Genomic DNA, 58986 nt, shown 5'->3' on the forward strand with positions numbered 1-58986 from the left:
AAGCCAGGCCTGGTTGCACATTGTTGGCCACCAGCAGCCTGTGTTTCAAAGAACATTTTGGGGGTTACTCTGCATGTCTGAGACGTTTCATATTTAGGGAAGGTACTAATGTTTTTTACATCCACATTTGAGGCTGTTTCGCAATATCTTCCATAGCAGTGAAATGACTGTGCCACTGCTATAAACATTTATTCAAAGCAATCATTATTAGTTCAAATATTTCAAATGTAGTGACACAAAAATTATTCATCAGTATGATTCTTTAAGTTGAATTAGAACAAGACAAAGAAGTGCAAATCCAGGAATTTTTTTTTTTGTTGTTGTTATTTAAGCACTACTTTAGGATCTTTTCCTGCCCACAATGAATTTCCACTGTTCCTTCAGCTGATTGAAAATTTTATGGTTTTTCAATCAGAATTAGTTCAAGCTACTAGAAAACATCCTTTGTTCCTACATTGATAGGAACGCAGTATTCTCCTTTCTTCCTGTTTGGCCTCCTCTGCCCTGGATGCAATGGGAGTAAACACAGTGGAAAGATTTGTGTTCCAACAAAGAAGAACAATTGCAGCAGTGTTTAAATTCACAAGGTTTGAGGATTGTAACTGGAGTTTATTTGAGAGTGGGGGGAGGAAATGTTTATCCCACTTCATTTTAGAGGCTCTCCCTTTGCCTTATCCCTGCTTATCACAGAGGGACAAACGTCTGTCCCTGTAACGGAAATAATTCCCATTCTATTCCAAAAAAACAGCCCAGAAGCCATGGGATCCCAGGAACAGGCTTCTCCCTCTAGTGGCAGCAGAAAGGGAGATGCAGAACTCTTGGACCAGGTAGTTTCTTTTTCTTTTTTTCTCCTTCGGGAAATGAGGTAAAAGAGCTGCTGTTTATTTACAGCTTCAAAGAAATATTAATATGGTACAAAATATCTGCAGCTGCCTCCTGGTTCTCCTTAGTCACTGAAATACTTTAAAACCAATGCACTGAATGGTGTTTCTCTAATTTTTAAGACCTTAAGGCTCAAAGTACAACAGAGAGAACTTGAGAACCACCAATTCTGGTTAGTTTGGTGTCCTGCTGATTCTGGTGGCAGAATCGTGGAGCAGACACTGTACTTGGGAATAAGTGTTGGGATTAATTCAGCGTTCCTCCCTGCAATGCCTGGCACTGGACAGCCTGCAGAGAGGGAGGGATGGGGATATTCAGAGAACTGCCTTGGGGAGTGTCTGAATCATATCTGGGGCTACTGTGTTTATTTGACACATAAAATGTAAACCCACATGCTCTCAAGGACTAAACTGCCCTTGTGCCCCTGTAAGGAAAAAAAAATGTCTATAAGCAGGAGATGCTGAACACAACCTAAAAGTCAAATAATAAGCCCAGTTGAACACACAGAAGCCGTGGCTGCCCCTGGATCCCAAGAAGAAGAAGCCAAGGCCAGATTAGATGGAGCTTGGAGCAACCTGGGACAGTGGAAGGTGTCCCTGCTCCTGGCAGGGTGTGGGATGGGATGAGCTTTAAGGTCCCTTCCCACCCAAACCATCCTGGGATTCTATAAAACCTCTATCTTCTGTCCTATTTCTGCTTTCCATCTCCTGATGGTGCTTTAGCTACCCAAGAAGAGCATAAACCCACTGATATTTGTTTTAGATGAGCAGAAAGGTTGACCTGTGGAGGGAGCCTGGGTGAAATATTTGTCCTGGTTGGCTTCTGGCTCTGTCACTGGTGTTTTAGTCCCCATGACTCACTCCCTGCTTCTGCTGAGCATTTCAGTGTACACTCTCACTTTAATAGATCACATGAAGGAAAGGTGGAAACAGCATCTTAAATTCAGGGAGAATGTGTCCTTCAGGCTCTGGTGCTGAAAATAGTGTTGAGCCAAAGGATGTTCTGTTATCAACAGAAAACACAAGACATCCTCATCCCCAGTGTGATTGGGGTGCAGCTCAGCCCTCCTTTGATGTGGGGCTGCAGAAGAGGTGTCCTTGGCTGTTTGGGGGTAGAACTTGTGTAAACTGCTTCATGTCCTTGGGAAGCTCCACCTGCCTCTGGGGTGGAGAGCTCTGCCTTGGGAAGGCCTGAGGAGGAAAACGTGGCCAGAATCTGCTGTGGCATTATTGCACCCCTGGGACACAGGAAAGGTCTGCCTGACCTGGGAGGTCACAGGAGTTAGTCCAGGAACTGGAAGGTTTTCCATGAGGGAGGAACTTGGTGACTTGAGAGTGAAGTGCAAACTCTGCTCCTTCCAGCTGGGGTTGATAATTGTCAGGGCAGCCAAATCCCAGCTTATTTCTTCAAAAGTTGGTGATATTTCTTGTGTCCTTTCTGAGCCCTGTTTCTCTGGGACCTGGTCCATGTTAGGACTCTCTGGGGAGAGGACATGGCACAGGAATTCTGGCAGGGATCTGAGGGATGCTGGTGGCTGCCTGGGCTCACCTGGGTTGGGAGACTTTGTCCAAGGGTTGTGTTTTCCTGCCCCCAGTCCTCAGCACCAGCTCAGCTTGTTCTGGTGTTTGCCCAGGAGCCCTCCTCAGGATACCTAGGGGGTTCCTAAGGACAGAAAACTCTTCGGGATTTATTTCTTTCATGCTGCCTTCTGTGAGATGGTCTATTTAGTTATTTTCCAAATCAAAGAGCAATATTTTAGGTTTTTAGCACTGTCACTTCTTTGGGTAGCACCTTGTCCTGACTCTGGCAGACACCCGAGTCTTGTTTTCAGCCTCTTATTTCCTCCCTGGACCTGAAAACTGTTCTAATTTTATTTTACCTCCCTGCAAAGTTTCTTTTCATTCACTGCCTTTGCTTTTCTTATCGCTTTTTATGCTCTCAACTTCATTATGCAATTGTTCCAACCCTGCTCTGTATTTGATGTTTTATAACTCGTGTCTGCCTTTTCTTCCACTGTTGATTACTTTTACATTTTGATGTTCCTTCACACTGGCTTTAGAGGAGAAAAAAAATAGCAAAAACAACTTGAACATTCCCTGTGCAATTACTGGGAGGTGGCACACACAACCCCCGGGCGTACATTAATTTATCTTTGAACACTTTCTATTTCCTCCGTGTCCTTTCTCTCTCCAGCTTTATCATGCTGAATTTCACCCTGCACTTACTCTCCCAACTTTGCTCTGCTAAAATCTAATCTACTTGTTTTCTAACTTCTGGTTGACCATTAATCCTGGTGAAATCCTTAAGGGCTGAGCCCAGGGTCTCCCCCACACTTGCATCCACTCATAATTGCTGGTGCAGGAGTCTTGCTCAGGAATTATTCCTTACAAAAAGCCACCTTCTTCCCAGACATGCTTCAGATGATGGAAAAGAATACGTGGTGGGACCCCATGCACAGTAAAGAAATTATTTTTCCCCAGATCCCCAGGTGTTGCTCACATCCTGTCCCCCTCTTCAGATTTGTCTTTCCCCTTGGCTTGGACCCAGCTGAACATTTCAGCATCTGCCCGAATTTTGAACAACTGGGACGTGGGTCTCAAGTGCTGCAGTTTTGGTACTTCCATAAATTTCCTTAAAAAACAACCAAATTGGATTGCTAAGCAAAAAGTCTTTGTGTTAAACAGCAGAATTCTTGAAATACTCTGGATGAGCCCTGGACTTTTCTAGACCTGTAAATCTATTTTCAGAAAACTCCTGAAGGTTATTCCCATTAAAAACAGTTCTTGATACCCACATAAATTCCCAAGGCACATAAAATTCTACCAGGGTGGAAACTTTGAGTGTGTTTGTCTTGCTCTTCCATATCTTTATCTAGTTCTTATATTATATGTAATTAACACATTTAATGCTGACTTTAATTGACCTCATCAATGTCATGGCTTATTAAGCTTTTTATCGTGTAATGTTCTTTTTTCCCCCCTCTCTGTAATGATCGCATACATTTGTTTATCATAAATTGAATGCATGTATTTTGGAAAATAAAATTGAAATGCCAAGTGCTTTTCAGAAATTCTTTCAAGCACAGTAAAAGAGATACCTGGGTGTAGTTAAATTTTTATAAAGTGCAACATGAAAACATGTATTTACCTTCATTGTTTTTTCTGTCTTCCACCTACTGCCTTTTTTCCCAGAAAGGCAGCTGACAAAAAATAAGAAGGAATATTTCTTGTGCTAAATGAAAACAACCGAAATCTCTTTTTATTTATTTGGTATTTAATCTCAAGTGGAAACTTGCAATCAGAACCTGGGTTTCCCGTTCAAACTGGAAAAATATTCTTCACAAATAAGTGCTTGGAAGGGGAGAAAGCTCTAATTGTAACTGTTGGGTCTCACAATAAATATTTCTGTAGTGAATTTGAATTGATTAATCTGTCACTTTTTTCAGTAAAGTGCAAAATCAGATCAGCTCCCATCTTGCTTATTTACATGGTCAGCTTTAATTTGTCATTAGTTCTATTGAGTAGCAAAGCTTTTAGTGCAGAAGATACCTCTTCCACGTAATGGATAATCATTTAGTGGAATATAATTTAAAAGGATTTATCTGGTCTCTCTGCCATGGCTGTAACCTAACCCCAGTATGATAAACTTCCTCCAGGAGAAGGATTAGCACTTTCTGGTGGCTTTTGCTCGGGAATTTGTTCAGTCATTAGTTCAACACCCAGCTTGGCCAAAGTGCCTTGAGAGCTGCACTTGGGGACTTGACACACTAAAAGTATTTCTGGGTTTGGCTGCACTTTGTATTAGAACACTTTGTGTCAGGTTATCCAGTAGGTTTTCAATCCAGATCCCTGTCTTGCATTATTTGGAAGATAAGAGCAAGAAATTGGAGGCAGAGGTCAAGAGAGTTGGAAAGGTTTTGTGTGAGACGAGGGGCCAGGAGCTCTACCTGGAAAAAACAGGGAATCATAAATGAAAACAAGTTTTTGAGCAAGTTATGGGAAGAGACTGGACAGATCATTACAAGAATTTTGACTTGCAGTCAAGGGCCACGAGGGGAAGAGCTGTTATTTTTCTCAGAATCTGCTTTTCTGGACACCAAATCTGTATCCTCCCAGCCAGAGGGATGGGAATATCAGCCCTCCCAGAGAAGCACCCTTAATTAGGGATGCAAGTTGCTGTAGCGTTTTACACTCCTAGAATCTCAAATGCTGAAGAATCCTGACTTCAGTCCATTGTTTTTCTTCCCTGCTGCTGAGCTCTGGCACTCCTGGAAGGTGACAACAGTGGCATTGCAAAGTGATGAGCTCCAAAGCCAGGGCAGTTCCTCTTCGTGCCTCTCCAGCACAGGGCAGTACTGTGACAGGTGGAGTTTGCATTGAGGAGTGAAGGTTTTTCCCAGGAAAATCTGCAGCAGGAACAGAGAAGAACTGTATAGGTCCAAGCATTTCATTTTTTTTCAGGGAGTGGGTGAGAATATTTTCAGTGGTGTTTGGACTGATGTTCTGGGACAGTGACAGCTGAAAGCTGGACCTGGAGTCACCAAACTAAGGTTTTAGGGCAAAAACCTTGAATTAATACATGATTAATAACTGAACAAATTCAGCACTCCTCATCAGCATGGACTGACCTTGTTTTTAGTGCTAAATGTGAAAAAAAAAAAAAAAAAGGGCTTCCCAGGGCTTTAATTTGATTTTGCTTCTCTTATCCTGGGTCTGCCTGGGTTCCAGAGCTGTCACCACTGTGGAACAGGATCATCCCTGCTCCTGCTGGAGCTCTGTCAGTAGGGCATGGCCAGGGTTGATGACAGATGTGACAAGAGCCTTTTGGTTGGGCCTCTTTTGAACCTGCTTCTTTCCTCTAACTCTTCTTTTCCTCTTGCTGCTAAAAGAGAAGTTTTAAACTCCCAAATAACAAAGACCGAACACCCTCTTCAAAACTCCCCGTTGCAATTTTAATGATCATTTTTGTTTGTGTAATAATCCAAGGCAACATTTTGAAGCTTCATTTTTGGAAAGGATTAACAGGGACTGTTTTAATCTTTCCTGTAGTATATAAACTGCTGGAAAGCAATCCAGCAATCCAGAGGCAGTTACATTTTCACTGATGCCTGGAATTGAAATACTCGTTGATTTTTACTTTTTTTTTTTTGGCAACATTTCTACTTGAGGAAAGAACTTGAGCGCAATCAATTAAAGAAAGGATCTGATTTGCTTTGTAATTGTTTTTCTGTCTCTATGAATGATGTAAGGGCATTTTGGAAGAATTTACTTCACTACTCTGTCTTTTCTAAAATAACAGGTTTACTGGTTGATTTATGGGTTGTTTGTTTTGTTTTTGTTGTTCTGTCTGTAGGTGAGAAAAAGGTTAATTTGCTTGAGAAATCATGTCTATGCCAGAGAAGGTCAACTTGTTCCATCATCGTGTTCTGCCATTGGAGCTGACCTCAACCTAAACACGGCGCTTTAAGGCAGGAATTAGACATCCTGTTTTTCTCCATGCTTTTCCCAGCATTTGTTTTCTCCTGTTGTCGTTTCTCAGAAAAGGCAGGAGGGTGTGACTCCCAGGAATGAATTCTGCTCCCTCCAAAGTCGTGTTTTTGACATTGTGCTTCAAAAACTTCGATTTTTGCTGTGGCTGTGCCAAGCTGTGTCAGGTGCGACTGCCCACGAGCCAAAACACCAACAAGTCTATTTGGGAATTGTGCTGAAGGCAGGAAAAAAAAACCTGGGAAATCATAAACATTGGGAATATTAATTGGGTATGTTAACTTCATCAAAGTTAATGTCCATGGATATCAAAGCATAGTGGCCCTTGTGGGTCCTGGGGATGTTCCAACTCCTCTTCCTGTGCTTCCATGATTTGTAGGATGCTCACCAAAAATGATGAACCAAGGCATCCAAATCCTGCTTCTTGCAGCCTGGATTCATCTTTTGTCAAAGGGAAGCATTCTAGGAAGTGATTAAGAAAGATGAAGCAAACTCCCAATAATGTTTAGCTGCAAAGTTTAGGAGAGTTGGTGGAGGAAATGTTAAATCAGAATGTTTAATCAGTCTGTAGGATTCACTCTGGATGTGTCACAAGTCATGTTGGTTTCTCCCTGTTTCCATTTCTTGTCCTAAAGTCACCAGAAGTTTGGAAATTGGCTTGGAGGTTGCACCTCTCATGCTAAATCCAGCTTGGGGAGGTTGTGCAGCTGGAGATTCATCTCCACCCAGACCCAAGTTCTACAGTAGTTTTGGAAAAGAAACGTGAATGAATTTTGTGACAACTTCATGATAAAGTGGTGGTTAAGAGGATAATGCAAAATTTGAGAGGCAAGTCAGCAAGAGTCTCTGTGTGTGTGTGCAGTTTTGGTGTGGTCTGTGTTGTTTCCTGGAAGTTTCACATGGAAAAAGAAGCAATTCAATTAATTAGGGTTTTTTTTCTCTAGTTACTCTCATACCTGGGGTGATACTTTGCTTTTGTGGATATGCAATTGCTATTAAATTACAAGAGATGCTGCAGTGGGGACTGGAAAGAAAATAAGATTTTTTTTTCCCCCCCTTTCTTTTACTGGATAAGAGTAAAAAATGTGATTGGAGTTTGTCAGCATGGAAAAAGTCTGAATTTACATGCAAAACTTTGATATCGTCAACCTTTTCAGGTATAAAATGCCCTGGAGTAAAAGGCACGTGCACCAGATTTTACATAATTTACTATTTTTGATGAAAAATCGCATCAAAGTGACACCTGAGGTACCACATCATTGTCCTTTGATAAGAGATGGAAGTTGGTCAGTCCTGTTTTGACATTTATTTGTGCTGATTCCCAGGGCCAAGGAATGCCAGGAAGAGTTGGTTATACACTAACTTCTGAACTGGAGTGGCAGAGCTGGTATTAAAGATCTTGGATTTGCTTTAGGCTTCTTGTGCATCAATATAAAGCTGTGGTGGGTTCTTCAGGCACTTGCAAGTCAAAACACTTGATATTTCCTTCTCTTTTTTTTTTGGTAGTTTCTTGACTTAAAAAAAAAATTATTTTTCTCACAGTAGTTGTTTAAATGTTTGTAGAATAAGTGCTGAATTTAAAAAAATTTGTGCATCTACTTTAAATTTCAGCAATGCACAATAGTTCCTGTTGTAGGCTTTACCAACCTGCAGAATTGCTCTTGGCTTTCCCCTCCCCAGGGCAGATCATGTGTCACGCCCTGTTTAACTCCTTCGACAGACACATGAAGAAATTTAACTTCTGCAGAGCAATCAGACCTCCCCTGCCCTTGAGCCTTCACGGGGAGGATGTATGAGTTGGGATTTTCAAGTACATATTAAGAAGTTTATTGCCAGTGGAGTATGCATAGATCAATATTCAATATAGCTGTAAACACACGTCCTTCACACAGATGCTGGATGCCCTTCCTTGGGCCTGCAGCTCCCTGAAACACCCCTCACAGCAGGCCACAGACAATAAAACATCATTTCTCTGCTTGCCTGGCCCAGGCTTTGCTCAAGCAGATGCTCAGAGGGGAGATTTTTACACTTTTGGCCCATTGGTTCCACCTCCTATTTGATTTTTTTAATGTGAGATATTCAGGTGAGGGAAAGGTCTTTCCCCAGTATTCTACAGTGCTTTCTCACTGCTGGCATTTATTAGCAGCTGGTGTTTCCTGTTTGTTGGGGCAAAAACCAGATGAAGTGTCACGTGTAGATCTTTGTGCTTTGCTGATGGAGAGAGCTCTTGGAAAACTCACCTGAAGGTCAGCTGGGGCCACAGCTCTGATCTGTTAATTAGCATCTTCCAAGAAAATTATCAAAAGTTGGGCCATTCCCACCCAATAGATCACAATAACTGCAAATCTTTGGGGGTAGGGTTCTCCCAACCCCAAAAAGGCTTTTCATCTTGTCCCTAAAGTGAGGGATAGAAATCCTTCTGTGTTAAACTAAGAGGGGAAAAGTGTGTTTGGTTATAAAAGTTAAGCTGCTGTGTAAGGAATTTCTGCTTATTTTGCTTGTTCATTTTGAGATTGTTTTGAACTGGACAGGGAGTTTGTGGGGATCTGAGGGCTGTCATAGCTGAGAATTGGGCTCTTTATAATTCAGAAGAGTCTTTATTCACTTGTTTATCCTGTGTCAGAAGGGCTGTGCATGAGAAGTAATTGCCAGAGGATAAACTCCTGGCAGTTCCCACTGAACCCATGGCACATGCTTGAAGTGCCATCCAAGCCTAAACAACACTCAGAATAAAACAGGGATTTGTTCCCTTCTTTGTGGATTTCCTGGTTCGAGATGTCTTGTCAGGTTGGCAGAAATAATTATTACTGGGAGAAGATGGGAATTCTTCCCTCCAAGATTCCTCATTCATCCGTTCGCCAGGAGAACAATTAATGACAACTCACTAATGGCTGCAACACTTTATTTTCTCTTTGCAGTGGCATGTGCAGTCCCAGGTTTCTGAGTGCTGGGTACTCCCTGCCTGGCCCCAATTACTTTGGCAGGGAGGATGGGATGCTGCAGAGCTTCCCCTGGCAAAGCAATTCCCAGCCAAGAATGGGTTGGAGCTGCTGGCACTGAAGTGGTGTCTGGGAGCAGCTCTGGGTAGTGGGAATCACTGGCTCCAGCAAAGCACGAGCAGTTGAGGTTTTAACTCTGTAATTAATTACCACAGATTTGGATGGGGAGAGGGGAGAGAATTTGGGCTTCAGGGCAGGGTGAAAATCTGGGAGATTTCCCAACTGACCAAATATTTCCTGTAAGATGAGACCAATGAGACCGAAAGACAGAAAGATGTTAAAAACAAATATCGGCTAAAATGAAAATAAAACCAAATTTGCTCCATCCAGTTTCCTTTTCAAGGCTTTTGTCCTGAATCTGCAGGTAGAGCAGGGGCTGGTATCAGTCTGTGACTTAAGGCTGGGAGTCAGCAACATTCCTTGGTCTGTTTTACTCACCTGGTGGCCCAAAAGCTGCAGAGCTGAGCTGGAAAAGCTCCCTTTGGTCAGTCTGGAGCCTTTTGTCCTGGGCCATCCACCAAGCCCATCTCCAGGGCAGGGGGAATTAAGCAACACAACCCCAAACCCCCCTCCTGTACCTCTGACATTTTGCAGAGGTGAGAATCCAACTGACTTGGCTGGGACACACTAAATGTTTCCAAAATCCTGGTGGATAAATTCAGTATCTTAATATCAGAGGTGCTGGTGGAGGCCAGGAGCTTGTCTTTCACATCCACTGAAAATGTTATTTTTAGTGCATTACAACTTCAGACTTGAAAGGAGAAAAGCCCAACACTAGCTAATAATTAAGTGATTAACTGTAATAATATGCTGCACATTTTGAAGTGAGCAGTATAGGTTCAGATGAATCAGGAGTGAATTTATACATTAATACTTATTCAAAAGTGTGTTTTATGATTTAATTACAGTTCTAAAAGAACCAACCCATAGAAGGAACATAATGCCCTGATGTTTGCATTACTCTTGCACAAGAAAACATCCAAAGTTTGCCTGTTAATTAATGGATTCTGTGTAATTTATCTGTATCTGCACTGCCCTTCCCATTATGCTGCTATGGCTGATCTTGGGAAGCAGAGCTGGGAGGCTGAGTTCAGGAAGGGATCACTCCTCATCCCAAAAGTGCTGCTGTAGCAGAAAGAGCCTTTGATCCCAGAGACATGGCTGTGAGATTTAGGACTCGCAGCATTCCCATTGCTGAATATGTAATTTAGGTCACTGAACTATGTTTTGGTGGAAGATACTTATCTATTCCACTTCTTGCTGATGTCATGTGCTGGGAAATCAGATGTTAGAGTGCAAAAATACATGAGAGGCCAGGCTTAAAATGGCATAAAATATAAATGTGTCTGTGACTGGCTGCAGTTCCTGGTGGTGGTTGGGGATGAAGTTCATGTCCTCATTGTCCTGCTCCATCCAAACTGATAAAAATTAAAAAGTCTGGTTTATCTTTCCTTTTATTTTAAGTGCAGAAGGGGAGCAGAGAAGCCCCAACCCACTGTCTCCGACTTTCTTTGCTCTAACTCCTCTGTTCAATTTGGAAAAGCTGAGAGGGTGTTAAATTCAGGTGTTTTCCCTGTAGTTCCAACAGAGATGTTCACTACTGACAAGAAAGGTTAATTCAACCCAAAATATCCATCCTAAAGATGAGGGATTTAAAAGGTGCATGGACACCTTGTTTTGAAAATAATCAGTTAAATCATGTCCTGATTTAATGCAGTCATGGCAGGCAGTGATGGTCTGTAGGTAAATTCTCCTCCCAAGATTTGCTGTGTGCAAACTACTTCTGTAGTTTTCGAAATTATTTTTTCCCTTCTCCTCACTTCCCCTTTGAAATCCTCCATATTTTTACTTTAGGGAAATTGTTAACAGAGAGAAAACTCAGAGAAAGATATGGAGGGGCTTATCTTAGTTGTAAAAGTACTCAGAAGTTCAACTGATAACAGCAATGCAAATTTAAATAAGTAATAAAACCTCTCCAAACCTCACCCTGGGGTAACAAAAAGAAAATATGGCTCTGAGATAATTCATCAGGCAGTGCTCAGCAAACACAAAGAGAAAAATACATTTTTTTCTTCCTTAATTCTTTCAGGGTAGAAGAAAAAAATCAGGAAGTTTTTCTCTTCCATCTATGAAGTTTTAGCAAATAGTGATCTGTTGTGAGAAATATCAGCTACTCTTGCTAGCAAGTATTTGAAAATCTCTAATTTATAGCAGCAGCTGATGCCAAGATAGCAGCCTGGATTTTGCAGATCAATCTTCTGTAGCTGCTGAGATCTGAAGTATCAGAACTACCAAGTTCACATTTTCTGTATTTTTCTTTATCAGATTCTAACCCATCTGTAAAACTCTCCAGCTCTCTGACACTGTTCCTATTGAACAATATAATCCAGGGTAGCTATCAATCATTAATGGTTCACCTTTGCAGTGAAACCTGAAGATTTTGGAGCAAGATTTTCCTTACTTATGATCTTCCCTTGTTCCTTAAAGATGAACATACTGTCAGAATGTTTATATAAAGAATGTCTATATAAGCATTATATACAAATGCACATACTTATGTTTATTATTGGTTGGCTGTACTTATTTGTTCTTGCTAATGGCTAATTAGTTTGGGAGAAACTTATAAAGCTAATGATGATACAGTGCTAAATTCCATGCTGAATCAAAGATATGAGCCTAGAATTCACTGTGAGATGGTAATTGCTGAGGTTATCAAGTAGAAGGTATCTGCAGTTTGGCATAATTTGTCATTTATAACAACTCTTACTAAAAGTTCCAGAATTTACAGATGAGTTGATCCAGATCACCTTTGTACAGCAGTTAATTATTAGCTCCTGCACTACCAGCTTTCACTTCTAAATTACCTCCTCTCTCCTTCAGTCTTGATTTTAAAAACAGTTTAAGACTGTATTTGCCACGAGGCTGCTGAATTTATCTTGGGCACTGGTGACTCAAATTCCACGCTCAACTCTCTCAACACTCCTCGGAGTGAAGCTGCTGCTCAGAATTTGTCTCCAGAATTATTGGAGGGATCATATTTTTAGGAGTTTGTGGCACAAAAACTGATTATTTCCTTGACAGACAAAAGGCACAAATAACCACTGATCTCAGATAAATTCCCGGAGTTTCCCCTTCCTTCAGTAGCTGGCGTTGTGAAATTAAAAAAAAAAAAATCATGTCCGAAATAATTAGGAAGTGTCAGGGAGATTTCCCACACCAGCAGGGACTCTGCAGAATTCAAACTGCAATTCCAAATGTTCCTGAGCCTCTTCAAACCCTCCCTGATTGCTACGGTGGGGTGGAAAATAAACACAGGCATTTTTTACCAAACAGAAATTTAAACTCGTGGTCCATGAGATGAGGGTAAGATTTTGCTGCTGGGGTGGGAAAGGGGAACAGGCACATCCAGGGATTTTCTCTTTACCACTGCAACTCTATTCCTAAGTTGAAGATATGTCATGGTGCAAAGAAAAAGTCTTTTGGAATTCCTTATCTCGATAAATTTTTTTTGTTTTTCCTGGATTACAGTAACTTTTTGTTTGCTGGTCATTGGTTTCTTTAGCAAGTGAGATATATTGAGACATAATTCAAAATGACAGGACAGGAGTAACCAATACACGGTGCACAAATGACTCCCTGTTAACATGTCACGTATTACATCCTTTATTAAAACCAGCCCCTGCTCCGTGTTGGCAAACAGCATTTCCAGCCATCCCCCAGCACAGCTTTATGATGGATTGTCCTGGAGCTTGGTTGTATGTGCAGTAAAGTATCAGCATCCATATAAACACACAATCTTGTTCTAATGGAGGGTTTTTTCCTTTATATTGTCTTTGTAGGGATTTCCATTCAAACAATCTTTTTAATCACAGCTCGTAGTTTTAAATAGGCTTCCCAGGGCAGCCTGGATTGCAAAGCTTGGAGGAATTTCAGCATCCCTCTTCTGCACAATCAATTAATCTGAGAGTTAAGGCATACCTGACCAGCTGTCTGCCTCAGGTCTGCAGTCTGCAGCTTCCTTGAATTTCTCCCATTAGCCTAAGTTTTTGTACAGCTTCCCTTGTACCTGGCACAGTGACTTTTCAAACAATATTTTCCCTTTTATCATATTTGTTTCTTTTATATAATTTATCACTTAAATTCCATTTAAAAAGCAAATCGAGCTGTGCATGAATCCCAAATTTCTCTATAAAGGATTCAGAATTCCCACATGCTCTGCTCAGCTTTACCCTCTGTGCCCAGCTCTGTTTCCTTTTGTGCTGGAGCTGGAAAATCCTGACTTTTTATTCCGGTGTCAGTGCAACAGATGTCTGAGTCCCATCCTCAGCCAGTGTTTCTGGAGCAGGCAGTGAGTAGGGATGTGACTGCAGGATAAGGGAGGACTAAGAAATGACAGGGGGTTTCAAACCCTGTGCATTTGTTCACAAGGTGCCAGGCATTGTTTTAAAGCCGAGCCTGTAAATAAGAATGAGTTATTATTTATTATTTATTGGTAATGTCCCTCATGCAACGTGAAAGCTTTTATCAAAAAAATATTGTAGGGCATTATCTTTACAAACAGGGAAAAAGCTCCAAAGGCTGAGGGGTGTGTGAGTGTGGGGAAGAGGATGGAGGGGGAGTGGAGGCTGCAGGAATCCCACCTCGGGTCCATCCCTGGCAGCTCTCCATCCCACAGCGAGCCCAGCACTGGAAAAATGCCCCATTCCCGTGGTGAGAAAGGTGATGGTATGTTTATCACACAGCCAAGAAATAAATGGGAGCCATTACAAAGGTGTATAATTCAGCAATTACAGTTATTTGTTTTTTCTGACACCCCCTGCAAACAGTTATCGCTTCAGTCAAACATAATCAAATTATCTTTTTTTTTTCTTTTTCCTGGTACTGTACATTAACAGGGCAAATAAAAGGGAAAATAGTGCAGTCCCTTGTAATAAAGAAAACAGCAGCAAACTATTAATGCTCTTTGAAAAGAGTAGTTTTAACAAAGTAAGCAAGAATCATTTTCTTTGGTTGAGTGTTGATTCCCCAGTGTGCTCTCAGTAAGTAATTAGAATGGCCCAGTGAATGTCAGCATCAGCTTGTTTATTCTCATTATTTTATCATTTTAAAAACCCTCTAGGTGATGAGACATGCAGTATAGAACATAATTACCATTATTAGCATACTAATTGGACACAAAAATAGGCCAACTACAAGGTAGCCAACTGAATAATTTCACATTAATCAAACACCATAGTGAATAAGCCTATTGTTAAATTGACAGCTACAATAATTGGCAATATTTCGCTGCGCAATATAAGAAATTCCTTGTAATATCTCTGCCACATTATATAATTTAGTAATTTCCCACATTTCCAGCCTTAACTTTATACACCTAGTTCAAGTTCAAGAAAACATCATGATAAGATTATTAGTCTATTATCAAGTGGACAAAGTATATAAAGACCTGCTTGTTAGCATTCAGGAATAGATTTGCTTGATAAGGAAACAAAAAGGCTCCCAATTTAGTTACTTGTTGCTTCAGCATTGAAAATGTATAAAGGTTCTTGATAAGAATTTTTTAACTGCATATTAAAGTCCAGCTTGCCTGTTTAAGAATCAGAGAAAACGGTAAAGAAATTTTAAAAAAATAAGTGGTAAAATAAAATAAAATAAAACCCAAGTGGGAGCTGTGACTGTCAGTGTCCAGGATAATTTTCTGGTTGGGATTTGTGTGGTGCCGTCCCCATCTCGTCGAACGGCGAACTGGAAAGTTGCGAAGCCGTCACCAGAAGTGGGAATTCATGAAGTGCTCAATTAGCAGCAGGCAGGAAGGGAAAGCTGGCCCTGGCTGGGCTTCCCTTTGAAAACCTTGGGGGAAATAAGACAGGAAAGAAGTGAGGGGAAAGGAGAGGAGAAGCAAGGGTGGGGAAGGTGCGAGAGGGGGAAAACGCGGGTTGCGGCAGAGGGAAGGAGTGAGATAAGGAGAGCAGAACCAGATGGTGAAACCAGAGCAGCAGAGGCAGGAGAGGACGAGAGGAAAGAAAAACAGTGAGGAAGAAAGAAAATAGTCATCAAGAAGAGGGAGGAAGAGAAGGTAAGGTGAGAGTCGGGGAAGGCAGAGCAGATTTGGAAGAGTATGAAACAATATTCTTCTTTTAAGAATTCAAAGGCGAGGGGAAACAAGCATCTTGCTGAAAGAAACGTTTCCTTCCCACTCCCCGGGCTTTGGGAGGTGTGGAGGCTGGGAAGAAAGGCAAAAAGGAGTCACTGAAGTCTCTGTTTATTTCAATAAGGAAAATATTTTTGGATAATTGTTATAGAAATGATGCTTCAAGCAGTCGCTCATGAGTATTGGGTGCCTGTTAAAGGTGGGGCACATAGAATAGTACAGGTTTGGAACCCCCCAAATATTTCTGGGTGACTTCTTGGTTAGAAGTGGCTTGATGAAATTCTGAACTGTGTGGTTAAACTTGGTGTGGGATTTTTAAAGAAATGAAAAGGGGGATCAGAATAAGAAATAAGAATGGCATAGCCTGTACAAAGTGCCAGTTTTCACAGAACCAGACGTGGCTTCTCTGGCAGCACGTGGAGAAGGGAGACTGCCTTGAGCATGGGCCAGCAGCTGCCTGAAATACCCTTCTTTCAGTTAAATAATGGAATTATTTCAATTTCAGTCACCAAAGAGGCAATTTTTGCCAAGGATTGGTTCTGGTAGGGGTGGCTCTTGAGGATCCATTCCTGTAATTAAAGGCATATGAAGTTTTCTGGAAGAAGGGACCTCTAAGTTGTTGAAATTTGGCTGCTTATTTTGAATTGAGCTGTAGGAGGAAAAAAACCCACTGCCTCACAAGCAATAACATATTTTTTCCAGCTGTTCTTTGATTATTAATCTGTTAATGGGCAATTCTCTGCTAATGGCTGGGGATGCCTGTTAATATATCACAATCCCAGAGTATTGATTAGCTGCTTTATTTCCCTTTGTATGGCCGGGCTCTTCAGTAGCGAAGTCACAGGAAGAAAACAAGTAATCCTGTACTTCAAATATCTCTGGGTACAGAGAGGAGTCGCCATGGGACATATCAGAGGGTACTAAAATCAGCTGAAATATGCAGTATGTGTTCAGACTTTTTTTTAAGCAGGAGTGTACAAGCTCCAGCTTTGATTTACTCACTGAACTCGGGAAATACATCTCTGGGCGCTCATTGCTGGGAAGTGTCTCCTTGAGCCAGCTCTGTACCTACAAATGACTGAAATACCTGGGTCAGGGGGTCTTGGAAGAGCTCTCAAAAAGTGATAGAATCCACCTTTTATGAAGCAAAACTTACAGTGGGAAGAGGGAAGAGTCCTGTGCCAGGTTTACAGCAGAGCTAAGGATAACAGCCAAGGCCATACTTTTGCTAATACATTAAGGATGGCTCCGAAATGTGCCAACTCCAGAGCTTGGGATAAAGCAAACGACAAAACTGAAAATATCCTTGACAAGATGTCTCTCTTAACACATTAAGAGGCTGTCCAAACTGAGAAAAAAATCCTCAGCAGTTCCTCTCCTTCTGTCACAGAGTCTGTGCTCGGGTGGTTGGAGTTGCAGGGCTCTGCCGCACGTCAGGTGCCGGGAGAGGAGCAGCTCCTGGGCAGCACGTTGGGCACACGTCGCGTCTCACCTGCTCCTTCATGTGCCAGACACAGAGGGCACTGCAAAATCCCCCCCAAAACCTGGTGAATTCTCCAGGGAAGTCTGGGCAGGCGTGCACAGCCATCATATGTTGTTATTGTATCAGGACGTTGGAAATCAGATGTTTTCACATCCCTAAAATACACCTGGATGATCAATGCTAGCAATCCTCCACACTCTGCTCCCCAAAAACCCCAGAGCTGAAAGCAGAAGGAAAGAAGGATATTAAGCACATTCAGGCACGATAAACAGAGAAGAAAAACACTGCAAAGGATAGTTGTGGAATACATTTGAATAACAAATACATTTGAGGAAATCCCAGTCTGCTTGGGGACAGAGAAAAGGAAAATAAATTCATCACATTATTCATTGGAAATTATTTGTTCAGCTCCGCTCCTTAATGTGTCAGCTAAAGATGATTTCCAAGAGTGAAGATTTTCCTTTCTTGCTTGAAATGACTCAAAAAGAAATGAATATTCCAGCCACCAAGTGAGGTTAATATATGAGTTTCATAGGCATTTACTCACCACCGCTGTTCCCTGCAGAGTAATGGCAGCGGAGGTGCATTCTGGGAGTGCCAGGGGTGAAACCAAAGTAGATGTTCCTGAATAATTTAGTGGTGTATGAAAGCTTATTTCATCATCATCAACACAGTAATACCTTGCACCAATGGAGTGCTTTACATCTCTGGGCTCCAAAGCTGTGCAAGTATCAGCATTTCCATTTTTCAGTTGTGGAAACTTGAGATTAGAGGGGGAAAAGAGATGTTTTCCAAAGGGAGTGAAGGCTGTGGCAGAACTGGGATAGCAATTCAGGCTCCTAGGAGGAGTCACCTGTAATGTCTGAGTTGAGTGTGGGTGAAGAGGCTGCAGTTTAGACCTGTTTATGCTTAGTGAAAGATGAGAAATATCTAAAGAAAAGTATTTTTATCTTTCCCTTTTACGGTGAAAAAAAATTATGATATTATAAATTTCCAGGATAAATGAAATTTCAATATATCTTTTTTGTTGTTGTTGTTCTTCACTGGTTATTCCAAAGTGTCAGAGCAGGTTCACATCCAATTCTTGGAATGGCAGGAGGCTCCACTTCCATTACCCAGTGATTATTGCCATTAGGCTGAAGGAGCAGAGAGCCCCTCGTGCCTCTCTTTGGGCTGTTTACACATGCATGTAGCTGGTAACTTTTTTTTTGTGTTTAAAGAGTCTAACAGCTCATCAATCTTATTCTTCCCTGAATGTAGATTGGTCTTTAATGAGATCAATGAATAGTGCTGGTACTTTGCTGGCCAAAATTGTAAATGTGCTGTTCCATTTCCTATTTACCCTGTAGCACAGGGATTTCTGTGCGTTACTGCTAATGTATTTTGCATTCTATTGCTCTCCTACAAAATTTATGGCCAGAGAGAGACTGCAAGAAACAGTATGGGCAGGGAGAGCTGGATTCTAATCCTTCTGCTGCACTCAGGTTTTTAAAAAATATAGGGGTTTGGAATAGTTGAAGAAAAGGGAAAGAGGCAGCTGGGAAAGGAGATCAGATTAGTTTAATTAAACCAAAACTTCAGGGATTGAGGTATGTCAGAGACAGAAAAAAAGTGTGGCTTAAGACAGCTTTAATAAAGGTGGGATGTAATGGAAGTGCCTTTAGTCAACCTGGCCAAAAGCAGAAGGAGAGAGGGGCTGTTGGGCAGGGAAATGAGTTTTGGAAAAGCATCCAGTGTTAATTAGAGCTCTGGAGTGGCCTGAGATGACAAGTGCTCTTCCAGCCCTGTCCCTTCTCACCGCCCTTGTTAGCACTGTTTGGTCCTGTTCCAGCTGTGCATCAACCTCTGGAACCACCACCCCAAATCCTGGAGGGTTTGTTCCTCCTGCAGCAGGAGCCATACAGACACCCCTGAGGTCTGACTCAGGGGTTCCCCTTGGTGTGAGGGTGTGCAGGTTGATGTTGAAGAACCATGTCTGGTTCTGTGACCGTAAAGTGAGGATTTCTGTCTTTCATTTTCTCTTTTGGAGCTTTTCCCCATGACCTTTCCTCCTGAAGCAGCTCCCAGGGAAGTTGTGTCCCACAGGGCTGCACTTAGAAAATCTCACTGCGCCAGGGAATGTTATTTGGCATCCTTTACATAGTAATTTTTTTTTTTTTGAGTGAACAATGGTCCAAAAGCATATAAAAGCTGTAGTCTGAACCTCTGACATGACTCTGTATGATATGGGAAATCAGTGCAGAGGGTTGACAGCTTTGATAGGCTTCTCTTGGCACACTTGGGGTGGGTGTGTGCTGAAGGAAATTTTCCACTGACCATCAACTTCACCTGATATGTGGTAGAGAGGATGGATGGGCTGGTTGATTAACTCAGTGAAATGATTCCTGAAATTCCTGCATCCCAGAGGAAATGCAGCCTGGCCACTCAGAGACCCTGCAGATATCCAGTGACAAATATGATATTGTTGTCCCACATGATGTTGTGCTTATTAAATCTGAACTATGGGGAGAACCCCTTCTTTGGAAGACAGGCAAACACTCAACCATATAGAAATGGACTTAGGAAATTTGAGGGAATGTTATTGTATGTGTTATCTGCCAGGAAAAGTGAAATCCTTCTGAAAAGGGCGAAGCTGCAGAGAAAAGTGACTCTACCCCCTCCAAAGCCTGGGCTGTTTGCAGAGAAATGCAGCCACAAATTCCAAGAGCTCACTGAAATCCTCCCACTGGGTTTGATGGTGCCAAGTCCCTGTAAAGCCAGTAGAGATGATTTTCTGAGCAATCCCATAAGGGGAAATCCCCCAGCAGCAAAGAGCAGAGTGGTATCTGCTCACCTTTTGGCTTTGGGAAAGTGGATGCCTCGGACATAAAGGACAAAGAACAGAGCTGGGGCAGAAAAACAGGTCCTGCACCCCCTGCTCACCAGGAGGGAACCACTGGCAAGTGGAGGAGATGTGTGGGAAGACCCAATTTACAGGAACTTCAACATCTTCCCTTGCACGGGGACCAAAGTGAGGCCTGAGCTCAGCATTTCCTTTGCCAGGTCAGCAAATTGGGCTCCAGACCGTGTAATTTCAGGAGCTGAGTGGAATAATGTAGATGGTGACAGCAGAGAGAAGAACATATGAATGGCTTTTTGGGGAGGTGGCCCAAATTCTGTTCTTTTTTTACTGTGATTACAACTGCATTTGGATCAAAGCTTTCTCATGAGTTCATATTAATCTTAACAAATTCTGATATTTAACCTCCATGTTCTGGACAATATAGTTATTAATGCACTTCTTCCATGTGAGGTGCCTGTTATATCTTATGCTCTTACCCCAATTTCCTCTGCAAAGAACAATTAAACTCTCTGCTGCTTTATCCAGGAGTTAAGTGCACGTTCTGCCTTTAATTCTGCACACTTCTTTTTTTACCTTCTGTCTTTCCATCCTTAAGTATCACTGAGTTGCCAGATAACACAGTTATTATTCATATTACCAGAAGATTTTAATGGATTTATATAAAACTCAGACAGTGCCATTGTTCTTGAAGTCCATTTTATTGTAATGAAGTTCCACTCTTAATATTCCATGATCTTCAATGTCCTTTACAAGTAACTTTTTATAAATTAATCTATAATAATCTAATTCAAGTCAGTTAAAGTGGATAACTATACTCCAATTATGATATCAGGAAGAGTTTTTACATAATGAGGGCTTTTATATAGATGGTTAACGCTAATACTGTAGTTTACAACATACTGTATGAATCACTAATTAAATGCCTAAGTAGCAATAATGGAAGTGGAACTATCAATACAGAGACGATATCAGTGATGTAAGGCATTAATAAAACTTTATGGTCCCATTTAATCTTTTTTTATAGGTACTCCATTATGTCAGTTAAAAGAAAAGGCAGAAAAACAAAGTGAGAGAGTGGAACTTAAAGGGACCAGGACACAGAAACTAAAATGGGCTTCCCCTTGTACCCAAAATGGGCCAGATGAAAAAGTGATGAGAAAACTGCCCAGTAGAAATAAGCTTATCACATTTCTACAAATAACGGCTGTTCACTGCAGCTGGCTGGTTTAAATGCTCCCTAAATAACCCATATTCTATGATTTTAATGAAGGGCAGCTTAAAGAGTATCTTCAAAGAGGAATCTGAGTTTAGCACCACTCTGGCCCAAAAGGAACAGCTCAACTGTTGTGCTCCTGCCATTGGCCAGCAGAGTTGACTTGAAGGGTAAATACATAAACATTTATATTGGAAGGAGAAACTATTAACAAAGGTATTTTATTTTGAAGCCAAAGCCCGGGCTTGGCTCCGGTGCTGCCCAAGGAGCGTTCGAGGCTGCTCTCCTGACAGGACATCTCCTCTGTGTTCCTTGGCCCCCAGCCAGTGTCCCCTGCAGGAAAGCAAGCTGCCCATTTGCATATCAAAGCAGAGGAATAGCCAAGCCCAGCAGACCTCTAAAGGGAAGTGAGAGAATATGGGAATTTTTAGTTTTAACTCTCAATTAAAGAAGAAGAAAAAAAAAAAAGACCACCTCCTTTCCTTTCACGAAACAGCCTCTTCAAATGTCTTTTGCAACACATTTGAGCAGAAATAACAATTTAACCCCTCAGATATGCTCACAGGGTGTTTCAGTACTGGCTGTTTTAACAAATAAAGGGAAAAGATTTTTTTTTTTCCTCGTGCTTGATATCAGACCTTAGAAAATCATTGCACTGAGCCCTTTAACACACCTTGACACGTATTAGGAGTGTGCAGTGCCAGGCTCGTGTTTCATGCTTGCTGCTGTTGAAGTGACATGTTTATTTAGCACAAAATTTCCAGCCTGGTGCCTTTTTGTGCCTCATAGGAGGAATTTGACATCACCTGCATTGGATACCAGTGCTGAGGCTTGGCTCTGAACTCCACCTTTTCTGGATGTCCATTGCTGGACAAACTGGAGCTGACAACTGGGCTCTCACAGCCTCTAATAAAAATAAATCTTTCTGTATTATTTTAAAACTATGACTTCAATATGGGTAGATGAAGAGGCTGTGAAAATTCTGTGCCAATATCAGTGAAGATTAGATCTGAGAACTCACGTCTCTGTGATAAGGAATTCATTAGTCCCCTTGCCCATCAAATGCAGCTGTTGGCAGTGCTCTGCCCCGACGAGGAGCGGGGACATCAATAATCCTGAAAATTTGCAACAGAAACCAAACCTTTGTGCAGCCCTCTTCCCTCCCGTGTATTCCTCCGTCTCACAGCCACCCCTTCTACTCTCTTCCAACACCTTTGGAGAAGTGAAGTTTAACTTGTGATTTTCTGGCTTTTTGGGTAGCCCTCTTTCTGTTGAGTGGGGTCGGATGGGTTTTGTGGAATGGCAAATGTAGCTGAAATGCAGGACTTGACAAACCCTAGGCTTGCCACGAGTAATGTAATTAAACCTAAATAATGTTTAAAAGGTGCTAAAAAATGATGTGGGTTTTCCTGTGAGTCCAACTTTATTATGTGAGCAGAGCTCATCCCTGGCCACTGGCTTTTCTTCATAGAGGGGTTTGGGCTAGAAGGGACCTTAAAGTAAACTCCTTATTAGAGAGAAAAGCACCATTCAAACTATTTGTCATGGCCAAAGATTTTCTGGAATTACACAGGAGGCTTTGATTGTCCTTCCTGTTATGCAGTTCACTGAAAGAAGTTCTGCCACAAAGCTTGAAGTCCTTCAATATTTTTCAGTCTTTCAATAGCTCGTGGTTTTTACACAAGTCTCTTGGTAGATCATAACAAAAATAAGATTAAAAGATCAATGAAGGTTTGCTCTGGTTTAATGATTTTAGGCACAGTTCCCTCCCTTGCAGTGGTCTTGTCCCCCATTGCAGCTGAGCACTGTAAGATGCCATAAACCTAAGACCTGGTGGTAGTTTGTGTCAGAAATCCAGAAATGGCACTAATGAACCATAAAAAATAATCAATGAGAGGAATGGAGGCTCAGCTGTGTCAGCAGGAATGGCTGGAGAGCCTGAGCTGAGCAGGGGGACCACGGCAGGACCCAGCCCCACGTTCCTCTGCCCCAGTTTGTGTAAATAAAATCTTGGTGTGAAGCCCCACTGAAGATACAGGTTTATACCTGAGGAAACTGAGGCTGTGATCTCACTTTCAGCTGCAGTTTTCACAATAATTTGATTTTTTTGTGCAGATTTCACAATAATTTGATTTTTTGGTGTTTTGTGGGGACTGTAATTCTTCTTTCTGCACAGGAAGCTCTGTAGGCTCTATACAGGGGGAAAAGTTACTGTAGGAACTCTCTCAAGCTGGGGCAGAAGTTTTTTGCTTATTTTAAAGGGTATTTAGAGGAATATTGAGACTTTGAATGCGGCTTGTTCTGCTGCATCTCTGTTCCCTTTGAACACACCTACACATTCAGTGTCACCTCCATTTGGTTTATCATGCAATAAGATGTCAAGTTTAATTTTATTTATGGGCTTAATATTCAAGTTTTTCACAAGTTATTTTCCCCATATGGGCCTTTAGAAATATGTTGGAAAAATCATCATGTACTGCTGTTAGGAGCAATGCATTAATAAGTAGATGAGCCTCCTGCTGATGGGCAAAAATCTGGTTTTAGCACCATGTGAAGGCACTTGGTCCAAAATGAGCCATGAACCAAAGAGTTTACAGATTATAGATGACTGGAGCATTGTAATAATTTGTGTACCACCAAGTGCAATGCTCATTCCTGCTTTAAAATTAAAATAGCCTCTTGAATGTGCATTGTTGAGTCACCCTGACTCTGTTAATGGGAGTTTCAATCTGATTTCTCTCTCCAGGGTGCTCCTGTGCTCTCTGGGAGCTTGGCCAGAGCCAGGAAGGTTCTCTGTTGTCGAAGGGCTCCATTTCATGCTCTGGGTTAGAGCACGAGCCTTCTGAGCTCTGAGCATTTGTACAACTATGAATGAATGAAGTCTGCCTGATACTGTAGTTTTTAATTTTTTTTTTTTTTTTTTATAATTCATCAAGAAGCAAATCTGGCACAAGCACCTAAAGCGATGACAAAGATCCGTTTTCTGTTCTGGTCCCTTCCTGGCAGCCTGTGCTATCTCTGCTGGCTGGGAGAGTTGGTTCTGTCCTTGAAGGGTGGCTCTTCAACTTCTCACGTTCCCCGCGCGTGCGGAAAGCGCCACTTTGGGAGCACTTTTGGCCCTTCCTAAATGAAACCTGTTGCGGGTTTGAGCCTGGGATTGACAGGGGAAGGGGAACAGCTGTGATGTTCCTCTAAAGCTAAATGTTGCCGCTTTTGCATAATCTGCAAAAATATGTTGTCAGGATGAGCGCTCCAGCTGGCTCCCTGCCACCTTCCCCTCCGCAGCGTGCTGCGGGAGCGGGCGGAGCATCTGGAGAGCGGAGGGTTCGCTCTGACACCGATGTGTCAACCTAATATAGCAAAAAAAAAAAAAAGGAAAAAAAAAAATTACAGGGAGAGAGGGGGATATTTTAGTAACTCGGGTTTTTTCTCGCAAGAGGCGGAAACAAAGGGAGCTGCAGCTCCGAGTCCCGCGGCGCTGGAGGGGTGGTTGGAGCGTGGTGGGAGCAGCAGGATCCGCAGGCCGTGGTGTTGGCATATGCACACCACAATCTCCTTAATACCCATGGTAAATCCTGCTGGCTGCTACAAGCTCTGTGGTGAATGTTAGGCTTGTTTGCCTTCTGGTTTTTAAGCTCCTAAACACTCTGGGGCTGAAATTCCCACAGAAGGTAACAAGAGCTTTGTTAACCCTCCACGATGGTCTATTGAAAGGAGATTATCGTGGGCAAGGATGGCGTGAGCTGGGGAGTGATCAGGTTTGGGTGGTGGCTACTCCAGGTTTATGTTTCCAGCAGCACAACTCCAACTGCATTCAGCAGGGATTTTTGGAAAGAGTATGAATAGAGGATGACAACAATTCTGAGTGGTTGATGGATGGATGGTGCTCATCTGCTTCAATCCAAGAGTCAAGCACTGCTGTTTAACCCTGAGTTTTTATTTTGGGCATGTTGCTGCTGTTATTCCAGGCTGACACAGAGGGTTTCATGTGAGGTTTCTGGGATTATGTTCATTAGGGTCCATGCATAATGTTTTGTGATGTTATAAAGTGTTCCTGTGCTCTGAGGAAATAAAATTCTGATGGAGATTGCAACCAAGCAGATGGTTTGTGTTCTTTGATCCTGGTTCCTCACAGCAGAAATCTTCTGGTTCTGATGGAATGAATAAGGAATCAAAAAACCCCACTTTGAACCTTTGCTACAGTTTTTCAACGGTAAGGGTGAAGGTAGCACTTGGTTATTGTTCCTAAGGAACATAAAGAGAAAGATGATACCAATATCTGCGTCTAATTTACATCCTTAGACCAAAATGCTGTTTGCCTCAAAAAAATGTTAGAATTGGATAACAGCTGAGAAAAGGATGAGAAACCAGGAGAGCTGCTCTAGCCAGAGGGTGAAGGAGGCAGGCTTGGCTTTTGTGGGGAGTATCATAGAGGATAATAAGCATAAATTCTGTAGGGAGGATTCAGAAGGGGTTAAGATCATTAAAAGATTGGTTAGAATTTCTTTTATTGCTGCTAATCTCCATTATGAAACCAAGTCCCTGAAATGGGATGAGTTTGGGTGGTGGGCAGAAGCTGTGAGTTTGTTCTCCATGTGAGTGAGTGTGAAAATGCTGGCTTGAAAAAGAGGATGAGGGCAGGTGTATAAGGTTGTTTTTCAATCTTTGGCCAGAAAATGCCTTTTCCTGGTCCATGGGCCCCTCAGTGAGGTGTTCCCAGTTTTGCCTTCCCAATCCACACCTGCAGACAGGGCTGGGCTTCGCTTCCATGCGCACACATCTGCAGGAGAAAAAGTTAAGTGCTAAAATACTGAAATTATACAAACACTGAAGGTAGGCTCAGATGTATCTCATCTAAAATAACTGCAAACCCCTTTTTTTCTTTTATTTATAACCCTTTATGAACAGAATGTTCACATATATATCCCTCAGTTCAGTGAGGAGGCTGCTTGTCCTGTGCTCTGAGCAGACTAATAGACAAATTTCCCTCAAATCTGTGCATTTGTCTTTTGGCAATTCTTGCAATCTGTTTTATTTGTTGCCAAAATATACACTTAGACTGATGGAAACCTGCATGGCCTTTTTTTTTTCATCTGACTGATTTCCCTCCTTTGGGTTGTTTATCCTTCAAATGTGTGTTAAAGGGATGAGGAAAATATTTACTGAGCTCTTAAAGAATGGGCCATAATCAGGAAAAGGTAAATTCCCCATCCTCCCTTGGCAAGTGCATTCCAGTAGATCTCCTAATAAATCACCTCTGTGAATTGAAGGTGTGAATAACACCTGGGTCTGTACTACAGGAGGATAAGAAAGTAATAGTGCCAGAAATGGGAATTTGGGAAGAACTGGGCTTTTAGTTGTGCAGGGAGGGTTTGCAAGGTGGTGTTTCAATGAGGCTTTTTTTCCCTGCAGGTGTTTAACCTTGTAATTATTTTATTATTACTAAAGTCTGCAATCTTAAAATATATTTTTATTATCGTATAGTATGATGTTATTATAGCACTACTATATTGCTGTTGGAATAATATGGAATTATGACAGTATAATTATCTTGTAATGAGTCAATTCTTGCACCCAGTGTAATAATGCACCAATGCTGATTTATAGACTCTTTTAAATTCAAGACCAAGCAATTCTCCCCAAGTTTGAGAGGGAAGCAGTGACAGAGTTCTGCTGAGGGCAAATTATGGAATTAAGTAAAGGATATGAAGCATAGCCTTCAGGTTGGTTACTTGGGAGAATTTTTTCATGAAAAATGTTAAACATCAGATCTTCCCAGGGAGGTGTTGGAGTCCCCATGCCTGGAGGTGGCACTCAGTGCTCTGGGCTGGTGGCAGGGTGGGCATCGGGCACAGGTTGGACTTTCCCAATCCCAGGGATTCTGGAATTCAGAACCCCTGCAGCTCAACCCATGCCAAGGTCACGATACAGAAAATAATTCAGAGGCCTGACTTTATGTGGCTTTTGGACAAAGTTTTAAGGTCAGGTCTCTCCTGCTTCAAATGGTATTGTGGGGTTTCTTTTAGTTTCAGTGAGAAATTTAATTACATGCCTCTGCTGAGCAATTTCTGTTGGAATTGGCATTTCTACTCTGCCTGTTCTGCAGTCTCTGGATGTGAAGAGGATTCTCATTTGCAAATAATTTCAGCATTTCTTCCTCTCTGCAAGGCTGAGAAGGGTGGGTCAAAACAAAATGTGCTTTCAAAGAGATGCATATGAAACAATTGGCTGGTAAAAAAAAAATACTCAGAAAAAAAGTGCTAGAAAAAAACTCTTGCTATCTGCACCTCCTTGCTAAACTTTTATTAGAAGCTGATAATGCAACATTTTAAGTGTGCAATCCAACAGCATCTCAAAAGACTTGTGGGATACCCCAATGCTTCAATATAATATGAAACAAAAAATTTTGAAATCATTCTGTGCCATCTGTGAGTAAATTTTTATTTTTTAATTGTTTTATTGGTTTGGGTTTTTTTGGTTTTTTGTTTTTTTTAACCTAAGTACTACATTTCCCACCAAACTGCTCTTAAATTAAATAATGAAAGATTGAAATGCTAGAGGAAGAAAAGGCTACAGCTACTATTGTTTCTCACAGTGCTCTGGACTTGGTTAAGAAACTTCAGCTCTTTAATGAATTAATTTTTATATTATATATATATAATTATATTTTATATTGTAGATTATAATATTATAAATATGTATTATAGATATTTTTGTATATATATTATATCTAGGTATATTATTTATACATGTATTATATGAATTTATTTATTTATATTTATTATTATATCTCAGATGGGTACCTGCTGAAGTCATAACAGCTTCTCTCTGCCACCAGGAAAACATAGGCAGGCCCCACGTAGCCTTAATTTTTCTTTTATCTGTGGGAACCTGCTCCCTCAGCAGGATGAACTTTCTGTGGGAAAGCGGAGTGGTTGTATGGGCGTGCTCAGGACTGTTCTCCCCGTGATGCCCCCCAGAAAGAGGGGAAGAAAGGGTTAAATCAGCCTTTAGCATCCCACATAATTATTCCTGCCCGATTGTCTCCAACTGGAAACTCACAATTTGTTACCACTTAGTTGGTTTCGGTGAATGAAGAGGATTCATTGCTTTTTGCAGGCGTTCAGACCTTTTGTTCACAGTTTGGAGAAAATTGCAATCTTTTCTTGCTACTGTTCCAGCTTTAGCCATGCTTGGCTAAGCCAATGCTCAGATTTCTCTGGATTCATTCACATCCACTAATCTGGGAGCGAGCAGGGTTGAATTTTCTTCTCTTTTCCTGAAGTGTTTTGTTTTCAAACCAACACCAGCAGAACATTTACTTTTACAATCTTAATATTTTTGCAGTGACTCTACTTTCTGAAATTTCCCTCTCTTTATGGAGTGGACATTTATCTGAATCATGTTAATATTTCCTGAGCTTCACAAGACACTAAAGAAATAAAAAAAAGAATCTGCTTCTACAGACATAGGTAATAAAAATGATGTGGTGACATTACATAAACCAGCATCCAGTGCTTGTTCATGGGTTGGTTAACTTCTGTGAGTGGTGTCAGTAGCTCCTGTGGGATAAGAATGGCTTACATGTTTGTGGAAAGTTTAGTAGCTGAAGGGTTATTTTTTAATAAAAAGTGAGTGAGATGGAGCGCGCTGATTCTGATTAACCAACTGTGACAGATGGTAATTCTTCCCTTTAAACGTGGCTTAGAGAAATTAAATTCAAGGTGATTTAAGAACTCTTTAAGAGCTGCTGAACCCAACTTAAAGAAAAAACAAAAAGCAGAGCAGAACACCTTGAAGTTTGCTTTGTTTGTTCTTGCCTGGGTGTCTCCAACGTTTGGGATCCAGCGCCGTTCCCAGGGACCCACAGGGACCTTTCCACCCAAGGGCAGTGCCCAGGGTGCCATGGCACCAGCCCAGGAAATGGGTCTGGTTGTGCAAACCTCCTCCAATCTGAATAACAGCAATTCATTATTATCTCAGGAAATCATGCTACTCAAGAGAAACGTTTTGGGGTTGGAGGAGGGAGTTATTATACATTTCATAGGAGATTTGGTCCCAGAGTTCTGCAAAACTTGTGCTGTACATTTTTGAAGGGTGTTTGTGGGGCTTGGGTCGATGAGGAACAGCTGAGACCTTCCCATTGTGATTCCCAAAGCATTGCTTGGTGTTGAGATTTAAAGGGATCTCAATTTGCCAGGGCCAAACCAGCTCTGTTCATCTGGTTTCACACTGACGGTCCATGAACAGCAACAGCCTACCCATCATCAAATTGCATCATCACACAGTAAACCCAGGATCTCAAAACTGAACTCAGTTTCACTCAAAAGAGGCTGGAATCTGACTGCACAACCTGATTATATCATTTAAAGCACTGTGTGAAACCCAAGACTGAGCAAAGTTTGCAGTTCTTTTCATGATGGGCGTATGCCTGCATGATTTACACAGGAAATCAAAACTTAAACCTTCAGGGCATTTCTGCTAATCACGTTTCTAGAAACAGCACACAAAGACAAATAACAGGCTTCAGCATCCTGATTTGTAAAACCATGAGAAAACAACTTGTGAGAGGGGTGGAGCTGTCTGGGTGTAGCCTGGGAGCACAGCATTCCCCTGCTTGTCCCTAATGGATCAAATACAGGATTGTACCTGAGCAGGGACATGACTGAGCTGTGATATCAAGCCTTGTACGAGGGGATTCATCCTGCTGGGAGCAGAGTAGCACATCCCTGAATTCCTGAGGTGCTCCTGTTCCAGCCCTTTGGTTGATATCCATGTGAAGAGGAAAGTGAGACAGCTGCAAAAGTGATGTTGAAATCCTTAAAGGCCTCCCAGCTTCCCAGGGTGGCTCCCGTAGCTATTACTCTTTATGCAGCTGAGGTATTGTAGCACAAACATAAATCTCTTTATTTATAAAACACAGTGTTTCAGCTATTTTGTGTTATCTTGGTGTCAGTGGTCTCTACATGATTTCTTGAAATTGCTTCTGTCAGCTTTGGGGTAACTGGGAGTTGGAAATATATTTATGTGTGCACCTTTGTATTTTACTCTCTACATGTGTATGTGCACGTCTCTATTTATATCAGATGCTGTTCTCAATTAAGTTTTAGTTCCAGTCTTGCACTGATTCTATTAATTAATAGAAAATTGTGAAAACCACAGCACAGATTTTAAGGAGAATTTCTGCCTTCCACTAACTGTGGAGTTTGAAATGGACACAAGTGATTATGTTCATTTTCCCTTGTCTGGTCGGATGAGTTCTTTCCTCTGGAGAACTTTCTCAGGTGCATGTTTACATGTATTAGTCAAAAATTATAATTTTCTGTAGGTGTTCTCTAACACAGACGTGCACATCTGGGTGTCCATCCCATCCCTGGCAGTGCCCAAGGCCAGGCTGGATGGGGCTTGGAGCAGCCTGGGACATGGAAGGTGTCCCTGCCATGGCAGGGGTGGCACTGGATGGGCTTTAAGGTCCTTTCCAGCATAAACCATACGTGGGTTTTATGATTGTTTAAACAATCCTGTTGTTGAGGCAGAACCTTATGGGGAAGGGAAAGAATCTCTGTTCCCTTTGAACACACCTACACATTCAGTGTCACCTCCATTTGGTTTTCTGATCTTTGTTTTCTGATGGCTGTTTTTTCCCTGCAAATCTTGTGCCAGTGCAGTCTTTAAGACTCATCCCAAATTATGTTTTTTACACATACTTGTCTATGATGCCCATCCTGTCCAACTTCTGCCTTCTTCCATAACCTGTTCTTCAGCAAGGAGCCTGGTCCTGGAGTGGGAAACCCCCTCTTTGTCCAGACACAGACAATCAAGTGGGCACCTTTTGTTATTTTCAATGCTGGTGGAACAATTTATTAATGTATATTTTATATATCTCAACATCCTATGCATCACAGTGTCACAACTGTTACCAAACCACCAGTGCTGAGCACTTTAAAGTGCTCGAAGTGGTGGCATTTGTGATTAAGGTTTGAATACATGTTGATTCACATGAAACCATCATTTTCTGCATTTTGAGGCTTTCAGGAAGAAATGACAGGCTTGAATTAACGCTTGGTCATTATTGTTCTATCATGTGCTCTCATTGCTTCGTGAGGATTAGGGAGCTGCTGATCATATATCTGTATTTGTGTGCCAGGGCATCATCATTGGTATTTACTGTGATTACCCTGGTGGAGAAAATACATTATCACAAAATGGTCTGAAGTGGGAAGATTGTACAACAAAGCCCAGTAGTGCCAGTCTGATGAGATGCTGACAAGTGTTAATATGTTCAATAATCAATATTTAATAAGAATTATGGAAATAGCTCTTCTTCATGAAAGGTATTTAGTTATTGTATTTGTTTTTGATAATTGTTTGTGAAGTGTGCTGGGTTATTTGTTTTGTCTTCTGTGCTGGGTTCAGTTTCCAGGGGAAAACCTCAAATCTTGATGAGTAATTCTTCAAATTAAAATTAAGAGCAGTCTTTCTGCATGACAACAGCTCTGATAGCTTTATGCACACCTTCAAAAACATTTTTTTTTTACATTTTTTGTCACTTTTTCTATTTGTTGTGGAGGAAGGCTGGTTGAAGTACTATCTCCCAGCTCAGGAGTGATGCTCATTGGGGGTGCACAGCAAAGTTCAGCTTTATTTATCTGCTACCTGCAAAGCCAGGGATAAGTGCTGCTGAAAGATGGAAAAGTTCATTCTCTCCAGCAAGGTTATTCTTCTTGATGAGCATTAAAAGATAGCTTTGAGCCATTCACAATTATGACCTTGACTAGGAAAATGTAAGTTAATAAGGCTTCAACAAATTATGGTCTTTTTGGTCGATTTGCCTAGTGAACTGTTAATTGTAAAACTGAAAGACATTATGTTCAGCTTTCTCTATCACATCTTTTGTGTTTTAACAGTGACACTTCATTGAGTGCAATTAACAAAGCCTAGGAGATTTATTAACACACTTCTTCATGGCCAATGATCCATTCCACTTAAGACATAACACTGTAAAATGCACATTATCTCCTTTTGGCACTTACAATAATGCTTCATGAACTAGGAAGGCATATGTTAAAGCAGATAAAATAGCATTATTAGCTGACAAATCTTACAATTTATTAGACAGTTAATTTATCAGCTTAAAAGACACTTAAAACAGCTGTGCATTTAATGTCTTTTTAATGTATCCAGTAAAACTTGCATAATTGCCTGTAGTGCAATTTATTTTTAGCTATGTTGCAAAATGTCTGCATTTACTGTTTACATCTTCTTTAATTTTTCCTGCAAGGCTCATCACATCGAGGCAGGGCCCTAACAACGAGGGCAGATAATCAGATGAAGAGGCTGCCTGTCCAAATGGCCGCCCATGAATGAACCCCTCACAAGTCCTCGAAGAGTTCCTTGGTTTTGTCTCCACCCCAGGGGCAGCAGGGAGGGAGGAAAGCCCAGGGAGCCCTGCAGGCAGCCGGTCATGGAACGCCGGGCACCTCGGAGCATCCCTGGAATTAGCATTTGGAGCCCATTCGGAGCCACATGTCTGGGGTGTAAACTAACAAGGCTCCAAGACTGCATTAGCAGAGGTGTTTCATTTTATAATTAAGGTAACTGCTCCCTGCAGATCCATTGCAGCAGCCCTAAGTAGTGTCTGTGAAGGGAGTGGTGGAGAGGATACACGTTTAATGACTCCGATGCATAAATTGGCTGTGTTTGTTTATTGCTCTCTAATTTAATGGAACCTTTTGTTAAATCTTTCTGCCTTTTCTTCTTTTTTTTTTTTTTTGAGCATATCGCTAGCAATGATTTCTGTGGGAACAAAGGGTGTTGCTTATTAAAATAAAAAGTCAAACATTGCCGTTTCCATTAATTAAATGTCAGATTAAACTAATCTTTTTATAAATATTGGATATAATCTATTTACATAGGGAAATCAGATCTGCAGATGCTGGGGAAGGAGTATGGAGATGCAATTCTCCTTGCTTTGCAGAAATCAGGTGGGGGAGCTGGATGGGTCGGACCTGCAGCTGGGATCCCAAAACAAAGCAGATTTTACTGAATATAAGGAGCACGGGGATATAGGTACCTCTCCTGAAGGAATAGGTGAGTCTTGAGAAAGGGAAAAAGCTCTTCTGGAGAGTTTCCAAACTGAGGAGTCTGAGAACAGCCAGATTTCCAAATGCCCAGAGACAGAAAATGAGTGGAATCCATCAAGGTGGGCTATGAATCAAAAATACGCAAATAAAAGGAGCAAAGGAATGTTTTATAAAGCCATAGAATTGTTTAGGAAAACTGTAAAAGATAATGGAGTTCAACCACTCCCCCAGCACTGCCAAGGCCACCCCTGCCCCACGTCCCCAGGTGTCCCATCTGCACAGCTTTGAAACCCTTCCAGGGCTGTTGACTTCAGCCCTCTTCAACTTCCCCTGCTGCAAATCCCAGCCTTCAATCCAGGGGTGAGTTATTCTTTGTCCCAGGCTTGGCAAAGCTTTTCACCCCTCTTCCCCCTGGTTTTTGGGAAGGGGGCACTAGAAAAGAAATGGGATTTTCAACATGCACATTCATCTCTACACAAGAATTGAGTAATCCAAGGCTAAATCCTCCTAAAACCCTTCCATCATGTCAGGATGCTTTTTGATTTTCCCTCTAAATGTGGTTATCCCCTCAGAATTACTGTGTTCAGTGCAAGTTTACAGAAATGCTGAAGGTCTGCAGTGAATGTGTTAATCCCAGTCAGCCTGGAAAACACTATAAAAACTTTTCTCATAAATGACTACCATTAGGAGACTGGCAAAATGATAAATTATCCAAATGAGGGGATGAGAGGAAAATGAATGAATTATTGAAGTCAAGTATAATAGAGGTGTATGGATACCTATAGTCATTACAAGAAATTGTTGTGTATTACATTTAATTAAACCCAAACAGGTAATAGTGCATTATTCATGCAGAGATAGTCATCTAATGAGAGCTTCTTCTCCCTTGCACTAGTGCAGCACTGTTGACTGTTTCATTGCTGTACACTGAATTCTTGGAGAGGTTACAGCTGAATTCGGAGGACATCAGGTTTCTAGTGAGGAGTAACCTGTTAATCTGTAATTCCAAAATTACAGCTCTTTTAATGAGAGATTTTAAAGGCTGCCACTGCAGAAGAAGGTGGTGTTGAAGTTCTCCCTCTGCTTTTAGCAGGACACCATCATCTGTTTCATGTTGTCTCAATTTGTCATCGCAAATTTAATTTCCAATAATTTAAAGGTAAAACATTTTGGGCAGGAAATTCCTAGAATTATCTGTTCAGGCCAGCACTGGTGTTGGGGTGATGCTGTAGCTGAAGAGCAGCTTCAGATTTAAAGCAGCATTTTCCTAGAGTAAAATCTAACCTTTGAAATCTTTCTTGTGCATAATCCACCTTGTTGCAGGAATAATTATCTTACAGGCTAGTGGAGTTCTCTCATTTTGTGAGCAGCTTAAAAATAAGCTCATCTGTTACCACAAACACTTGAGAACCTTTTCATATTCCTTGTTTGGAAGCTTTCAGGCACGGACAGAGGACAACTCTTTGCAAAATGATAGCTTGGAAATACAGTTTGGCTTATCTGGATTTTTTTTCCCTGCTGTTTAATGAACAGGTATTTTCTAAAAAGATAAAAAAGCTGCAAATCAGGAATATAAAGCAGTGATTTTTTTTTTTTTTGTTAAACTTTAGGAGCCCTTCTCTCCAAACCTGGTGGGTGAAGGTGGTTTGTAAGTACTGTCCTCAACACAGAGCATGTGGCTGGAGATGTCACCTCTCTTCAAAGGCTTGCTTCTACCTCTTGAAAGATGAATTTGTGTGGAAAAAGCACACGTTGGCTCTGAAATTCTGATTTGTCTGCAGACCTGTGTGACCCCTGTCATTTGAGAGGTAAGAAGTCAAAAAAGTAGTTTTTAGAAAACTCATCCTGGCACGAGAACACAGAAAATCTTGGCATGTTTCTGACCACTGGGGCGAGTGAAGGAGATGAGGAGCTGGAGGAAACAGCCCTGTTCCCTGCTCTTTAATTCCACCAGGTTATTCCTTCCTGTCTTTCCTACTTGGGACCATAAATTTGGAGAGTTTAAGAAATCATAATAATCTGGAAACAGGTTCATAATTTCTGCCTGGGATTGTTATTTATTAAACAACAATTATTGTTGTTTATTAAACAACTAAACCTTAGTTCCTCTTAACATGGGACACTGTCATAAGATAATTAATTACTGTGTCAGAGATTGAAAATAATTGGTTGCACTGTGTTTTGAAAACATTTTATTTAAAACTATTTGTAGAAAAATATTGTTTCATTTCCTCAGGCTACTGTGCCACACCTTTGTGACTTACTAGGTGGAATTTGCCTTCCCTGATATGTGAAATATCTCGGTGATTTCTCAGCCATCTCGACAAAAGTCTCTTTTTAAAAACCCACATTTGAGCAGACGCTGCTGGTTTTGCTAGAAACACATTTGGTGTCGTGGGGAAGGGTCCAAGGGAAGCAGAAACGTGTGGGGATCCCTTTTGGGGCTGGAATCTTTTGGGGACAGGGTTTTTGGGGACGGGGGATGCTCTGAGCCCCCGTGTGGGATTCTCCACAGCTTTAGTTACTGGTGCAGCTCTGCTCGTGAGAAACACCCGAGGAAAAAGGAGAAGCAGCAGCTCTTCCCATGGGTTTTCCAGGCAGCAATTAGAAAACTGAATCCAGTGAGCTTTTCTGACAAAAATCACTTCAAGAATGTTATACAGAAAAGATTTTTACCGCCTTCCATCCTCTCCAATAGTGAAAAATCTGTCCTTATTCCTACTAGGTTGTGATTTAACCTGCCCTCCTAGAAGATGAACCTGTAGTTTAAACTAGTTTTGGGTCATGTTGTTTTTTCCCCTGAGCATCAGAAGCCAGATGTTTTCAGTGCAAAGGAAATTAATGGCCTAAATAATGGATATATTGAAGTACTGCAGCCACAGTCCATCTGCTGCTTTTGGGGAAGCAGGATCAGACCCTTTTTAATTTTTGGAGTATGTTTGTTATACATCTTGTAAATGTGAATAAAAGAAATATTAGCCTGGTCTGTGAGGAGTAAGGAATGATGTGGAGGGGATTGTGGCAGCTTGGAATAGCTGGAGAAATCTCATGGATCCCAGTGTTTCATGGCAGTTTCTTGGTGTCCTGACCCATCCCAGCTTTGGTCCCTCACCAGACCCAGTCTTGCAGCTTCTGCTCCAGCACTGCCCACCTGGGAATGCTGTGAGCCCTTCATTCTAAAAAAGTTTTGTTGTGACCCCACAGGAAGCTGTAATGACCATTCCAGAGCATCCTGACAAGAATATTTTATACAAAAAGCTGTGTGGGCAGAGCCCTGGGGAGGGAGAGGCACTAGAATAGAAAACAACCACAACGTTTTAATTTGTTTTCCTGGAAGCTCTCTTTAAAGCTATTTTTTTTCTTCATTAGCATACATGGAAATTCCCACAGAAAGGCAGGAAATTTCCAAAGTCCAAAGATGGTGATGCCTTGACAAATAATGGCCTTCCAGCTGATTTTGTATTCTCTTTGTATTACAGCTTGGCTGGAGTCTGGTTCTTTTGGATGCACAATGTCCACGACTTGATTCCATCACTTTGATTTCAAGTCAAGTGAAAATTATAAAAATTTTCTCTTAAAATCTTGGAATTCACCTTTTTGCAGTTCTTCTACTGTCCTTGATTTTACAGAATGTCCAAATGCCTGCCACAAAAACAGCCTAGAAAAGTTCCAGCTTTCCACCAGCCTTTTGTCATAACCAGACTGACCTGGCCCACCCAGCTCTGTGTAACTGCAACCCCAAATATCTATGTAATGAAATAAAAAACATTCCTTAGTCCAGGTCAGAGCAGTTGGAAGGTCAACTTCCTGCAATTCTGTGATAAATCTAGGAATAAGCTTTTATTTGCTGAAAGTGTGTGAGAACTTCACACTGATCCAATATGAAAGAACAGCAGAATCAAGGATTAAAAGATCACTTTTTGTTCATTTGAATTCTGAGACTTCAAGATCACTGCTCACAGAGGTTGGCAAAAATATAGTTTTAGTGGACTGGGAGGGAAATCTGTAAAACATATACAGGTATAAATGAAAATTGAGAGTTTGAATGCATACAGTGTTTATTTATGTTTTGAAAACTTCAGGGGGTCTGGCTGGGTAAGGAACTGGGTGCTTGAGAGAGTGGGAAAAGATGCACAGTAACTCTTCAAAGTTCTGGTGGTTTGAAAGTCACAGGAAGGGAAGAGGTCTGCCTCCTATGGAGAGAAAATATTTTCTTGCACCAGGTCAGTGATCTTCAAATGAAGGAAAAAAAAACCTCTAAGTAGGTTTAGAGATATTAGACAGCAACATCTCCTAAGAAATCCTTTCAGGGAATTGATTTGCCCAGTGGTCTGAGTCAACAATGGGATTTTATAGCAGTGCCCATGTGGGAATGATGCTGGAGGAGCCTTTTTGGGCTCCTGCATAATCCTGGAATGGTGGAAATATTCATCTACACCCTCGTAATTGGGAATTTTTGCCCATTCTGCAGAATAGAGATGTGAAACCAAGGTGATACAATGCCAGGAGCTGGGGGTGTACTGTGAAAAGCAGGAATTTAGGCTGGATAATTTAAGCTCTGGTTCGTGCTCTTGTACCTCTCCCCCGACCCCAGTTTTGTTCAATTGGTACCAAGGTGTCAGGCTGGATTTTCAGCCCATTTAATCATCTGCCTCTACCTTTGCCTGTGTTTGTTTCTATCACCAGCTAAAAAGGCTGCTCTGAGCGGGTTATTGGATGAGGCAGTGCTCTGTGAGCTGCAGAGCACTTTCCCTTAGTGGTGATAAAATGGTGATAAAAACCAAAAGTGACACTTCAAACGCGTGCCTGCTTCTGAGCTTCAGTGCATATTGCTTTTTCTCCCCCAAACACAACTCTTTATTTTTTCCCTTCGACAACTGATGGCTTTGAAAGAGAAGAAGGATGCACATATGGCACAGCAAGTCTTCCCAATATCTACTGGTATGATCTGCAGAAATGATGTGAGCCATCAGCATATTTGAGCCTACAGAAGCTCCTAATATTTAGAGAGAGTATTTTCTCTGCTAGAAAGGTTTCCAGCTCGGCTGTTTCTGTGGCTTGGACTCACCAATATCCTGCAGCTGCCTTGGGGGGATGCAGAACTGTATTAAAATTGTTTGGAGTTACCTCTTTATTGGGTTTGCAGCAGCTTTGCATCACCCAAGAGCTCAATTTCAGGTGCATTTGCCCCCTGCCTCCCTTCCCACCCCCTCTCTGATGGCCTAAACCAGAATAAGAGTTGCTGCATTAATTATTCTCTCCTTTTAATTAATTAAAGAGGCTCAGAACATGGATGTGTTGGAGTATGGCTGCAGGAATGATTGGCAGGGAAAAAAGAGAGGCTGAGAGAAGTTCCCTTGAAAGGCTCCACAGAGAGGTCCTGCTACGACCCCACTGCTGGGACCCCACTCCTTGCACAGACCTGGCTCCATTTGCTTCCCCAAACCCTAATTTTTACCTCCCTCATCTTTTCTTCCTTTCTTTCTTTGTAGTAAGCTTTCTGGTCATCTAAAAGCTGGTGTTTGAGAGAAGAAAACCCGTTTTGCTGCCCATTCTCTGCCCTCAGCTCCTCAGTCTGGGCACCTTCACAAAGCAGCACGAGGGGGTAACACTGTCCCATGTAATTTGTCTCAAAGCCTCTCCTCATGTTCATTTCTGTTTGTGCTTAAAGCATTTTTCTATGCTGCCTCTGCTGTTTTTCTGAAGCCTGGGGGCAGGAGAGGCTCTGGGTGCTGCAGGATCCCATTTAAAACACAGTTCTTTAAGGGTGCTGTGCAGGAATCAGAGCTCTGAGAAGGACCAAAACTGATGAAAGATTCAGAAAATTGGGTTGGAGACAGGGCTGAAGGAGCTGGGTTTGCTGGCAGAAAAGTCAATATCTCTTTCTCTCTGTTGGGCTTAGGAAAAGAAGGAATTAACTTCCTTTGCAGCAAAGATTTTGGATAAAAAGGGTTGCTAAACACTAAGAGAAGTCTCCTCAGAAAGTGAGGGCTTCTCTTCTCTGAGCTCTTGTGGACAGATTTGTCAAATTCCTGCTGGTTAAAATGTAGGTGAAGCCCTTTCTCCTTGGTTGGTAGGGAAGTGAACTTGAACTTCTTACCACCTTTCTCTTTTTCTAATATCTGTGTAAACATGGGAGCATAAAATCCTTGCCTTTTTCCACACAGGGCTGTGGAAAAATCAAGTCTGATATGGTTAATATTTTATAACTGCTCTGAGCTATAAAAAAATTGGCATTGCTTCTAAAGTTGCTGCAGAAAGGATGGATAATTTATAAGAAAAATGTGGGGACTGTCCCATCTTCTATTTTCAAAACCTGCCAGGTTGGAATTATGATCCCTAGAGTGCCTGTTTTAATTTGGGGGGGGTAAAGTTGATAAGGATATGTGCCATTGTCACAATAACCTCACAGAAAAATTAATTAATGTGCAAATCCCAGGGAAATGGCCAAAGATTTCCTTCACATGTAGTGGGTACTTAATGCAACATCAGCCCATGGCAGGTAGAAGCCCAAATAATTCTTTTGAGAGCTGAAGGAGGGGGTTTAGGTGTGGTGGTTGATAACCTGATGATGTGCAGGTGTTACAATAAATGCACAGATGCTCTTTTTAAATGGAACATTTAGACTGCTGTGTTTGCCATGGTTTCTTGGGCTTGGCCAGGGCTTGGGGCAAGCTGGGCTGGTGGGAGGTGCCCTGCCCCTGGCAAGGGTGGCCCTGGATGGGATTTAAGGTCCCTCCCAACCCATTCCATGATCCTGACCACATCCCCTCCTCAGCCCTTTGAGTGCCCACAGCTCAGCCCACTGCACCTCCCTGAATATCCCCCAGTGAGAAAAGGAAGAGCAATTCCTGAATTTTTTTTTCTTCCTTTGGTTCTGTCATAACCTTAGCGCAGCTTTAAAACTGAATTTTGCATTTCATGATTTGTTCTTCCCACACACACGCACATATTCCCACTCCCCCTCAATGAGGTAATTGCATGACAACTAGATTAATATCTTTTACATACTTATTAAACTCAATAAGTGGTCCTGCGCAAACAATTGATATTTAATTACCGTATTATCATCCTACTAAATTTTAATTACTATTCATTTAAAATACCTCGTATGTTATCATTCATGGTAATGCGGATTTGTTTCTCTGTAAATGTTTCTCTGTAAATCCTAAATTCAGGTTGAAGTAACCTGCAAAGTGATTTGGGTTTCTCAGGGGAATGGGATGTTTCATGAAGGTCCAAGGTATTCCAGTATGATATAGGAAGGGAAAATTGAACCACCAGTTGCTACTGGTCCAATTAAAATTGTGGTTTTGAACCAAAATTCAGAAAAGTTTGAGTGACTTTACCTTTCAAACTGCCTTTCAATGTCATTTCAACTTAAAAGATCTTAAACCAAGAGAAATTAATAATTAGCAGCTGACAATTGCTGATTGTTATGAACCAGAACAATTCCAAACTAGGCAAAGAATGTGAAAAAAGCCTAAAATCACAATTCTATGATAAACTTACCCCTTCCACTGATCATTGTTTTTACCTCTGACAAGTATCAATTTTCTAGATCTCAACCATGAGTCACTTAATTACTCCTCAGAGAAAGGAAAATATGTGGTAATTTTTGTAGTGAAAAAACAACCTCCTTTGAGGTAAAATCATCACACCTGCAGCAGGAGGCAGAGATTGGGGTCTCGTGATCAGATTTGCCTAAATCACTTTGGTTTTGTAATTTACTGATCAAGGTTTTAAAATAACAGGGGTTTATTTTCTGCACTTGTGAGTACAAGAAGTGGAGCAGTAGTTGATGACTCTGCTGAGAAAGGTCACAGGCTCTGAATCAGAGCACTTTGCTCAGCTCCTTCTTGCTCTTGCATTCATTGAAATTAAATCTCTTCAGAGAGCTCTTCAAACCCATTGTGCTTCTCACAACCAGGCACGTGAAACTATTAATATCTGTACTCTGGCAGTAAGATTTCCCAAATTTCTGCAGCATTTCTCTTTTTTTCCCCTCAGTTTCGCAGTTTCTATAGGTGGTCCTTGATCTTATCTATTTCTTTTCGTTGTGAAAAACAGGGTCAGCTTGTTCCTTATAAAATTTATAAGGTCTCTTTTTTCACCTAAAACATATTTTGTAAGAAGGAAGTTTAGTAACAGCTTGGAAAAAGCTTCTTCCACATGGTTTGGTAATTTGAGGGGATTCAGTTTTGTGGGGTTATTTTTATTGTTGCTTAGTTATCTTCCAGAAAAGTCCATGGAGAGGATCAGCTTTCTCGTATCAATTTGCTAAAAATACACTTTTCAACTGCAACCACGAGATTTTTCTTTGGCAATTAATTGTGTGACTCAGTCCCATAAGCTCCTGTAATGACTTTATGGGCTGTCAGTGATATATAACCTATTGACTTTCCTTTGGTTATGGGACTATTACTTTCCTGATTGATTTAATCATTCCATGCTACCTTTATCTATCTCCTTGCTCTTATGAAACACGATTGACTCTCTGATCTTTAAAGGGCTGATCCAAGGGCAAGGGAAATCAAGGGGAGGATGTGGCAGCCCTCAGATGTCTCTTGGTTTTGCTCCTGCCTGAGGTGGACTTTACTCATGGATAAATTCCAGAACAGACCTCTGAGTGTGATAAAATAATAATTATGTGGGTTTCTATTGGTGTATTTATCATAATGGAGAACAGGCAATTTTCCCTCTTCACAAACCACCAGAATTGAGTTCCTGGGGGAATTATTGCTTTACTAATTACATCAGGTTTTATTCATTTTTTATTGGGACAAACAATCCCATTTCCTTCAGGTGATTTTATTTGCATGAATTGTGAAGTCTCAGGATAGGCATTTCTATAAATCAGGGGAAAAACCAGAGCTGTGGGTAGCCTGTGCATCATGGGCATAATAGAGCCTTCATTTCCTTAGGAACATTTAATATGCAAACACTTCCCTGAGACCAATTTACTGATTGGGATGAAATTTATACAATATATTCATGGTAGGAACTCTTGAACTTTAAACATTTAAACCAGTGCTGGACTTTTGAGGGAATGAACCCCATGGCAATGAAGTTATTGCAGGGTGGCACAGGGAAACTCAAAATGTGTCCCTGTTGTGGAAAAAATACCAATAAATAATAAAATAAATAAATAAATAATGGGATGAATGACAGAAAAGACAAATTTACTGACCTGGGCTTCGGTGTGCTTAGACCCTGTATATTGTAATTTTTATAACACACATTCACTGTAACACTTTAACTAAGAGAGTTTGTGTATTAAATGATGTTAGATTAGGATATTTAATGGCTTATAGGATCTGGGGAGGACCCAGGAGGCTAATTTGTTTGCATTAGTTGGACGGGTCAACTGCTTCAAACATGCAGATTATAGAACTACTGGTAGATTGCATTACACAATTTAAATAAATAGTAGCAATTTGTCAATGTCATCTTAGCTTCAACATTTTCCTTTTAAACCCCGGGAAATAGTAGCTCCAATTAAATTGACCTTTTCTTTTCTGCATCTTCATGTTATTAGTAGATAATGCTTAGTCTTTTAGCAAGTAAAAAAAAAAAAAGAAATTAAAAAAAGGCAAGGAATAAAAATCATTCCAAAGCAATGAGGCACTTGTAGGAAACTTTCAGGGGAAAATTACTTTCTTTATAAACAGCTGAATCCTTTTTATCACCCAGTGAATTTTACAAGTCAGATATACATATATATGTCAGAAATAAATGAAGACACATGAATTGCTGGATCTCAGTGATTAAACCTTTGGTTTCAAGAGACAGTTGCATGTTCTTGGCATGGCAAAACTTTAGGTTGGATTATTCATTTTGGAGTGTAATGGTTAAATCATCCAGATGTGAACTCCCCTCATCCACATCTGGAATGTGGGGAGTGGAGGGTAGGGATACACTTACTCAGTCTTGGAGCACAAAAGGAGCTGGGCTGGAAAACCTGGATGTCTTGTAGTCAAATGAAATGGTGAAATACTTAAATTGTCAGGAGACATGGAAGAATTTGGTTCATGAAGTTTCCCTATGTCCATGTGCATAAAAATTGGTTTAATCCTTTGTCCTCCTGAAAAACATTAGCAGTAAAATCAGAATTTACTCCAATTTTGGTAAAGAAGGTTGTTTTGAAGCCATAGCAGCTCAATGATTTTGAGAAAAATTTGGCCCGAGAAAGATCCCTAAAAATTCCTCAGTGCTCCAGGCAAAATCCTGGGACAGGAACTCAAGTATTGCCGTGTCCTGGTGGAGTTTACCTGGGAAAGGGAACAGTTCTCTAAACTAGAGCATCTCAAAACTTCAGGTTTTGCTGAATAGGGAAGGATTTATTTTTAGTTGTACAGGCTGAAAAGGGTTTTGGAGCTACTTTTTCTTGCCTGAGCAGTTTGTGACTAAAGCAAGAAAAACTGAAATGTGAAATCATGAAAAAAATACTACTTTTTTAAGGAAGATGCCAATCATCTCAGCTGGAATCCAAGGGGGGGAAAAACCCAACCAACCAAGAAACAAACAAAAAAACCCCAAACAAAACCCAACCAGCCAAAAAAAGTCTAGTTCAGCCATCTCCCATGCAGTGGATAGAATGGCAATTCTCAGGAGAAAATCCAGGTTTAAATTGGCTTTAATCATCCATTGTTTTATTCATCTCTTTTTTTATCAGCAAATCTGCTTTCCAGTCTTTTCCTTTTGGGTGTTGCATGAGGCATCTCTCACTTTGCTGCTTTGTTTCCAGGGGGATCAGGGAGCTTTGGATAATCTCAGTGGTTGGGTTGAGACATTTCCATGCATTTCTTGTGTTATGTAGCAATAGATCCCAGAAACAAAAACAGAGCCAATTTCTTGTGCTCCCCTTCATCACACCTGGTGTTTATGTGATGCTCTCAGAGAGTTTGGAGCACCCAGCAAAGCTCCCTCTCGCACAGAAGGAACAGCATTGACTTTATAGATTCACCTGCTAATTAAAAGGACTTTTTTTTTCCTAAGCACACGGAATTGGCACATTCCAAAGCTGAATGCTCCAAGCACAGAGCCCGGGATATTTAAAGTTTCACTTTATTTAGAATTCAGAGCAGATCATTCAGCAGCTACCATTTGAAAAGAGGCCAGGAAGCAATTTTAACAATATCACACGTGACAGGATGATTGGAAGTTTGGGAGAGGGATAATCCTGTAATCTCTGTGATCTAAAACTGAGCAGAGGATGTGGCATAATAAATCCAAAAAAATAGATTCCTGCTTCTTTCAGTTCTGACTGCTCAGAGAGCAGACATGGTAGACATGGATCTCTCTCATCATGTTTTTAACATCATTAAACGGAGTGGCTGGTCCTCAGAAATTCAAAATAGCCCAGCAAGAGTTGCAAGGACAGGGATTGACCTCTACCTTCCCATTTTTGGCTTCAGGAATGTCCCATGTGTCCCCAGGCACAAGGGAGAAGAGCAAGGGCTGTTCAGGTTTCTGAGATGTTCCTGTGGCTCCAAGATGTTCAAAGTACATCCTATGGCTTCTGTTGGGAATAAAAATAAATGGAGAGGTGAAGGACAATCACTTCTGGATTATTTTTTCCCCATCAAGGCAATTAAAGCCAACTAAAAAACCACAAATTTTCAATTTGAGAGGATAACTGCTAAGGAGTATTTTAAGGTTATTTGGAATATTTTGCCTGCATTTATTTAATGTTGCTATTTAATGTTGAAGATGCCACTGCACCTTCTCTTAGCATCTTTACAAATGTTATGTCATCAAGTGCACTCTTTCTATTTGGATCCAGATACTAAAACACAGTAGTAAATTTTATGGGTTTGTTTGGTTTTGCACTTTTTGTGGATTTCACAGATTTCTTGTTTGTGATCAATCAATGCCTTTTTTTAAAATTCCCTTCAGAGCAGTAGCCACGAAGTCCTTTCCAAAGGACAAAGAGAGGGCAACTACTTCTAGGAGCCCAATCTTGACTGCTTCAGAGTATTGTCGATCTTTGGCTGGCGAATATTTTGTAGAAAGATTCAAGGATTCCACAAACACAAAATTGAATCCTCATTGAAGGATTATTATCCTTTTTCTTTTCTTTACATATTTTTTTTTAAGCTAGTTGTCATTTCTGATATTGCTTCAAAGGTCTGGATGGAGAGCTCGAGGTGTACCCAACAGATCAACGCTGCATCCCTTTAAGTGTCTGCTCTGGCTGGGGGGGATCAATTGCAGAATTTTGGGGCTTTTCTTCATTTCCATTTGCAGTGCATGGACCTCATCTCTCCCTAGGCACCTGGCAGTGCAAACTCTGTTGGGGTGGATCTGATCCGGGTGGGATTAGCAGAGGGCCAGGTCCCGTGCACGGCGCTGCTCTTGTGCCGTTCCACTGCTGCCGCTGCTCTCTGCCAAAGAGCTCCATCCTCGATTGGCAGCTGGCAGCAACGCAGGAGAGGTGCACACTGTGGAGCAAAATAAGTCAGAACCAATTAATGTTTGTACCTTTCGCTGCTCTCTAAGAATCGTTTACGGATAATTCTGGAAATTCCATGACTGGGGGTTGTCTGTGGTGTTTTCTCCCTTGTCAGCGGCTCAGACTGGAGCAGAGATGTAACCAAAGTGAAACAGTACATATGCAGTCATTACTCAGCAAATTAAATAAATATACAATAATTGCTTATTTTGCTTAAGGGACTCCATACAGTAACAACACTTGGACAAAGAAATTCTCTGCTTTCCCCCATTTCTGTATTTTCTGCATGCCCAGATGAAAATAACATGGCATCGTGTTAGTTTTTTGCAGAGACTGAATCCACATAAACCAGAGGTTTTGATCTCCCTCAATCTGTTTGAAAAGGAATTATTTTGGTGCCTTTCTGGGTTTGCATGAATGTAACTATTATCATTTCCTTTTAAAGTTCAGCCCCACTGCCAAAGGGAAAATTTCTCAGCATAGAAAATGAGTAAGCAGCAGCTTTTGGTTGCTACATCGTTCCATATAAATGAACTGCTTTAATTGATTCTAAATGCAATTAAATAAAATTATCTATAAATTGGTAAACGTATCCATGGCTGCAAATAAAAACTCAGCCTGCTTGAACAGGCTTTCTTCTTTCTGATAAACATCACAATGTCTCAGCCTTTGATTTTGGGACTGATGTACAAAGGAGTTTCTTCCAGATCAAGACAAATCTTCACTTGGGCATTCCAAAGCTTTCCCACCCTCTGTTTCAGTGAGCAATGATCATGCTGGAATATGTGCAAGGATCTTTATGAAAACATTCCTTAAATACTATTGAGAAGGTCTAAGTGTCCACTGTAGATCTGTAAATAAAATGTGATATAATGACACCAAGCGTGTGCAAAAATGTAGAACGTCTTGGATGTGTTTGGACCAAGGGTGGATCAGACCTTTCAGGGAGTTATGGGGGGAAAAAGCAGATTTTGATACTGTTTTTAATCAGCAAAATCAAGCTAAAGATGCCATCACTCTGTGCCTGATGGGTTGAGCTCTCTATCCCAACAGCCCCCGCACTTCTGGGAAAGTGGGATGGAATTTGGGGAAGAGGCTCCTGTTAATAAGATGGGAGAGTCCAGACATTTTTTTATACAGAGAGCAAGATTCCTCTGTCAAGTTCTGCTGTGCAGAACTTTCAAATGATGCACAAGTGACTCCTGGGGGTGCATTTGTCTGTGTCCTGTGACGTGGGGATGTTCTTTGGGTGAGAAGGACGTGGAGGAGGAAAACACAGAGGAGGGAAGAGCTGAGCTCGGGGAGGTTGATGCTGACGTGGGCTTAGGCATGAACTTGGGACAAGAATATAAATTTGTTCTGTTCATATTTCTCACTGGTATGAGGCACTGCAGTCATGCAATTCACCCTTTTTCTTAGGCTGACAGTCATTGCCAAGGCTTGATTTTGGATCTCCTGGTTATGTAGGGGTTTGTTATTGTCCTTCCTTTGGATTAAGATGCACTGTAGGGGTTTTTATTGTTATTATTTAAAGTTCATATTGATTTTTTTTGAAGAGTGTCTTTAAAAGAATCTCTCTTCATCAGCCATGTTGATATAAAAGCACATTACTATATTAATGGCCTTTGAATACTGTCCATTAAACTTTGACATTTAAAGTGTTTACTGTGAATACATATTAAGTTTCTCATTAAAGACAAGGTCTGGTTTTCTTGATGTGACTCTTAGATTAAATCAGTCTAATCCAAAATAAATACAAAGATAGAGAATTCATAACAAGCCGCCTTGTAGATTCTCTGTGTGTAAAACAGCAACTGCTTTTGTGGCAGGGAGATTTCATTTTAGTGTCTCCTCTTTGGCCCTCAAGAAAAAAAATTCTGTTCATTGTGTACAAAACCTTTTGCACTTTGACATAAGTCCTTCCAGCAGAATCCCTTTTTTTTTATTGAAACAAACTTAAACCATATTCCATTTCACAAAAGTGAAATGTGCTGAACATGTGCTTTTTAAAATAGAAGCATGTGCATCAACTCTTCTACTGGAGATACTTTCTGAGAGCAGTCTCCTGGGAAGGTCCATTACCCAAAATCCAGCGAGCACAGGAAAAGGGTGAAAAAGTATTAGATCAAGCTTTACTAGGCTGGATGGCCCAGGCTGTGGAATAAGTGATATTTAATACATGCACTTGGAGGCTCCTGTTGAGTGCCCTGTTTGGTAACCCGGATCAGGATGCTTGTTTAGTGGATAAAAGTGTAACTTTAGAAATTGGCAGGAACTTTCTGTGCTTGGCCACCTGTACTCTCAGCCAGATATGGTGTAAGGAGCCTCAGACAAGCACACTTTTCAAAGTTTGTTCTGTTTCACTTCCTTACAACCACCAGGTTCAAAGAACCATTTATTTAAAAAAAAAAAAAAAAAAGCCTGTCTCAGTTCAAAGATGCATTTATGAAGCTCACTGGTCTTTATGATCAAGCTCATACTTTGTCTTCCCATTACTAAAATAATACTTTTATCCTGCCCTCTTTTTCCCCTCTCATCTGTTTTGTTATGAAAACATAACCATAATGAAGGTCTCAGGCATTGTATATTCCGGGCAATGTGATACCATAAGTAATAAAAATGGGATTTTTCTCTTGTTGGTGGAGTTTTTGCTGTCAATAATAATTGTATCAAAAATAATGTGAACTCCCACCGACGCCTGCACAGTCAATCAGCATAAAGTATTAGCACTTCAGGGACACAAAGGCTCTGAGCCTGATAAAAGAGATTGGACTGAGAATTTTGACCTAAGAATATAATAATGTCTTCCAAGATCTCATTATGCCCGTGCCCATTTGAAACCATCTGGGGCCCGGAATAATAAAAGGAGTGGTGTGAATTTATGAACCCATAGATCCAGCCATGCCCCCTTGGATATTGTGTTGGATTAGTAGATTTACTGCTAATCCAAACACTGTGGGCAAAATTATGTCTTTACATCTGCACTGCGGCTCTGGCGGAGCCGCAGTAACTTAAACGCTTGAAGGGTTGACAGCAGCTCCCCTGCTTCAGGCACAATCTTCTGGCACCCTGCCACCTTCCCAAAAGTGCAGCTCCTGGGATGCACGTCCTCCACGTCTTGCCGTGGCACCTCTCCAAGGGGAGAGCTGCTGCTCCTGGATGAGAGGGGCTGGCGAGCGGAAAGTCACCGGCGCCGCGCAAACGAGGCGCGCTTGGCACAGGCAGGGATTGATCCGTCTTCTTCCACTTGCCTCAGGTGCAGAGCCCGAAGAGAAGAGTCTGCATTTAATTGGGGGTGTCTTCAGCTAAATAAAATAGTCGTATGTAAATCCTTTTCCCAAGGGGCAGCCGTGTGGACTCGTGACCTTTCTTTGAATGGTTTGGAGCCCAGAAATCAATGATTACACTAAATCCATAATTATATTCTTTTCATCTGCGGCAGGATACTGATAGCATGACAGATGTGAGACCTTGAAAGCATGAGAACTTCAAAGACCATTGAGATGTGTTACACACCATGGACATGTGGAGCAGGAAAAAATAAAATTAAAAATAGCAAGAGGCTGCTCCACCAATGCTTTGGGTGATCCCTCTCCTGCACATGTGTGTGCACACATGTACACATTTACACACGTGACCCAGATCCCCAGTGAACAGAACAACCTCAAAGAATTTAATATCTCCATTGTTGTTTCATTTTATCTCCAGAGACTTCCCAAAGAAAGAAGGGGTTGGGCTGGACCAGCCATGGCTGGAGACACTGCCTGGAACCAGGAGATGTGAGTGTGTACCAGTCCCTCTTGTGCTGCTGCTGGGGGACACGGCCAAGAGGGTTTGTTCTTCCAGGAGATGTTGCACAAGGTTTTTTTGCCTTTAAATGGGCAAAAGAATTGTACAGGATGATTACTTTTGTGCCTTGTAATAATTTGTTCAGAAAGAAACACCAGGTCAGGGTGGGGAGGGTTTGCAGTGGGTGTGAGGGGAGCTCAGCCTTCCCACCCAGACCCCAGAGGTCCCACCTGGGACAGGTGATGTCTGGGGAGCCCTGAGTCCAGAGATGCTCCCTGGAGGAGGCTGATGTGAAAGGTGTGGGCCCTTCAGAATCACTGGGCAAGTGGCACAATCCCTGTGTGCCAGTGGAATCCTGGTGCTCCACAATGCAAGGAGATAAAATTCTGCATCGGTAGAAAAAAATAAATACTGTTTCTCATTTATACCACATTTAAAGCTTTAGTTTTGTTGTTTTGTTTTTTTTTTTTCCATTCAGTCACTGCCTCACAGTCTTGGCAAGTAGAGAATAAATGTGTTAACAGGGAAGGGGAAATGACATTCCCAACAATTCCTTGGTATTTGGAGCTGGGAATGTAAATCAGCATCTTACTGCTCATCACACTCAAAGAGTTGAAGGGCACAACATGGATATTTTTTTATTTATTGCAACTTCAATAAATAGCAAAACTATTCAGTGTTAATCCATATTATTTATTACTAGTGTTTACTCCTTAAAAATTCTGTGTGAATTAAAAATTTTGAGTGCAATATCAGAAATTAATTTGCATGAACTCTGCAGGATACTGTGTCAAAATCAGACAGTAAAAGCAATTATTTATATGTTTCTGGCACTTCACATCACATGGGTACTCATAACCCTAAACAGATCAAGAAATAAAGATATGAAGGACACAGATTAGATAAACGGAATATTTTTGGTGTCTGACATCAATACAAGGAAGCTTAGAACCATATAATTCAATCTTAGATTAAATTTCATAACATCAGTAATGTGGAAATGTAAGTTGAAAATTATCAGAGGGTTGAGTTTTCCATAAAATTTCCATAAACTTTTTGAGGTTCAGTGCAGATCTCTCAGAAATAAAAAAAAGCACATACAAGTATAAAAAATCTTCCCAATATTACAAGAATTATTTAATTTCTGGGACCAGATCAGAGGATTTATCACTTTAGCATGATTATGAGATCCCAAAATATCATTCTGTCACTGATCTCAGAGCCTGAAATGCCTGAAGGATACTTGAGCTAGTGTTGTCTTGGATAAAAAGTCCAGATTTGGAGGGAACATCCCTTAAAAAGATTATTTTTTAAATAAATATTTGTTGTTTGAAGCTGGGGGGGGGCATCTTTCAGGCTGGAAGTGTTTCCTCAGGGCTGCATTCAGTGACAGAGAGTAGCACAAGTAGGCACATGCACGTGGAGTTTCTCTCCTTCCTGCACAATTTATGGATAACTACAAAGCTTTTGGAAAGAGCTGAATTTCAAAACAGTTCCCAATTTCAATTTCCTGTGCAATTCCCAATCTGAGTGAAGCCCTTCCCACCACCTCTCTCCTTTGCTGTTTTTAATAGCTACTTACAATTCATTTCTCCCCTTGTTTCTTTCCCTTGGTTCTTCCTCGTGCAATTCCATTGGCATTGCTTGGCAGGCACCTCAGTGTTCCTTTCCTGGCCACCAAAGAAGCATCTTTGGGAAGGTCACTTGTTAAATTCAGCCAAATACTTGTGGAGAATTCCAAAATACCTGGGCAGAGACACTTCCATCACTGAGGTCTGCTCTTCAAGGCAGATTAATTGTTGAAGTGATGCACTAGTTGCGTGGGTATTATAAAGTCATTTTTTCATTCCTGTGAAAGAAGTACCATCCCCATTTCTCCAAATATTCAAATCTTACCTTTTCTGCCTAACGCAGGGGGCACCAAGATGAACAAACTAGTTATACATGCATGGAAAGTAGCAAGCTGAAAGTAATTGTGTATTCAGTTTTAATGGAGCTGAATCTCCTGCTGAGATTTCAATATCTGACAGCATTGCTTTCATTGCCCCAAATGCCCAACCTTTCTCTAATGTTTGACCTTGGGTATGATTATATTTCTGTATGTATCTCAAATGATGCAAAATCATTTGCCTATATCAGTCATCTCTCGCTGACAGTCTTGCTCCAGCTCGTGGCAGAAGAGAACAAGTCTGATGCCGTTAACAATAGCTAAAATGAGCTTTGATAGATGTTCCCAGCCCTTCAATAAATACATAAAGCATCTCTATAATGTCATTTTGTTAACTGATAAACAACAAAAGGATGAAGGCATTCACTTTTAACTATATTGCATGTCATTATTTTCTCATTGCCTTGCGTAGGGTAGAGAAGTAGCGTGACCTGCACAATAGAGGACAGGACTGTTGCTTTCAGTGCTGGTTATTTATATTCTTTGCTATTCCACCTGCTAAATGAGAGCTGTACAAGTGTGTGATAGGCTCTACCACGGCAGTTTTGTGACAAGATGTTGACCCACAAACCTGGGTCTGCTCCTGGTGATGGCACGTCACCCACAGCACTGGATTTACATCACTCCCTGCCTGACATCAACGTGCAGCTCCTCATAGAAACGCAATTCTTGGGAATACCTCTTGATTTTTCCTCTCCCTGGTCCAGCCTGGTCCCAGAAGAGATTTATGTTGGACAATAGGAAGAAATTCTTCACAGAAAGGGTGACTGGACATTGAAAGGGTGACTGTCCAAGGAAGTGGTGGAGTCCCCATCCCTGGAGGTGTGCAAGAAGAGGTTGGATGTGGCACTCAGTGCCACAGTCTGGGTGACAAGGTGATGTCAGGTCACAGGCTGGACTCGATGATCTCAAAGGTCTTTTCCAACCTCAATAATTCCATGATTCGGTGATTATTGGCCTTGTAGTCCTTGCTCTAGAGAAGTTCTTGCGCCATGCTGGGCTGGCAGAGGTGGGTCCAGGAGCAGCATTTTTACGACATTTGCAGATGCGTACAGAGGTTTGGAGATGATGTAAGAGTAAATTACTGCAGCTCAGGAGAGAAGGAAGAGTTGCCTCCCATTCCTTGCATCCCCACAATGAAATGGCCATCGGGGAGGAGCTGGGAGGCAGCAGAGAGGGAAGGTGGTGGATGTGAGGAAAAGGGACTTTGGCTGGATGGGGACAAAGGGGCCGTTTTTGCAGTGTGGCTCCACCAGGCAGCCTCAGTGTGATTAATGTTCCTGTGTGGGTAACAAGAGCATCTCCCTGAAGAGGGAAAATTTGATAGGAGCCTCTTTTTTCAGATCTGTGTAAACTGGGCACATTATTTTAATAGTACACCATTAAGGTATTTATCTTAATTTTAAAAAATAATATTTCCCTTGTTGTTTGCAATTGCCCACTAGAAACTAAATCCCTTTCCTGTCCGAGGATCCTTTGCAATCCTGAGCTGGTTGTTATTGCAGGTTGCCTCGGGAATACCGAGTTACTGAGTTTCAGACTTTCCTCAGAAATACTGAGGGGAGTTTAACAGCATCTGAAAACACAGATAAAGAAATACATGGACCATGCAAACAAAAGTAAGTGGGATAAAAAGGGATGTGTTTACCAGATGGTGCATGGGAAAAAAAAGGTCCACAAAGAAGCCCCTTGGTCTGACTGCAAGGCTTCTTAGGGATGTAGAGCACTAACCAAGTTCACTGGAGTTTGAAATCCCAAGGGCAGTTTTGGGTTTCTTGCTGTGCACTGCAGAAGGTGATTTAATAATTCATCTGAAACTGTGCAAAACTTTCTGCTGACTTAATTTACTCCCTCTTCAAGTAGAGTTTTAGTTTTTCTGGGAGATTTTAAGCCAGTATTGAGGAACTATAAATAGATGGAGGCCTAAACCCTGGGTCTAACGAGCTTCACTCATGTCTAGTCGAACCTGGACAAGTGGTTTGTCTGAATTTACAAAGAAAAATGGATACAGGGAGGCTTAAAGGAGTAAAATTTGCAAGTGCTGTACACTGATCTGCCTTAGTACAGGCTCTCTACTTCTCAAGAAACCGGGTAAAGAGAAATTAAGGCAAATCCAGGCCCTGGTGTGTAGAAGGGGGGAGAGATTTAGTGCTGGGAGCTACTGTCAAGCATTTGTTACACAAATGGAAGATTTCAACACCTTTCTGCTTCTACTGCTAATAAATGTCCCTGGTAAATTTACATTTCCTTCTCACTCACAAACATTCAAATGTTTCATTAGTAATTGCTGCTTTGTCTTTTAATATTAACTATCTCACTTCCAGTGCCTTTTATTTTGGCACATATTCTTAATAATTTGTGGAAAATACGGCAAGAGGTCAAAATGTTTATTGGTCACTTACTCCATTCTGGTGCCTGCATCCATGATGGCACCTTGTTTCTTCAAATAACATATTTAAACCATCAAGCTACCAATCATTAATGAATCGTAAACATCCATATTCTATTTTAAACACATTTTAGGAAATTTTTCTCAATTTTCTTCTTTCCAGGATGTGAATTTGACTTCCAGTAGGCCATCAAGATACTCAAAGTTCTGCAAAATATATCAAGAACTGAATCCACTCATAAACACATCTTGGAAATAGCTTTTAAAATAGAAAGAAGTCTTTCCCAAATAGAAAGAGCTTTTGTTTGAGGGAAGAAAAATCTGTCTATAGGTGATATCTCAGATAAAAATATTTACACAGAATAAGCAGCTGTCCACAAATGAAGCACAAACTCCAGTTCATTTTTTTCATTGCAGGCATGTGCATTTCTGGTAAAAAATGGATGTTCCAACTCAGAAAGTCAGAACAACATGTACAAGTGGCCCAAATTGGTTTTGATTAACAAGGTTTTCTGCCTGGAAGTCACTTTATCTTCATCCCATTAGCTGCACAACAAAATAAATGAATCTAATGCATTAGTCTGAGCAATGCTTTTGCAGGGTGAATGCAAAGAAAAATCCTCGCTCAAGAGCCGTGCAAATATTTTATATAAAATGTTGTTTTTCAACTTAATATTCCCCTTGGAGTTTATGTGGTAAGAATGCAAAGTTTTCTGCCTTTTTTCATTGTCTCCTCTTGTCCTGCTGATGTCTGGTATTCCCAGATATGGGCCATGCCACGTTGGAATGGTGTGGTGTAACTTTGGGCTGTTGAGATGCTCATTCCACACAGTTATTGTAGCTCTTATCCTCTTACAAATGCATTTCCTGGAGTCTGGTTTTTGGTAGAGATCACTGAAAAAGGAGTATTTTTTTCAATGGGACAAGTAGGAAACTTTGCTGTATAAAAAACCCCTTCATGCCTTGAGGATCACCTTCCCCCTCATGTGCCAATCAAAGCAAAGAATCCCTTTCCACATCTAAGTCTGGTTTTCCCTTTCTCATTTCTCTGTACAGAAGTTGACTTTTCCTCAATTATTTCAAGTTGCGTTGCATAGAAAGCCAGGTTTAAAGTAGATTTTCTTGTCTATGCGAAAGCATGATTTTCAGTGCTTGTTCCTGCTCAGGGGTTATTCCAAATATCCAATTTCCAGACTGATCAAAGGTTTTGTTTTCACACTATTCAAAAAAAAAAAATCTCTGTTCTGGGCTATTGATAGGTGGCTGAAATGTGTTTTTGCGAGGAGGAGAGAGGAGTCGTGAGTTTGGCTCCAAGAAATCTTGTCCACTAATTCCACTCTACTCCCAATATCCCTACCACAGAAAATGTATTTAGTTCGAAAGTTATCTTGGGAATTATGAGTAAGTGCAGTTGAATTCCTTTGATGTTCTGCATAAGGAAATATGAATATCCAGACAGAGACCTTAAACCAGATCTATTCTTGATTATATAAAACCTGAATGTGACTGAACTTTCATATTTTATTTTTAATTTTTCTAAGCAATGTAATACATCATTTTAATTTTAGGAAGAGTTATCATTAAAAAATAGCAGCTAGAAAGAACTCTTCTAAATTCTTCTGGGCAAGAGGGTGTTTTTCTTACCACCTACAGAAAAATTGTGAGTTTAACCAAAGTTCAGTCTTAACTAAAATCGTAGTGGCAGTGCTGATGCTTCTTCTTGCTATACCTCACTATAATATAAGCCAAATCACCAAGAGAATAAATTCCCACATAAACTGTGTTTTTTTAGGGTTTGTTATCTTCTTACCTAAAATTGTCCATGAAAAAATGAATATGTTCATAGGAACATGACTAAAATATTTGCAACAGAAAATATGTGAGAACAAAACATTATTCAAATTATTCAAATTTCAAAAATATACAATTGCAACCAGGGCTGTCATGTTCAGCTCCAGTAGGCACACTGGATTGTCTTTTTTTTTTTCAAGTGGATAATTTATGTAATTAACCATGATGCAATGAGTTTTAAATTGTATATTAAAATGGAAAAATTAGGTAGTTAGGAAAAAAATATGATGTGGTTTACATTCTTATTCACTGTTACAAATCTTTCTTATTGCAGGACTTAAAATTGCAGCTGGCAGCTTTTTAATATGAATCTTGTCCACAGAAGGTGTTTTCCCTGACCATCTCAACCTGATGTGTTGGGATTATTTTTTTAAAAATCAAATTATTACATATGTCGAATATTGCTCTTGCTCACATGCACACTGAAGATTTTTTTTGTTATTGTTTGTCCTTTAAGAATGCACTTTAGGCTTAACACCAAGAAATCTAAATGTGCTTTTTTTATATATTCAGTCTTTTACATTTTAAGCAGAACCAGCATGTATGAAGTCCCTTTTTTCTCAGAAAATTTGATATAAACTTAATTCTGCAGCTCCTATCAAGAATTGTTCTTTGCTGCATTACACCTCTTGATCCCGTTTATCTGCATAATTCAAATGCAACCCTGAAAGATATAAACATAGTGACAGTTTTAAACATATTTTCTGATAATCAGCACAAACTATTACTTGAACCTATTCAATAACATCACCCTGACAGACGGAATTCAATGACCCTCAATAACAACAGATACAATCTCATTGTATAAAATTATATTATGACATGATTGTGTTGAGTTATGACTGAGGTTGACTTGCAATATGGCACGTGTTTTCTTTAGGAGAAGATGATACTTATTGACACTGAGATAATGCAGGATCTAAATTGTGCAGCCCGAGCTTCTGTCATGAAAAAAAAATCCCCCAAGAGTAAAGAGATGCGTGAGTACAACCAGCAGACAAATAAATAGTCAAATACTGGTGTATTTATCAAGAACAGAACTGTTATTTAACACAAATTCCTTTGCTGGGGCAGATTCTTTGGTAGCTGATGTTGATGTTGGGTGGCTCAGTTCAGGTTCCAGTGCTGGGAGAAAAAGGGAGAAAAAGGAGATTGGAATCAGAAATCTCTGCTTGTGGCTGTCGGTGAGAGGTCTTCTCTCATGAGATGGGGCAAACCAAGCTCACTCCTAGACTAGGACAGCTGGCCAGGTGGATATTTAGTGGCTGAAAAAGCCAAAGTGACTTCAGAACATCAGCCTCCCCGAGGTGCTGGGGGAGCTGGGTTGTTGACAAGATGAGCACAGCTCCTGGCCAGGAGGGTCAAGGTTTCCACCTTCTGTCCTTCCTCGCTGGCTCTGAGCTCCCCGTTCCAGAGAACGTGGGACATTGTGAAGCTGCTGGATTATCTGGTGGGGCAAAAGTGTGAAAGGGAGAATAGCAACGATGGTGTCAAACACTCCTGGTGAGTCTTTGGTGAGAGTCCAGGAAATGGGAAAATGGATAGATAAGACGAGGTCCAGGTGGGACCACTGCTGGGCCAAGACTTTGCTCTTGGTATCTTGGAGATTTGTGGGTAGATGTATAATTCCAGTTGTGTGTGTGCTTCTCCTCCAAAGAAAAATACCCCAAACTCACAAAAACAGCATGAAATATCATTATTATTCCTGTCTTCAGGAAAGCTGCTTTGCAAATAATGAGAAAACCCCAATGTCTTCAATCCAATTTAATAAGGAAAAACAACCATCCAAAAGTGTCTGGAAGGACAATGGTGTTTTACTTTTCATGTGAGAGTGAAAAAGATTTTTGTCCAAAAGCCAAAGCTTCTGAACATTGAGAGTCCCAGCACGTGCAGATGTTGAGGGTTTTGGATTTGTTTGCCTGAATCATCGGTAGAGCTGATGATTGTATAAAACTTCATTATTACAAGCAGGTTAGAAACACGGAGCTTGTTTATGAATAAATAATTCTGTGTCTATTCTGCAAGGTAGGAAGGACACTTAGGGCATTCAACCTCTCCAAGGATGCTGTGAGCAGGAAGTATATGTGGCAGGAAAGCAGATTTATGGTCAGGTAAATATAGGAAGGAAATGACATGTGCAATAAATGGCGTTACTGGGGTTTACATACAAAGACAGAAGTTAAATCCATTGAGGGCATCTACAGGTTAAAATTTAGTACAGAGAGAAAAGTGTAGGATTTTGAGTCATTTCCATACTGATGAAATAAAAATTAATGTCCAAATACTTCCTTAACGGCAAAAAGCCACTGAAAATGCCAATCTGCTGTATAATATCAAAATCCAGCGTCACTAATTTAAGAGAGGATACAAACTCCGTGCTGCCTTCAAAAAACTGCTTTTGTGGTTCCCTGAAATGTGGTTTCCAGAAAAATATTTAATGGAGAAAAGAATCCATTGGCTGTTCGCTCTGCTGGCCTGGAAGGGGCCAGCCTGTGTCTGGTGGTGGGTCCACCATGGGTGCAGGGATCCCAGAGGGACGCTTGGCCCTCGTTATCAGAGCTGGATTGCTGGGAAGAGGCACGAGGGTGTTACATCCATTAGTGCCATGGTCTGGAACCCCCTGCCCAGGGTGATGAGTGACCAACCCCACTAACCACAAGTTTTCTGCAGTGCTTGTCCCCACCAGGCTCGCTCCTGGGTGCAGGCGTGTTCCTCACGTGCTGGCAGAGCCCTGCCCACCCTGCAGGGCTGGGGGCTGTTCTGCCCTCCCAGAAATTGTCTCTCTTCCCTCTGAAGTTTTCCCCCTCTCCTACAGCAGTGCGAGGTCAGGCACACAAAGGTGCTGTCCCCTGATTGCTGCAAACACTGCCATGTGTTGTATGTTTGATGAATTAAAAGGATGCTGCCAACTTAATTACACTGTAACCCTTCAATAAAGGAAGGGCAGAGCTGATTAACTAGTGAATAATTGGGGGCTGATTGATGGCTTTCTCCCTCACTGCTAAAGGCTGTATATATAATTATTTTGCCTGTGGGCCTAATTTTGCCACTGTTAGCTTCCACTTTTGTCATCAGCTGTAATTTATGGATGGGGCCTGAAGCCTTAAAAAAGGCTGGAAAATGAAATAGCCCCAAATCCCCAGATATGTCACCTGGAAATGGCCAGCAGGCAGCCTTTAACATCAACATTTGCAGCCATTTAGCAGCATTAACACCTCATGCTTAGCCGGAAAATAATATTATCATTTGTCAACAACTATCATAATATAGATTTTTTGCCTGACATGTAATAATGTTGCATCACTCACACCAATGATTTAATATATGTTTTAAATGCAAGATCAATTTATTGCAACTGAATAGTAAATTCTTCTAGTAATGCACCAAAAGAAAATAAGAGAGCCAGTGGAGGAAGA

General features: G+C 41.1%; 1 long non-coding RNA gene across 1 annotated transcript; it reads left to right on the top strand.

The window, feature by feature from the left end:
* Positions 1 to 701: 701 nt before the first annotated feature.
* LOC110477807 (uncharacterized) lies at positions 702 to 49339 on the top strand. The gene is made up of 3 exons (XR_002466657.2): positions 702 to 827; positions 34750 to 34947; positions 49302 to 49339. It is a non-coding gene; the product is annotated as an uncharacterized LOC110477807 (long non-coding RNA).
* Positions 49340 to 58986: the final 9647 nt, after the last annotated feature.

This window comes from Lonchura striata, chromosome 14, assembly GCF_046129695.1.
Source record: "Lonchura striata isolate bLonStr1 chromosome 14, bLonStr1.mat, whole genome shotgun sequence".
Taxonomy (NCBI): Eukaryota; Metazoa; Chordata; class Aves; order Passeriformes; family Estrildidae; genus Lonchura; species Lonchura striata.